The 65,989-nt window shown below is 41.3% G+C and overlaps 1 protein-coding gene, 1 pseudogene and 1 gene segment (V, D, J or C); 1 reads left to right on the top strand and 2 right to left on the bottom strand.

Annotated features, from left to right (window-relative positions):
- Positions 1-18,752: 18,752 nt before the first annotated feature.
- Positions 18,753-24,741, bottom strand: LOC114657604 (uncharacterized; annotated as a pseudogene).
- A 28,227-nt stretch (positions 24,742-52,968) lies between these two features.
- Positions 52,969-53,485, top strand: LOC127529214 (T cell receptor alpha variable 7-like). The segment is given in 2 exon segments: positions 52,969-53,046; positions 53,139-53,485. Coding segments are annotated over 2 exon segments (390 nt in total).
- Positions 53,486-58,912: 5,427 nt separating this feature from the next.
- On the bottom strand, positions 58,913-60,410 carry LOC127529083 (uncharacterized). The gene is made up of 2 exons (XM_051931562.1): positions 59,193-60,410; positions 58,913-59,156 (listed from the first exon to the last, which is right to left on the bottom strand). Exons 1-2 carry the CDS (start codon positions 59,776-59,778, stop codon positions 59,056-59,058), a joined length of 687 nt encoding a protein of 228 aa, XP_051787522.1. The 5' UTR covers positions 59,779-60,410; the 3' UTR covers positions 58,913-59,055.
- Positions 60,411-65,989: the final 5,579 nt, after the last annotated feature.

Below are 65,989 nucleotides of genomic sequence, written 5' to 3'. Positions count from 1 at the left end.
GTTGGGGGGGGGGGGGGAATCCCAGAAGAGTTTAGAAACCTTACAACATGAATAAACAGTAAAGAAACTAAAGTGAGGGACAGTTCTGTTAAAACCATCCCGCATTCTCTACCATATATTCTTCTGGGATGGGATGAAGATCATCACTGGATGCAGCTCGAAGCGGGGTGCCACCATCGAGAGAGACATGAAGAGAGCAAACCAAATGAACAACTTCTTTAACAGGTTTGACCACCACTCTCCACACATCCTTCTGCTGATACCAGCATAGGAGAGACATCCCCACCCATAATTACAACAACGCAGGTGAGCAGAGAGCTGAGGAGACTTCGTACCAGCAAAGCAGTGGGTCCAGATGGAGTATCGCCACGACTGCTGAAGGTCTGTGCATCGGAGCTGGGGGGTCCTCTACAGCGCATCTTCAGCCTGAGCCTGGAACATGGGAGAGTCCCGAGTCTTTGGAAAATATCTTGCATCACCCCAGTCCCAAAGGTATCACGTCCTAGTGAGCTGAATGACTTCCGGCCTGTTGCTCTGACATCACATGTCAAGACCATGGAGAGGCTGCTGCTTCACCACCTGAGGCCACAGGTTCAACACGCCCTCGACCCTCTGCAGTTTGCATATCAGGAGAAGGTGGGAGCGGAGGATGCCATCATCTATATGCTACATCGTTCCCTCTCCCACTTGGACAGAGGCAATAGTGCTGTAAGAATTATGTTTCTAGACTTCTCTAGCGCCTTCAACACAATCCAACCTCTGCTCCTTAGGGACAAGCTGACAGAGATGGGAGTAGATTCATACCTGGTGGCATGGATCGTGGACTATCTTAAAGACAGACCTCAGTATGTGCGTCTTGGGAACTGCACGTCTGACATTGTGGTCAGCAACACAGGAGCACCACAAGGGACTGTACTTTCTCCGATCCTGGATCAGAGGACCTTAGTGGGCGGGCAGGCACAAAGTGATGGAGAAGGTCACTGATGTAGTTTGGTGCGAGGTTATTTAAAGCTTTGTAGGTTATTAGTAGGATTTTATATTCGATTCTGTAGGACACAGGGAGCCAGTGAAGACGGAGCAGGATGGGTGTGATGTGCTCGCTGCTGCTGGTTCGAGTAAGGACTCTTGCAGCTGAGTTTTGAATAAGCTGGAGCTGTGATATAAGATTAGAAGGGGCACCTGCCAGTAGGGAATTACAATAATCGATGCGGGATGTGATAAAAGCATGGACAAGTTTCTCAGCATTAGAGAAGGAGAGGAAGGAGCGAACACGGGATATGTTACGGAGGTGAAAGTAAGAAAGTTTCTTAATGTGATTTATGTGGGCGGAATAAGTGAGGGAGGAATCAAAAATGACACCAAGATTTTTTACAGTAGAGGCAGGTCTGATGAGATCACTGCCAAGATGGACTGGGAAGGACCTCATTTTATTAAGTTGCATTTTTGTCCCAATTTGCAGGAGTTCAGTTTTATTGCAATTTAATTTTAAAGAGTTCTGCTCCATCCAGGTTTTAATTTCACTAAGGCAGGTTGTGAGCTGAGAAAGCTCTGATGAAGTTCCACTTTTAACATTGAAGTAGAGCTGAGTATCATCTGCATAAAAATGATAACCCAATCCATAACTACGGATAATATGGCCAAGGAGAAGCATATAAATACAGAAAAGCAGAGGACCGAGGACAGAGCCCTGAGGGACTCCTTGTGTGACTGGCGCTGAGCTGGATCTGCTGTTGCCAAGACTAACAAACTCTTGCCTATCAGTCAGATAGGACTTGAACCACTGGAGGGCAGTGCCAGAGATACCCAGTATGTTCTCCATTCTGGACAGTAGGATGTCATGTCTGACAGTGTCAAATGCTGCACTGAGGTCTAACAGAATTAATATGCTAGTTTGTCCAGAGTCTGCTGCCATAAGCAAATCATTGGTTACCCGTAGCAGAGTAGCTTCACAGCTGTGCCGCGCCCTGAAACCAGACTGAAAGGGTTCCATCAAATTATTAGAGGTTAGGTAATTGGTGAGTTGGGAAGCTACAACACGCTCAAGAACTTTTGACAGGAAAGGTATGTGGGAAATAGGCCGGAAATTGTTAAGATTGTCAGCATCAAGGCCAGACTTTTTTAACATTGGGGTTACAGAAGCAATTTTAAAAGTGAGCGGCACAGAGCCAGTGTCAAGGGATGAGTTTATTATTGTTGTAATAGTCGGGATTATGGCATGAAGGCAGGATTTAAGTAGTGTGGTGGGGATGGGGTCCAGTACACAAGTAGTCGGCCTCATCTTACAAAGCAGGTTATTAACAAACGCAGATGTGACTGGTGAGAACTTAGAGAAGAAGCTGGATGGAGTGGGAAAACAGGGAGAGATATAAACAGATGATGTATTTATGTTAGTTGAATTATTTAGATCTTTAATTTTGTTACGGAAAAAGTGGATGTTAAATTAGACTGGACTGCCAATACTGATGCTCTGTGTAAGAAAGGACAGAGCCGGTTATACTTCCTTAGAAGGCTGGCGTCCTTCAACATCTGCAATAAGATGCTGCAGATGTTCTATCAGACAGTTGTGGCGAGCGCCCTCTTCTACGTAGTGGTGTGCTGCGGAGGCAGCATTAAGAAGAAAGACGCCTCACGCCTGGACAAACTGGTGAGGAAGGCAGGCTCTATTGTTGGCATGGAGCTAGACAGTTTGACATCTGTGGCAGAGCGACGGGCGCTCAGCAGGCTCCTATCAATTATGAAAAATCCACTGCATCCACTAAACAGTGTCATCACTAGACAGAGGAGCAGCTTCAGCGACAGACTGCTGTCACTGTCCTGCTCCACTGACATACTGAGGAGATCGTTCCTCCCCCAAACTATGCGACTCTTCAGTTCCACCCGGGGGGGTAAACGTTAACATTATATAAAGTTATTATCTGTTTTTTACCTGCATTATTATTAATCTTTAATTTAATATTGTTTTTTGTAACAGTAAGGTGCTGCTGGAGTATGTGAATTTCCCCTGGGGATTAATAAAGTATCTATCTATCTATCTATCTATCTATCTATCTATCTATCTATCTATCTATCTATCTATCTATCTATCTATCTATCTATCTATCTTCTTTTGGCTGCTCCCATTTGGGGTTGCCACAGTCGATCATCTATTTCCATATCTTCCTCTCCTCTGCATCTTCCTCTGTTACACCCATCACCTGAATGTCCTCTCTCACCAAATCCATAAACCTTCTCTTTGCCCTTCTTCTTTTTCGCTACCCTATCCTTAGCATCCTTTTCGTAATATACCCAGCATCTCTCCTCTGCACATGTCCAAACCAATGGAATCTTTCCTCTCTGACTTTGTCTCCAAACTGTCCAACCTGAGCTTACCCTCTGAAGTACTAATTTCTAATCCTGTCCAACCTCATCACATGCAATGCAAATCTTAGCATCTTTAACTCTGCTACCTCTAGCTCTATCTCCTGTTTTTTGAGTCAGTGCCACTGTCTCCAATCCATTTAGCATAGCTGGTCTCACTACTGTCCTTTAGACCTTCCCTTTCACTCTCGCTGATACCCATCTGTTACAAATTACTCCGGACACTCTTCTTCACCCATTCCACCATGCCTGCACTCTCTTTTTCACCTCTCTTCCACAATCCCAGTTACTCTGTACTGTTAATCCCAAGTATTTAAACTCATCTGCCTTCACCAACTCTATTCACTGCATCCTCACCATTCCACTGACCTCCCTTTTATTTACACACATGTATTCTGTCTTGTTCCTACTGTCCTTCATTCTTCTCCACTCTAGAGCATATCTCCACTTCTCTAGGGTCTCTTCAACCTGCTCCCTACTGTCACACAGTGATGTGCGGTCAGGGGAGGCAAGTGAGGCAGAGCCTCACCTGTCATTATGAAAGTAAAAACTAATACTGATAACATAAAATAAATTTGTCCACTGGCCTGTGCTATAATTTTTTTCTGTATGATTCCAATAATTTTGATATTTGTTTTAGTCAAAATTGCTGAATTGTGCATTTCCTGTTCAAATACAGGGGAGAAACGAGAGGTACGGTAGCGACGAGTCGAGCCTCACCTCAGACTGCACTATCCCTCACACACTGGGTTGATGCATGCAATTGCCGCGTGCCTGTTGCTGTCCCTCTGTATGTCGCCAATATAATGTTTGCAGACACATTTATTATACACCCTGACTTTCCACAGTCTGGCTAAAATCTTTAATGAATTTGTGTGACATATTTAGTCTTGCTGATTGGACATAAAACCGCAGTGAAAAGGTACAAGGTGAGGCAGACAGTACCGTGCCACACTGAAGTGAGTGGATTTGAGCCCAACAGGTGCTCGTTGCTGCTCTTCTTCTACGCAGAGGCTCTGGGTGCCAATAAGCTGGCGATATCAGAAAGTCAAGTGCACTACAGCAGTCCATTAATTTTTACTTTTTTGTTCCGACTGAATGCCAAAATGGAACATTAAGACTTTTAAAAGCAAAAGAAAAATAAGGAGGACTTTAACAAGAAAGTGACAGAGATTTTTGTGGAGAAGGATAGGCACATGGACTTCATTTACAAATAAAGGTAAGACCATAAACAGTTTTCAGCTTTATAGAAAATGGGATCAGACTAAGAAAAAAAAAACAATCCAATATTTAAAAACAAATTTTGACCTTAAATAAAATCTTTTTTGTTATCCTTTTGTTGAACAGTCTGTATTAAAATTGATTAAAGCATCAGAATTTAAAGCTTTTAAAAACAACTAAATATTTCAATAAGGTCAAAATTGAAATCTATTTTTTTAACACCACTCTGTACTTTCATTGTATTGAATAAGTATGAATTGTGGAATTGCAACGGCAAATTTAGAACACATGGAGGGTGAAGAGCAAAAGCGCCCTATCCGCTCTCTGTAGCCGCTATAAATGTAATGTTCTTTCTTAGCCAAATATGTACCTTATTTAAGTGTGTGTAAAGAATGCTGATGAGATATGAAACATAACCAGTAGTCAATGTGCATGCTTCCAATTGAATAGTGAATAAGTTACAATTTTGGGTTCATGTGTTTATAAATCCCACTCTGAAGGAGTCAGTGCCTCACCAGCCATGAACCTCACCACACGTCACTGCTCTCACTACAGATTACAATGACCACAGGGACTCCTGTCTAATTTCGTCTGTCAGCCTGTCCATCACCTTTGCAAGAAGGGCTCAGAGCTGATCCCTGATGTAAACCCACCTCCATGTTGAATGCATCCATCACTTCTACCGCAGGCTTCACCACTGTCACACTTCCCTCGTACATATCCTGTACAGCTCTTACATACTTCTCTGCCACTCCCGACTTCATCATACAACAGTACAACTCCTCTCGATGCACCATGTCATATGTTTTCTCCAGGTCCACAAAGATGCAATGCAACTCCAGTACACTTCTTCTCCACTCCTCAGGTATCCTTTCACTATTCAAGATTTCATTAAACAATCTGGTTAAACACTTCACTGCCTTATCTCCTAAACACATCCATGCTTCCACAGGTACTGAATGTCATCTGGACCAACAGCCTTTCCATTCTTCATCCTCTTACTTCCTGCCCTTACTTCCTCCTTGCTAATCTGTTGCACTGCCTGATTCACTATCACCACATCATCTTTCATTCTCTTCATTCATCAGCCTCTGAAAGTACTTTTTCCATCTGCTCAAAACACTCTTCTCGCTTGTGAGTATGTTTCCATCTTTATCATTTATTACACTAACCTGGTGCACATGTTTCTCAGCTCAGTCCCTCTGTTTAGCCAATCAGTACAGGCTTAGTGTCTTAGTGTCCAGCCTCTTATACAACTCATCATACACCTTTTCCTTAGCTTTCACCACCTCTCTCTTCACCTTACACCTTATCTCCTTGTACTCTTTTGTACTTTCTGCACCTTTCTGACTATAACACTTCTTCTTCGCCAACCTCTTCCTCTGTACGCTCTCCTGTACTTCCCCATTCCACCACCAGGTTTCCTTTACATACTTTCTCTGTCCGGATGTTACGCCAAGCACCTTTCTTACTGTCACCCTTGCTACTTCCGCTGTAGTTGCCCAGCTATTTGGAATCTCTTCACTGCCACCCAGTGCCTGTCTTTCCTCCTCCCTGAATTCAATCTTGTAGTCTTCCTTCTTCAACTTCCACCATTTGATCCTGGGCTCTGCCCTCACTCTCCTCCTCTTCTTGATATCCAACGTTATCCTACAGACCACCATCCTATGCTGCCTAATTACACTTTCCCCTACCATCACTTTACAGTCTTCACTCACCTTCAGATTGACTATCCTGCATAGGATATAATCTACTTGTGTCCATCTTCCTCCACTCTTGTACGTCACCCTTTGTTCCTCCCTTTTCTTAAAATACATATTCAACACCACCATGTCCATCCTTTTTGCAAAATTCAACATCATTTGACCTTCTTCATTCTCCTCATTGACACCATACCTACCCCTCAGCTCCTCGTCCCCTCTGTTCCCTTCACCAACATGTCCATTGCAATCCGTTGCAATCACTCCTTTCTCTCCCTTGGGTACACGGTCCTTTACTTCATCCAACTCACTCCAGAAATCTGCTTTCTCATTCATTGCACACCCAACTTTGGGGGGCATCTGAACTAACAACATTTATCATCACACCTTTATTGACCAGCTTCATAATCATCACTCTGTCTGGCACTCTTTTCAACTCCAAAACACTCTTGACATACTGTTCCTTCAGAATAACCCCTACCCCATTTCTCCTCCCTTCCACACCATGACAGAACAATTTGAATCCACCTCCCATCCACCTGGCCTTATTCCCCTTCCATTTAGTCTCTTGCATGCACAATATATCAACCTTCCTTCTCTCCATCACATCAACTAACTCTCTCCTCTTACCAGTTATACTGGCAACATTCAAAGTTTCTACCCTCCTCTCCTCCTGCCTCCAGACACGTCTCCCCTCTCTTCTTCTCCTTCTTTGGCCAACAGTAGCCCAGTTTCCACCAACACCCTATTGGCTAATAGTACTGGCCACAATCTAGGAGTTATCTTTGATCCTAGCATGTCATTTAAAGCACATATTACAAAGTTGTCCAAATCATGTTTCTTCCATCTTAAAAATGTTGGGAAATTAAGGCATTTTCTAAATAAACAGGATTCTGAGAAATTAATTCATGCATTTATTTCTAGTAGGATTGACTACTGCAATGCGGTGTTCACTGGATATTAAAACTATCCTTTATATAGCCTCCAGTTAATCCCAAATGCTGCGCAAGAATTATTACAAGAACAAGTAAGTATGAAAACATAACTCCAGTTCTTAAATCCTTACACTGGTTCCTGGTTAAGTTTACGGCAGATTTCAAGTCCTCCTTTTAACATATAATCTATATATATAATTCACTAAGCCAGGAGACAAGTAGCCGACCATGGAAAGCACGCCGGAAGAGGCGTGGAGACAAGTAGCTGACCATGGAAAGCACGCCGGTAGGGGCGTGGATTATATAATTTGCTAAGCCAGGAGACAAGTAGCCGACCATGGAAAGCATGCCGGAAGGGGCGTGGATTCACTAAACCGCCGACAAGTAAGACGCCAATGGCGCACGCATGGAAGGAGCCACGCCCACCAACTCTTAGACCATTGGATACGACGAAAAAATCACACTCACGCCCACCAACTCGGACGTGACGCCTCGAAAAACATGGCGTCATTTCTGTTTGTCTGTGCCACATTCCACTTGCAGCTCTGAGCTACGTTGACTTTTCATTAGTCAACCTCAGTGGAATCTTGGTTCACACAGAGGTAGCGCGAGAGACAGAGCCGCGCGCACACACACACACACACACACACACACACACACACACACACACAGAGGCAACGCCAGAGAGAGACAGAAGCATACACAGGCAGCGCGTGAGAGAGAGCCACGCACACACACAGAGGCAGCGCCACAGAGAGACAGAGGCACACACAGGCAGCGCAAGAGAGAGCCGCGCAATCCTTTAAAACTGAAGTTAAAACACAATGAAGGAAGCAGTCTTTAAAAATCAATAAGCCCTGTGCCTCTTTTTCATTAGCGTCTCACCTGCTTCAGGCCCTGCAACAGTTGAGATGCTCTCTCTGCAGCTGACCTTCTCTGTGCCTGACTCCACTACTGTCAGTCGCCTGATTAAAAATGGCCTTTTCAATGTGAGCTACGAACCCGCTATACCACAGGAACACATTGCCTTCGAGCCTGCTCCCGCTCACTCTAACGTACCGGATTTCTCTCTCTCTCTTCACTCACTCACACACTGCACAGGGGAGAAATGCCCGAAGCACGAGTCTACACTGTGAGTGCAATGATTATTTATTTAAAAATGGGCTTTTGAAGGGGAGCTGTGGACCCGCTATACCACAGGATCACCTGTGACATTGCCTTCACATTGTTTTCCTTTTATTTATAATCCTGTTGAGCAGATCAGACACCCAGGCAAACAACACTGAATAATCAATAGCTCCAACTACTTTGCCCACCCCTACTCCTCACCTGAGTCGGTTTCGTCTCTGTTCAGCAGTGTTTGCCAAACTCGGTCCTGGTGAACCCCTGTGGCTGCAGGGTTTTGTTCCAACCAGATTCCTAATCATTAATGCCGGTGAAACTCATCCGGGATAAGTCGGTTTTTCAAACGCAGCCGTGTAGCAGATTAGTCTAGCAAGATGTAATAATTCGAGATGAATGCGCGCCCTCGCGCGGAGTGAAAAGCCAATATATATTGAGTCTATAAAACATTGATAGGCTGCAAAAAAATGATGAAAGAACGGGCGCATTTTTTTCACACAAGCTGAGTGAGTGGGTGTTAGTTAGTTAATTAGCAACTCGAAGGATTAAAAAACATTGAAAAAGCGGCGCGGATTGGTTTGCAGCGTGTAAAACAGTTTGTTTGTCGCGGATAATTTGCTATCCACACAGGGACGAACCGGGAAGTGAACCCACAATCTTCCACTGTCTCCTTACTGCAAAGCAGCCGTACTACTACACCGCCACAAGGCAGTTAAACAATGCACCGGGCCATATGTTCATTTTTTCCCCTGTGCTTAAAAGACATTAAAAAACTGTTTCTCAACTGTGACTCCCGAACAACTCAGTACGCGAAAAGCGGCCAGAATCGCAAACAACAATCAAAACTCTACGTGACTCACAGGTAGTGATGGGCCGTTCTATACTTAGGTTTCGACACTGTGTCGAGCTTTCGAAGCACTGCAGATTTTAATACTTGATCGAATAATGACATCTGTGATTTAAGGATTTCACATTTTCTTTCTCAAACGTGCTTACCTATATCATGGCAAAGTACAGGGATAAACCTTTATTTTCTGTCTACTCCGTTTTAATTAAGACAGACCAAACAAAACATTTAAGGCTATTAAATGTGATCTCAAGAAAAGATCAGGGTTAATTATAATATTAATAACAGGAGCGATTATAATGATACAGTGCAAAAGTAAATACTAATTGAAAGAGCCGGGAATGTATGACGTGAGGCGTCTTATTTTGTTTAACTCTTGCTATCGTATAGTGCATTCTGCCTGTCGGCATTAGTTATATTTATATTTTTTAGACATCACACACTAGAAGCTACTGACGAACCCTTCTCTTCGTTGTCAGTCTGTAGCTACGAAAAAATAAAAGCAATACGACTTTTAACAGACGTCATTGAAGTGTATCATAAGTTTCTGTAACGTTAATGAAAATGGCCAGAAGGTGTCACGTGACAGGTGAGTGTCAAATGCTTCGAAGCTTCTATACGATTTCCGACACAATTGCTTCCAACGTGTTGATGCTTCTCAAGGCTTCACCCCGCCCATCACTACTCACAAGTTACTGAACGACAAATCAGCAGACTAGCATGACGAATGGGGCGTAATGGGCGTCCTTCCTCTCTCCTCTGGATTTTTCAAATGTTAATTTTTTCCCTGTGCTTAAAAATCATTAAAAAAGTGGCCTGATTATGCGGCGTATGGTACACCGCGGGTTGGCTAGTAGGAATCAAATGGCCAAGGTCCAGCTTACTTGTCTGAACTTATCATGACGTACAAACCAGAGCGCACATTAAGATTTCAAGATGCCGGTCTGCTTATGATTCCAAGGATTAATAAAATAACAGTGGGAGGTCGAGCTTTTAGTTACAGGGCCCCTAAACTGTGGAATGGTCTGCCTGCTACTATAAGAGATGCCCCATCAGTGTCAGTTTATAAATCCCGGCTGAAGACTCACTATTTCAGTTTAGCATATCCTGACTAGAGCTGCTGATTCACTGTACAGACTGCATCTCTGTTGTTGGTCATTAGCACTAAATCATAAGTAACATGAAAGTTATAATTTGTTACTAACTCTCACCTATTCTATTTCTCTTCTCGGTATGCCACGGCCCACCTGCCAAGTTGTTTTCCCTGCCTAAGGTAAAGTCATCCCTGATGGAGGATCACAGGAATCATGGGAAAGACGGGTCCTTTCATTGGATTGGCTGGCCAAGCAATGTTTCAGCTATGGAATGGCCAAATGGGGGAGGCAGCTTGATGGTTGAGGTCTCCAGGACTCTAAACAAATCCATATCATATTATGTAATATCATCTACTGTTAAATTCTGGTCCGTACTTGTAACATTTTTATTTTTAAACTGTATTGAGGATTTGTTCTGTTCTGTGTATTGTATTGACCCCCTTCTTTTCGACACCCACAGCATGCCCAACCTACCTGGAAAGGGGTCTCTTTTTATACTGCCTTTCCCAAGGTTTCTTCAATTTTTTCCCTACAAGGTTTTTTTTGGGAGTTTTTCCTTCCCTTTTTTTTTCTTTCATATGACACTCAGACAGTGGGCTACGATTTGCCTTTTCACTGCGACTTTGATATCTGACAACTTCTTTTTTATTTCAGGCACTGCGTGACTTTGTGAACTTGAGCTTTCGAGTTTCTCTGACTCTCTATGTCACTTGATCAGCTTCCTTTTGTTGTTTATACCATTGTTTAAACAACAAATTGTACGTTTTTCCTTGCCTCCACTTGATATTTGCTGAAATTCTTCAATTTTCCCCCGTGCCATTTTGCCATTGCCTTTTCACAGAACGCTGAGCTTAAGGGCTATTTGTATTGATTTGCATATTCAAAGAGGCATAATTCTGGGAGGAGTTGGGAAGTGGCAGCAGTCACTGAACGGGATTTATGTAGTGAAAGAACGTGGAAGTTGGTGCTTGCACAGATTTATGCATCTGGATTTTTTTGTGCGTATGAACATTTACGCTTTTGTCCATACACCATGCTTTAGTGTGAATTCTACGCACGCCTTTATGCATGAGGCCCAAGGTGTTAATCAGTTGGCAGCAAAGTACTTATCTTTATCTAAGTGACAAAAATATACCGCCTAAGATCAGAAATACAATATATCTACTAAGTCAAACATTGACCTTTAGCAAAGCAAACCTTGGCAATCAGTATGTTCAAGAGCAACACTGTTGCCTGAAAAATCAAATTGTCAGGAGGATGAACTCAGATCTTACCTTCTGCAGAAATAAGACAAAAAGAAAGATCATAAAGATTTGGGGGAACCACAGGTGATCCCATATAATTGAAGGAAAATTAAAGAAAAAAAGAACTAAAAACTGTGATGCGGTTATGCAGCGCTTCTTTTTAGATCCGACTCTTCAAATGATTACCTCAAGATTGCCTCAAGATGGCAGTGGAGCTTGTTAGGAGAATGAGAAATGGAAGGATCCAGGGGGCCAGAAACCAGAAGTGATGCCAGAGATCTTTTGGCCATCAATCTTCTGATCTGCAGAGGGAGGAAGAGGAGAGGCAGTTAGATACAGCACCATCCCCTGACTTGGAGTAGAGTTACCATTGTATGAGCTCTGAAGCTGTGCCCAAAGTGTACATTTCTCATAAAAAAGGTTTAGGTCAGCCTCCTGCATAATTGGAAGTTGGCTAAGAATTTGAATAATTGTGGAGAAAATGGTCTTTACAGACAAGAGTCCAAAACAGAACTGAGACTATGGTACGTGCAAGGTGGTTTTAAAGTTGAATGGGGGAAATGATGTCATCTGGGTAGGAGCCTGAAATGGCTCTTCTGGGGAGGAGCCAGAAGTGATGTCTTCTGGGGAGGAACTGAAAGTGACGTCATAGGGCCCAGGCCGAATTCCCCACATTTGGTCTGTGGGAAGAAAGAGAAAGGATCAGTGCACTCTGCCACTCCCTGGTCTGTCCGGGAATGACCTTTTGAGGTCTTCTTTTGAGACCTTTAGCTGCCTCCCATTTGCATTTGTGTGACATGGACTTGCCTCTTGGTTTATGGACTGGGCCATTTTAATATGGCATCTATTTTGGAACACTGTGGCCTTACCAAACCGCCGCATACTAGGTAACCCAAATTTATGGATTTGTTTAACCCAAAGAAACACTTCTTAGGATTAATCCACAAGCTGGCTTTCCCCAATGCCCATAATATGGATTGGACCTGCTGTAGGTGGTCCTTCCAGGTACTGGAATCGATAGCCACATCATCCAGGTATGCAGCACTATATGAGTTATTAGGGTGTAGGACTTTATCCACCAGAATCTGAAAGGTTGCAGGTGCCACATGTAACCAAAATGGAAGAACAGGATACTGCCAGTGACCACTACGGGTGCTAAATGCAGTTTTAGCCTTTGCGGAGTCCGTTAAAGGAACCTACCATACCCCTTCGTCACGTCAAGTGTGGTCAAGAATTTGGCTTGTCCTAGCCTCTCAGGGAGGTCGTCCACTCATGGCATTGGATAGGCATTGAATTGGGAGACTTGATTAATTTGGAGGAAGTCATTGCAGAACCTTCAACTCTCTTCAGGCTTAGCAACCAAGACAATAGGGCTGGACCAGGGACTATGACTTTCCTCTGTGACACTTAGTTCCAGCATTCACTTGTTCTCCAGCTCCTCTTCTGCTCTTTTTGACTTTGGAAGTCAATACGGGCATTGTCGGATGATCACCCTGGGCTCTGTCACAATGTCATGTGCAATCAGTGAGGTCCGTCTGGGTTTTTTACTCAATACCTTTGAGACATACAGGAAGACTGTTTCCAGTTCCTGTCACTGGTGGGGAGTCAGATTAGAGCTGAAGTTAAGGTCTATTTGGTGAACAAAGAGTGAATGGGGCTGGCCGGAGGAAGGGTTTCCTATCCTTTCATGGTTTCAGCAGATTCATGTGGTAAACCCATTCACTCGGTCGACAATTGGGTTGTTTTACCAAATAGTTGACAAGCCCCTTCTACTCCTTAACTTTTTATGGGCCTTGCCAGTCAGCCAATAATTTGGAATGGGAAGAAGGAACAAGCACCATGATCCAATTTCCTGGGCAGAACTCCTGAAAAGACATACCATGGTCATAACAATGGACCTGAGCTGCTGGTGCGTTCTCGATTAGAGCATTTAGAAGGGGTTGAATCTTAGCACATCTATTGCATAACTGCGGGATATATTCCAATATATTTGTGTAAGGGAGGTCCTCCTCCTCCCAACCTTCCTTTAGAATATCTAATGTACCCCGGGGTTGTCGCCCCTACAGTAATTCAAAAGTAGAAAACCCTGTAGAGGCTTGAGGGACTTGCCGATATGCAAAATGGATGAGCAGGAGGAGCTGGTTCCAGTTCCTCCCATCCTCGTTGACCACCTTATGGGGCATCTGTTTGAGGGTTTGGTTAAACTGCTCTACTAGACGATTGGTTTGAGGAAGATACACCAAGGTTCTTAGATGCTTTAGTTTGAGTAACTTGGTAATTTCCCTGAACGTCTCTGAGGTGAAGGGCGTCACTTGGTCCATCAGAACTTCCTTAGGGATGCTGACTTGCGCAAAGACCTCTACCAATTCTTGTGCAATAGCTTTAGACGTAGCTGAGTGCAATGGAACAGCCTCTGGGTATCGGGTGGTGTAAACCACTATGACTAATAAATACTTGTTTACTATAGCCAAGGGCTCCAGGGGTCCCAGCAGGTCGACCCTGATACGTTCAAATGGGGCATGAATAAGGGGAATGGGAATTAAAGGAGCACAGTCCGTCCTCGGAATCTACCACAGTTGATATTCTGGACAGGATGTACAAAAGAGGCGGACCTCCTCATTAATGGAGCCAGTAAAAATGGAGCTTAATTCGCTCAAGAGTTTTCTCGTGCCCAAGTGGGTGCCCAGGAGGTGGGTGTTTGCTAGTTCACTGACCTGCTGCTGGTAGGACTGTGGGAGTAATAGCAAGGGCCACACCTCTCTACCCGATACAGCAAATCATTATTTAGTACAAAGTGGGGGCCCTGAGGCATGGGACGTTGAGTGCGATGGCCATTTACAAGAACTATTGCATTTTTTGCAAACTTAAAAGAGTCGTCATTGCATTGTTGTCTTTTAAAAGAAGTCTGCTTAAACTGAAAATGCAGTTGCGAGAGATGGTCAGATTCAACCTCAAGGGTCATGGTTTCGTTCCTAGTGGCCATTGCGCTGGGTGATGACGTCTCACTGTGCGACATCTCGAGAGTTGCCATGTCTCCGCTCGCTGATCCGGCTACATGCATGATGTGGAGGTAGCTGGGGGACATATTTTCACTGTCCGTTACTAGGTCCAAGTGTTGTTTCAGAGTGGTTAGTGTTAAACCGCTTTTATTATCAGACCAATCTCGTCCTAGTATCACAGGAAATGGAGGGATTTTTAAAATGGCTACCGTCAACTTTTTTAGAGTCTCCTTGTAGGAGATGTAGCAGGTGGTCAGACTGGTCTGGATTTTTAACCACTGTCGCAGTAACACTAAGTGGTAAGTGACAATGGAAATGTTGCTGCCTGGTATCCATAAGGGCTAAGACCTTATATCCATTAACGATTACGACCCCGATGTGAGGAATTGACAGGGGATTAACTGGAGCACAGCATCTCCCTCCCTGGACCTCCCCGCGCATTCCCTTGCTGCCGGGTTAGCGCAGCCACGGTGCATTGGGGATCACTGCTCCGGATGGAGACAGTGAGACCCAGGATTAGGGACGCATGTACATTGAGTTTCACACTGAGGCCATTCTGAACCATCCAGGCTCAAAGCTGCCCATAAACCCTCGATGATTTCGACAAGGTCTTTCATGTTTTTTAAAGGTTTGGACCCAGGTTGGCTGGGCCAGATAGTTGGGAGGGGTGTTTAAGAGGAGAAAGCAGGAAACCTGCTCGACTATTTGTCGGGTGTTATTGAGGTCTGGCCGTAGCCAGCACCCAACTTTGCCCCACAGATAATATGCCTGAGTGGAGGTGGGTTGCCCCGGATTGAAGCCCCACTTTACACTTCTCCTGGTCTGCTAGCAAGGGGCTCCCCCACCTTTCACAGATGCCTCTGCCTTTGTGGGGTTTGAGCAGGTGGCTTCTTTCTCTGGGAAGTCATAATAAGCATTATGTATGTCCCTCTCCAATCATGGCCCTGAAAGAAGTGTTGTTTCCATGAAATACATTTGAAGCGGTGGCCATGGAAGGCAAATGAACAGTCAACGCGGGTTACAGCTGGATTGAAGCCGTGTTTTGTGTCACCCGACCATGGTAGTAGCGAGTTGAACACTTCCGTAAAGACACAGTTGTCTAAAAAGGGAGGGTTTGAGGATACAACAGAAAGTGAATGAAATGATGGAACTCTGGAGAGAGCAACATATAATTGTCCGTGAGTGAAGACTGGTTTTGGCAAATAGAGGCATATCTTTTTGAAAGTTTGTCCCTGTGCCTTATTAATCATCATCGCAAATGCCAATCGAACAGGAAATTGTCTTCGGGTAAAAGTAAAAGGCAAATTTGAATCTGACGGGGTCAGGCATATCCGGGGAATAAGGACAGTTTGTGAGGTTGCAGATGTGATAGTTTTACACTCCAGTACATTGCGGTGAATGATGCTCACAGACAGTCTAGTGCCATTACAAAGACCTTTTGCAGGCAGGAGGTTTCTGAGAAGCATGATGACAGATCCAATTTTAATTTTGAGTTTATGTGGAGGCATGCCAGTAGGAGTAAGACTATTAAGAAATTCCTCGGGAAATGAAAGTTGATCTGCAGGATCATCTGTGACGATGGAGTCCACGCTCGTGAAAGTCACCTCATTGTTAGGGATAAGTTTTAGCACTTCTTTATTAAGGTATAGCGAGTCTTCGTTGGTGACGCTTAATATAGCTCGCGTGCTGAGTTGTTCCAGACTGACAGTTGAGAAGTCGATGTCGCCATACAGTTGTTGAACGGGATCAGAAATTAAAAGAAAACAATGTGAAGGCAATGTCACAGGTGTTCCGTTTATCCCATCTCCAACATCAAGGAGCCATTGTGCGAAATGTTGTTCTTCAGGAAGAGCTCTCATATTTGTTGTCATTGTAAGAACATGCATGTGACGCCACAAAGGGTGCTTGTTAATGCAACTGGCGACAGTATGTAGCAGTGCTACTTAAGAACTTTTGGGGCTGCTGGGGTCAAAGGTAGTCACAGGCAGTTAAAAGGAGGGCAGAGGGCAAAGAGAAAAGAAGTTTTTGTTTTGTTTTGGTTTTTTGCGGTTATTTGTCGTCTCTCCTGCTGTTATTGGAACTCTAATCATTTTGTCTTGGACTGTATTCGTTTGTTGGGGTCTGGATTGTCTGTCTACCTGTACACTGAGAACTGTGTTGGATTATTTGGTTTTCCGGAAGAGTGGAGCGCTCCTGAATCAAATATCAACCATCAACATCATCAGTAACTACCGGTAGGACTGTATTTTTCCTTCTCCATATGAATATACAGATCGCTGGACTTAACTTGGTCACTTTTCGTCTTTCAACCTGTTTGGTATATATGGACTTTGCTGTGTGGTGTTTGTGTTTATTTTGTTTATGTGTAATATCGCTGAAGGGGTCAGGGGTGGTATTACTGTTTCATTACTTATTTCGGGTCATTATATTTGTAATTGTTTGCCATTCCCAGTGTGCTTTATTGTCTCTGTGGTGAGTGTGTGTGGGTCGATCCAAGGCTGGGGACGTTCCTGGGATCCCTTCTATTAAAATAAATAAATCACCATCAACTTTGGCGGTGTGAATCTTAGCGGCTCCTGACCAGGAGCCAGGTTAATTACGTTCCCTTCTGACCGACTTTACATACACCTCCGACAGAAGCATGTCTGTTGTAAGCGCAGTGCAGGGCGAGGAGCTTGAGCTGAGTGGACCACTGGTGGATGTACGTCCGCAGCCTAGGCCACGCCACATTATAGTCAGAGCCCCTGAGGAAGAGTTGAGCCTGCTGGATTCCCTGTGTGTCTCCAGTCCGGAGCAGCCCGAGACGGATGAGGGACGGCTTCTGCATGACCTGACGTTGCGCCTAGAACAGCTAGAGACACGGGTGGATCACATCGCCGGCAGTTTTCTCAACCGTGATGAAACCATTCATGATCTCATCGATGCCACGGCCGCCCAAGTTTCCGGTGAGGCGGTTGTGAGGGTGCAGCGTCTGGAGCAGTCCTTCGCGAAGTGTGTGCAGCGCCTGGAAGCCAATATGAGGGAGGAGATCAGGAGGCAGGTGCAGGATAGCTGGCGTGCCGTCACGTAGCCACTGGGGCAGTCGACTCCTTTAGTGGGAGTGGGGATCAACTGGGGACAGTCGTCCTTGTCCGTTGCGATGCCGCGGATGGTGTTCCCTAAGCTGGCCCCTCAGTGTGCACCCACAGGCATTGTCGACTTTGTGGAGGAGGTCGACTTGTTCGTGGAACTGCATCCTCTGAGTGGAGCCGAGCTGCGAGGATTCCTGAACACGGCACTCAGCGGACCAGCGCGCTCTTGGTGGTTTGCTGAGTGGCACAAGTGTAACACCTGGGCGGAATTTCCCGCTGCCTTCCTGAAAGCGTTCCTCTCAGATGAATACCAGGTGCTGTTGGAAGAAAAGCTCCGGACCTTTGTACAAAAGCCATCGCAGAGTCTCAGGGACTTTGTCTTTGAGTTCCGTGCGTTGTGCCTTAAGTGGCGATCTGACATGCGTGAGGAAGAGATACTGCAACGTGTCCTTGACGCTTGTGAAACCTCGGGTGGCGGCTACTCTGAGGGGGGTCGTGAAGTCGGTTGATGAGTTGGTGAAGGTGGGGTCCCGAGTGGAAAAGGACTGGGCGGCTATCGGGATTAGTGGGTCTCAAAAGGGTCCCACGTCTCGGGATGTCCCCTGTCCCAAACCACGAGGAAAAGCCCCAGTGGATCCCTGTGCCGATCTCACCCTGGTGCAAGCCACCTTGCCCCTCTTAGTGCTGCCTGTACAAGTGTGAGGTGTCACTGGAGAGGCGGTCATAGATACAGGGAGCACTTATACCCTTATGAAATACAGTTTGTGGGAAAAGCTTAAAGTGCCTCATGAGCAGTTAAGGGGTAGTGCAAAAGTAAAATTCTTTCTTGCGGATGGAAGGGCACACAGGGCCAGGGGCAGGGTTCCTATGAGGCTCTGCTTACATGAGACACACTGGGAGACAGAGGTTTACATCCTGGAAGATGACCACCTGTCAATGCCCTTATTACTGGGAATGGACTCTCTTGTGGCGGTAGGTCTGACTATCCATCTGTCGCGGCTGGAGTATGATTTGCCGGGGGGTGAAGTCCATCGGTTTGGGACGAAGGCTCAAAGCAATCTGGTTTGGCCTAACTTGTGTTATTATCTCGCGCAGTTGGTGGATGAGCCCAGCCCAGTAGAGAAGGCTATTCTTGAACAGCCGGAGCTCGTTCAGCCACTGCTTAGGAGGTGGCACTCGGTGTGGACGGACAAATTGGGTCGGACTGAGGTGGTGTGTCATCACATTCACACAGTCCACCCTGTCCCTGTTCGGCACAGAGCCTACAGAGTGTCGCCTCTGAAAAAAGGAATAATCAAGGAGTGGGTTGACCAGATGTTGGCAGAGGGGGTCATTGAGCCTTCCACCTCGCCATGGGCTAGCCCTGCGGTGCTCGTTCAGAAGGCCGACGGGACCTACCGATTCTGTGTGGACTATCGGGAGCTGAACAAGAAGACCTTGGATGACGCTTACCCCATGCCACTCATTCATGACATCTTGAAATCTTTGCATGGGGCAGCAGTGTTCAGCTCCCTTGATTTGAAGTCAGGGTATTGGCAGGTGAGGATGGGGAAGAGTAGCATGGAAAAGACGGCCGTCATCACCCCGGAGGGGTTGTTCCAGTTTCGGGTGATGCCCTTTGGACTGAAAAACGCTGGGGCGTCATTCCAACGGCTAATGGAGCAGGTACTCCAGGGACTCATTGGGAAGACCTGTTTTGTTTATATTGATGACATCATTGTATTCTCCCCATCTGTCCAACAACATCTCAAGGACCTCGACCACATCTTCCAGAAACTGCATAAGGCTCATCTCACCCTCAACATCAAGAAGTGTAGATTTCAGCAAGACCATCTGAACTTCCTCGGCCATGTGGTGTCAGCAGACGGGGTCCGAGTGGACCCGAAGAAAATTAAGTCCATCTTGGACTACCCAGCGCCCCAGGAGGTAAAAAGTCTCCAGCGCTTCCTGGGGATGGCTGGGTGGTTCCACAAATTTGTGCATGGGTTTGCCGACATCGCTGCCCCTTTGTTCCAGCTGCTGAGGAAGGGATCCCCCTGGGCGTGGTCACCAACGTGCCAGGACTCTTTTGAAAGACTCAAACAGGCCCTGATATCGCCACCAGTCCTGGCACAGCCTGATCCTTCATTAACCTTTCAGGTCCACACTGACGCAAGTGACCTCGGGCTCGGCGCCGTTCTATCCCAAACTAGTCAAGGAGAGGAAAGAGTGGTGGCCTATGCTTCTCAGTCACTAAAGGGCGCCGAGTATAATTATTCCACCACCGAGAAGGAATGCCTCGCTGTCGTGTGGGCCGTGGAGAAGTGGCGGCACTTCCTGGAGGGAACATCGTTTGAAGTCTACACTGACCATAGGGCTCTGACCTGGGCATTCAATTACCCGAAGACCACGTCTAGGCTAACAAGGTGGGTATTGCGCCTCCAACAGTTCACGTTCAGGGTGTGCTATCGGAAGGGTTGTGCTAACGTTGTGCCCGATGCCTTATCACGGGTTCACGAGCCCGCGCCAGTGGTATGTGCGGTATCGGTCTCTAACCCTTGGCCTGATCTTCCCCTGAACATGAAGGAAATCGTTCAATCTCAAGCAGCCAGTCCTGTATGTCAGGGGTTGAGGGAGGGCTCGGGGGGGAGGCCTGACCGCATACATTATAGGGAACTTCAAGGGGCACTCTATTGCTGCGTTCCAACAAAAGATCGGGGTTACCATTATCAGTTGGTAGTGCCCGAGACATATGTGCCCAAGTTCCTACAGTATTATCATGATAGCCCGATCGGTGGTCACCTTGGACGTACTAAGACACTGTTTAAAATCTTGGAGGTGGCATGGTGGCCGACTGTTCGCAAAGACGTCTGGTCTCATGTCCAGACTTGTACCACCTGTCAGCAATACAAAACCCCACCTGGTCTCCCCTCGGGACAGCTTCAGCCAGTAACTGTCACTACCCCGGGGGAAAGCCTAGGCGTGGACCTAATGGGACCATTTCCTACTAGCAAGGACCGGAAGACCTACCTGATGGTGGTTGTGGACTATTTTACTCGTTGGGTGGAGCTATTCCCTTTGGCTAATGCCACCACCAAGAAGATATGTTCCACCCTGAAGGATGAGATATTTACCCGATGGGGGGTGCCGAAGAACATCATCACAGATCGGGGCCCGCAGTTTACCGGCTCAGAGGCCGAAGAGTTGTGGAAACAATGGGGGGTGGTTCACCTGAAAACGACAGCATACCATCCCCAATCAAATCGCACTGAGCGGGTGAATCGGACCCTGAAGACCATGATAGCATCCTTCGTCGGAGACCACCATCAGGATTGGACAAAGTGGCTGCCTGAGCTGCGGTTCACATTGAACACGGCGGTGCACAAGGTTACAGGTGAAACCCCTGCATTGTTAGCTTTAGGCAGACAGATAAACGGTCCTCTAGAAAGGATCATTGAGCTCAACCCACCTAAACCAGACACATCACTACACAATCACCTGCAAAGTATCCAACACATCACACAACAGGTAAAAGAGAGGATGGTGAGGTCGCAGTCCAGACAATCTCAATCGTACAACCAGAGACATAAGCCTGTGCAATTCTCGGTTGGGGAGAAAGTCTGGATCAGGACTCATCCCCTCTCCAAAGCCTCTGAGAAATTCACTGCTAAACTGGCTCCTAAGTGGTTCGGCCCGGCTATGGTTGTCCAAAAGAAGGGACCAGTGACCTACGCAATAGAGTGGGGATTGCCAGGGACTAAGAAAGTAGACACAGTAAACATCTCCAATCTCAAGCCTTGGTTCGGCCGTACACCACGACCTGGGGGTGGGGATTGTAGCAGTGCTACTTAAGAACTGCAACTCCCAGCAGTCCCTGTTGGGGCTGCTGGGGTCAAAGGTAGCCACAGGCAGTTAAAAGGAGGGCAGAGGGCAAAGAGAAAAGAAGTTTTTGTTTTGTTTTGGTTTGTTGCGGTTATTTGTCGTCTCTCCTGCTGTTATTGGAACTCTAATCATTTTGTCTTGGACTGTATTCGTTTGTTGGGGTCTGGATTGTCTGTCTACCTGTACACTGAGAACTGTGTTGGATTATTTGGTTTTCCGGAAGAGTGGAGAGCTCCTGAATCAACCATCAACCATCAACATCGTCAGTAACTACCGGTAGGACTGTATTTTTCCTTCTCCATATCAACATACAGATCGCTGGACTTAACTTGGTCACTTTTCGTCTTTCAACCTGTTTGGTATTATTTCAGGTCATTATATTTGTAATTGTTTGCCATTCCCAGTGTCCTTTATTGTCTCTGTGGTGAGTGTGTGTGGGTCGATCCAAGGCTGGGGACGTTCCTGGGATCCCTTCTATTAAAATAAATAAATCACCATCAACTTTGGCGGTGTGAATCTTAGCGGCTCCTGACCGCTACAAGTAAGCGCGCGGGAGCCACGCATAATGACGGGGAGAATTTGTCGGAAATCTCAACCCAATAGTATTGTTTTGCCTCCAAAAGGCTGCGTGTCACCCGTGAGGTCATGTAATAACCTGTCAACTGCCTGGAATGCGTATGCGTGTGTCATTGGCGTCTTGTCCCATATAATAACTTTGGATTGTAGAAGACGTTGAGCATGTGGTGAGGAAGGTTTGATGTTACATGTGGAAGTAGTATTGAGCTTCAACGGTATTTTAAAAACAGAATGGGCAGTTCGTCCACCCCATTAATAATGTTGCAGCTATTCCTGTAGATGCTACGGTTGTAAGAATGTCTCCCCTAGCTCTGATGGTATGAATCAGGGTTTTGTATACAAAGGTTTTCCCTGTTCCTGCAGGACCATCCAAGAAGAAGCAACGGGGATGGGAATTGTTATATGCAGCGTGTAAAACAGTATCAACAGCGTGTTTCTGTTCTGTGTTGAGTTTGTCGTAGTGTTCTATAGCGTGTGAGTGTTCAGCCTGAGCGTCGAAGGTGGGAGATGAATGACACAGTGGAGGAATGTCAGTGGGGGGTAGGTGTAATTTGTGCAGGTTGAAGCCATGTGGTTGCAGCATGTCATTAATGTCAGTGAGAGCATACATGCAAGCAGTGGTTGTGGAATATTTTGTGAGAAAGTCCTCGGAAAGGGAGAGTTTATGCGTGTCCCAAAGGTGTGGAACGTTGTGTGGTTCACCGAAGACACAGATGAAAATGAACATTTCTCACAAGAATCGTGGCATGCATATCTGGGATGCCTCTGAAAGAGTATCATGCCATATCTTGTCGTCTTTAAGAAGACCTAATTCTTGGCAAGCTTGTATGAAAGTGTCACATTCGACACCATTGACTGTTCGTAGATGGTGAAAACTTGTGATACCCACGCAACGGGTAAGGAGAAGTCTGAGGTAATAACGTTCGGTGTCGTTAATGGCAACAACAGGCATTCTATCGATCACTTTTGTGCCTCCTCTGATTCTCTTTTTCCATTTTCCAGAGGATTTTTGAAATGTGTAATGTTGCGGAACATCAGTGTAATGTAACGTACAGCTTCAGGATCTGTTTTGTTGAGTTCAAACCATGCTAAGAGCATAGTGTTTTTGTGGGCGTGTCTTTGGAGTGCTTGTTCCTCGTGACCCTCATGACAGAAGATGATTTGTTGTTCCAGTAAATGAACTGGTAATCGTGTAATCACGTGAGATTTTTCTGAAAGACTGTACTCGTTCAAACGCTACATAGCCTCAGGAGCACTAACATACCTACCGTCAAGGAAAGTCTGTATTTCGTCATGTTGAAAAATATCATCGGCTGGCTCCTTGCGAAGTGCAATTGATGCAGTGTTGTGTCCTTTGTACACATACTTAGAAAGATACTTGATACATTGAATAGACGCGCAAACTTCAACGTTAATATGAGCATTGAATTTCTGAGAAAGCCACGGATTGTAAGGAACTATCCAACGGTTTTCGATATCGTATTTGCCAACAACGGCAGTTCTCCCTTGTCTTCGGCGGTATATGGGGTATCCTTGTGTGTTTTCTTGAGTCTCCGCGTTGAAGTCTTTCGGGAAATTTTTGGTACACGTGCTGTCTTTCATGCAAGGTGATTTGGCGTTGAGCGTGCCACACGGACCATGCACCATGCATTTAGTGACAATTTGGAAAAGTCGAGGGTGTATTTCAGGATTTGGAAGCTCAGCACAGACATATTTGTCTATATCATCCTTGGTCCTTATTTTGGATTGTGAGTCAAGTGTAAGTAACATATGGCAATGAGGCAATCCTCGTTTTTGGAATTCAATGACGAAGATGTAAGTGAGAACATTGCCGAAAATATTGTTTTCCAGAATATCTGTTAGAAAATGTCGCAGCTTGATATGAAAGATGCGAGCAACGATGTCAGGTCTGTGTTCTATTTGCTCATGATGGGAAATGGCGTTGCAGATTTCCAGCCAAGCAGGATTGCAGGTGAAGGTTAAGAATAAGTCAGGCTTTCCACATTTGCGGACAATTGCCATTGCGTCTTGGTAGTTCTGTTGCAAGTACCTTGGACTGCCTTGAAAGGTAGAGGGAAGAATGATCAATTGTCCAGGGCGGATGTCATGGTGATGTGCTTTCGCAGTGACAGCATCCATAAGTCCCCTGTATTGCTCTACACGCAAATCTTGTTGATGTGAGCGAAGGTAATGTAGACGCGCGCCTTCTGTTCTGACATATGCATCGACGATGTATTGCTGGAAGAGTTTGCCACTGGAATGCCAGACACTAAATGAAGATCTCATGGCAAGCCTGAAAGCATAAAATTGGAGCTGTGTGACTCGCGTTCTTTTCACAGTTCGCTTTTCCTCAACATGGGTCAATTGTATGTGCCAGCCTGGATCTCTGTAAGGGAATAGCAGTGGATAAACCTTGGGGTCACAGTTCATATTTAGAACAGAGATACGCTTGCAAGCATCTCCCCTTGAATATATGCAAATGTCGCGTTGTGCAGGAGGTTCCCCGTCTTCACCTACAAAGATAGCAGCAACATCAGTTTGACAGGACGGGGCGTTATACCTTCTCATATCCAGACCTGGATTTTCCATGAACACCATTCGTGTAGTAGTAACAGTGTTACCGTGAGTGATAATGTCATGCATTTGCATGTAAGACTTTGCGAAGGGATTAACCTGTCGTATCATGTTGTCTAGTTGAAGCAACAAAATGTCACTGCAAGCGCTATTACAATCCTTTTGCAAACGTTGACTGGTAGCCTCAGTAGAGTCGAAGATATATAGCTGACCGTATTGTGGTGACGTTTCAGGATTGGTATATAAAGGAGAGACCTGGTGATAAATTTGAACGTGGATTCTGAAAGCATACGGTCCTTGTCCAGATGGTTGAGCGATGTGTGCGCCCCTTGATGTGAAAACTAAAGCAGAGTTGTATTCCCTGATATGATCACAGTAATTTCGGGACAGCAGGTTCTTGCCAGTCAAGAGGTCTTCTAAAAAAACAGGGGGTTTGGATAGTGGTGGCAAAGACACCTTGCCGGCATGACAACACTTAGTGTAATGTCCAGATTTGTTGACCTCTGCTGGCCAATGAAGAGCATTGCAAGAAGCACATAGCGCGGAAGGTAGGCCAATGTTATGTTCTTGGACGTGAATGGCGGTATCTTCTTGAAAAGCTGCAGAAAACTGAATGCGATGTTTGTGCATGAATGATTTAGTGCTGTGTTGACACTGAAGGGAATTGGAATGAGTTGTACCGAAACATTGCTGACAATGTTCACATTGCATAATTCGTTCAGTGGAGTGTGTTTTTAAATGCATGTTGAGATATCTCTGCACTCGGAACGTTTTTGAACAAATCGTGCATTGAAAGATCTGTTTGGAATGCGTTTGTTCAGTGGAGTGGGTGTTTAAATGTGCTTTGAGAGATTTCTAGAGCGTGAATGTTTTGGAGCAGTGTTGACACTGAAAAGAATTCATCAGGGAATGTGTTTTGAGATGGTTAGTAAGGTATTTGCGTGCGTGAAAGTGTTTGTCGCAAATTTTGCATACAAATCTTTGTTTTGAATGGATCTGCATATGGTTGTGGAGATCCATCTCACCTGTGAATTCCTCGTTACAAAATGTGCAATCGAAGGTGAGAGTGGAATGAGTTCGTAAGTGTTTCTTGAGAGCGTGAGTTGTTTTGAAGTATTGCTTGCAATGTTCACATTGCATCATTCGGTTAGTGTTGTGTTTTTTTAAGTGTGCGTTCAGATATCTCTGCACTCGGAAGCTTTTGGAACAAAAGGTGCATTGAAAGTCCTGTGTGGAATGCGTGTGTTCAGGGGAGTGTGTCTTTAAATGTTTTTCAGGAAGAGGAGAGTGGGCAGGTAACGTCACATTACTGTGGCGAGCAAGTGGGTGTGCACCCTGTGTGCACATACCGACAGCGTCAAAAGATGTCACCAGAAGGTTATCACGTTTGTATTTGAGAGGCATGAGAACCTTGTAATGCCCATGAGCCAAAGGACCGCTAAAGAGCAGGGATATGGAGAGACGCTGGGCCGGATTGTAAACTCGAGGAGAGGCATGAGGACATTCTTGGAAGTAAATGCTGATAGTAGCTGGAAGAATTTGGGACATTGCCACAATTTCCACCTTGCCACCATAGACTCCGGACATATTCATGTAGTCAGCGTATTGTTGAGCAGACTGTATAACAATGTCTCTGTGACTAACAACAACGGACACCACGTCGCCGAAGTTATCCCAATGTTGGCAAACAAAGCCAACAGCCATGTTGCGAAGTTTGAGAGCGACAGTTTCATCAAGGACATTTTTCCAAATAAACCCGACTGATAGAAACAAACAGTTACCTGATGCAGGAATTTCTATAACATTGAAAGAAGTGTTGTTTCCATGAAATACATTTGAAGCGGTAGCCATGGAGGGCAAAAGAACAGTCAACGTGGCTCACAGCTGGATTTGGACCACAGCACACAGCAAAGCGAGTGAGTATGTGTTTGATGAGCTGTTCGAGTTGGCGGGCAGTGGTCTGAGGTGCATTCCCGATCACGTGGGAGGAGGGGTAGAGTTTCTGGGCGGGGTTTCGTTGTTCCTTTCCCATGGTTTTCGATGGTGGACGCGGTCGGGTGTTGTAACTGAAAAGAATAATGAAAAGTCAATGTGGCTCAGAGGTGCATGTGGACTCCTAGCACAGACGAAAGGGACTAACTGGGTGGTCGGTGAGTTTTTGCGTCCTGGCACATGAGCAGGCAGTGTGAATGCCTAGAGAGCGAGGGTAGACGCGGGCCAGGGAAAAAGGAGTGTTGGTGGGCGGGGAAACGTCTTCCGTGTTCCTGCAGGACCATCTAAGAAGATGCATGTTTGTCGCGGATGCGAATTGCTGTATGTAGCGTGTAAAACAGTTTGCGATGGTGCACGCGGTCGTGCGTCATAACCGAAAAGTCTATGTGGCTCAGAGGTGCATGTGTACTGTAGCACAGATGAACATAAATGACGACTTTTTTTCTGAGTCGTCGCATCCAAGTTGGTGGGCGTGGCTCTGCGAGTTGTCATCGTATCTAATGGTCTTAGAGTTGGTGGCCGTGGCTCCTTCCTGCGTGTCCCATGGGCGTCTTACTTGTCGGCGGCTTAGTGAATTATATATATAGATAAGGCTTTTCTTGTTGCAGCCCAATCATATCCATGTAGACATCTTAGTATATTAATTGCTTTTTTACATTTGTCTATTATTTTACTTATATGACACTTCCAAGTCAATTTGCTGTCCATATATCTCTCTATATATAAAAGAAAATTATATCTCTCTATCTCTCTATATATAAAAGAAAATCCTGGAATGGAAAGCAAATGCAAGGCTACGATACGTGATAATCTCGAAAGACATTTTAAAGACTCGCAAAACCAAGGAGGCTTGCCACGGTGCGTCTCGTGGGGACCGTAAACATGAGACTTGGTGCCAAGAGACTGTCCCAGGGCCATAGCAAAAAGGACAGCGGCTGTACAGGCTTTAAAAAGATCGAAGGGCAGCGCGACCCCAACTGAACGTGAGCAGCATTATACATCCTGCAAGAAAGAATTCAACCACGCCCGGGGCCAGAAATAGAAGACAGGTATTGCTTTTACAACGTCACGCGAGACCAGGCAGTGAGCCATCATTTAAAACAAGTCAACAGACCTCTAAGCTAGCAGTTGTTGGATTGCTTTTGGCAGGCAAGCATCATGTGCTCACAGCTCTTAAAACAACGACATGCGACAGGCAGAAGAGGCAGCTAGCAAGCAGCAAAAAGACTGCAAATGATCCAAAGGCATATCCTTAGCGTACATTCAGCCGCAACACCCTTCACAATACGAGCAGCATTATACGTCTGGGAAGAAAGAGATGTAACCTCGTGCGGGGCAGAAAATAAAGTAACTAGTATTGTTTTTACAAAAGTTTTTAAAGTAAAAGTGAAAATAATGCATATGTAACAATTCACAAGAAAATAACAATCTCTTTAAATTGTAGATTGCCTGCCTAAGGTAAAGTCATCCCTGATGAATGGGGACATGGGAATAAGGGGTCCTTTCATCGGATTAGTACTATTTCAGATGTGGAATGGCAAAATAGGTGAGGCAGCTTGATGAATAAGGTCTCCAGGACTTAAAACAAATCCAAATCATATTATGTGATATCATCTAATGTGAAATTCTACTCCGTACTTCTAGAATTTTTATTTTTATACTGTATTGAGGATTTATTCTGTTCTATGTATTGCACTGAATTTCACTGACCCCCTTCTTTTTGACACCCACTGTATGCCCAACCTACCTGGAAAGGGGTCTCTCTTTGAACTGCCTTTCCCTAGGTTTCTTCCATTTTTTCCCTACAAGAGTTTTTTTTTTGGGAGTTTTTTCTGGTCTTCTTAGAGGGTCAAGGCTGGGGGGCTGTCAAGAGGCAGGGGCTGTTAAAGCCCATTGCGGCACTTCTTGTGTGATTTTGGGCTATACAAAAAATAAATTGTATTGTATATCCGGTAAACCAAACACAGGGGTTGGCGAGCGAAGCGAGCAGGGGGCAGAGCCCCCTAGTACTTATAAAAATTTAAGTACTGATACCTCTTCCAGCTTTTGACCATATATTCTTAAATTTAGCTTAGGTCTTTTCACTCTCTTGCTGAACCAAATCACTTGTGATTTTTCTCCTGAAAGCTTAAAACCCCATTTGTTTACCCATTCTTCAATTTTATTTATCTCTAACTGCATTTTGTTAGTAATGTAAACAAAATTCCTACTCCTAATGCAAAAAGTCCTATCATCAGCATATAACGATTTACCCACTTCCTTTCCTATCTGAGAAAATATATAATTTATTTTAATATTAAGCAATAGTGGGCTAAGTACACTGCCTGTTGAGTACCATTTTCTACCTTATATATGTTTAAGTATCTGGATCCCACTCTAACTTGTATGCTTCTATCAAATAAAAACTCATGATAAAATTATACAGTCTACCTCTAACTCCAAACGTATGCAATTTTAACAAAAGCCCTTCCTTCCACAAAATATCATGCTTTTCTATGTCAATAAAAACTGCTATTACAAATTCTTTATTTGCTTGTGATTTTCTAATTTTATCTTCTAGTTTCAATACTGAATCCATTGTCATTCTAACCTTTCTGAAACCACTTTAGTAATTTGCCATCATTCACTTTTTTTCGAAGATATAAGTTAATCTATTATTGACCATATGCTCCATTAACTTACTCATATGTGCTATTAATGAGATAGGTATATAACTGGGTGGATTTGATGGTGTTTCACCTGGTTTTAAAATTGGTATCACTACTGCTATTTTTGTTTTTTCTGGTTGAGGGCAGATATTATAAAACTCTAAAAAATTTTCCAGAGATTTATCACTAATGTTTTTAAACATACAATGACAAATGTCATCTTTTCTTTGAGCGGTCTGACCCATACTTTCTATTGCCTATTTAAATTCATAAATACTGAATGTAACATTTGTTACACTATCACAACATGCTCTGCAATACTTTCTTTTTGCATGTTAATTTACAGTTTTTCTAACAACTGCCTGAGCTTTTTTATATGCAATATAATCATTTGTATTGTGAAATTTCTTGACTCTCCTAAACATTCTGTTCTTTTCCTGAATTGCCTCATAACATTCTTCATTCCACCATGGAACAACCTTTCCTCTCCTAACACCTTTACTTTTAGGTATTGCTTCCAATGCCGAGTAAAATACAATACTGCAAATCTTTTCATTAGATTATCTACATTATCTTCTAGAGTTACTTTTTGTAATCTCTCTTCACATGTTTTCTTAAATCTTTCCCAATTAGCTTTAGCAAAATTCCACCTTCTTATACTACTTAATCTATTGTTGTACAATTTTATCCCAAATCTAGTTATTGGTCACTTCCTAATGAGGTGTCCTTCATAACCTTCCATTTACTAATTCCAGCCAATTTCCTGCTAACTAAAGTGAGACCAAGGGCATTCTCATTTTGATTGTGTATACCAAATCTGGTTCCTGTTCCATCATTAAAACAAACCATGTTACACATATCTAAAATATCTTCAACCACCAATCCATTTTTATCTGCCCTACAACTACACCACAATCAGCTATTTGCATTAAAATCCCCACACCACACTATTCTTTGAGAAAGTGTATTACTTATATCTGCCAATAACTCAGTAGACAGCATCTCATAAGAATTGTAGAAGTTAGCTAATGTTACTTCTCCTTCAGTATCAAACACTTCTACAACAAGTGCTTCATATTTTTCACTTACTTTCATCAATCTATATCCTAAACCAGGGGTAGGCAACGTCGGTCCTGGAGTGCCACAGTATGTGCAGGTTTTTGTTCCAACCCAGTTCCTTAACGAGAACTCAATTATTGCTGATGAAGCACATATTGCTTAAGTGACATTTTAATGCTTCATTTTAGTGGTCTCGCTTGTTAAGGTTCTCCAACCTTAATTGCTTATTTCAATCTTAAACTGCTGCATTCAGTGTTTTAATTGCTCCTTATTAGCAATAAGATGTAAAAGACAAAGCAGCCAGCAGTTCTCCAGCTAGCTTTTTTCCAATTACATCTGTGTGTGTTCATCATGCACGGTTTGATTTAATAAAACACTTAATAGAAAAATGTGACAGACTGAAAATGATCTGTTTTAGGCTTCAAATCATTTGGATGATATCCTTGGAAAGGAAAAAAATCTACGATATAAAAGCCTTACATTGCACAGACTAACAAGCCATAAAATTAAATAAGGTCTGAGATTGGCAATGATTGGTTTCTAATTAAGCAATTGGGTTGGAATGAAAACCTGTAGCCACTGCGGCTCACCAGGACCGACATTGCCTACCCCTGTTTTACATCTTATTGCTAATAAGGAGCAATTAAAACACTGAATGCAGCAGTTTAAGATTGAAATAAGGATCAATGTGTTTATTATTAGCTTTTTAGTGCTATTATCTATTAAAAGCTTAGACCTGAAGCAGCTTAAATGGTCACCATTTATTTCAATGTAAGGGCCGCTGATCTTCTTGTCTTTTCACTTGATTTGTTTTGAATTTCTATGAGTCAAGGACTTTGTGTTTTCTGCAGAAGCTGAACAATCAGGAAGGCAAATTTTGTTTTGGGAGCACAGGTACTGGACCTTTCCACTGACAGTGTACTAGACAAGCTTCTCCAAGCATTCAAGGTCTTTAATTGTGAGAACACTAGGCAAGATCTCACATTAGCACATAAACATATAAACATTTAGATGGCATTTAAATTTACATATTAAGGCTCATCAATACATCAGATGATCAAGTTAAAGCAAGCAAAATGCTCTGTTAGCTAGCTGGTGCTATATAGGAGTTTAAGAGCTGATTATTGAAGACTAGGGTCTTTCTTTCAGATGCCTGTGAGCTTTGGGGGGAGGGCTGTTTCTATTGCATTGAATTATATTGAATCATAATGATAATAATAAAGTTACAGCAGAACATATGAAACTAGTTAGCTTTAAGCTATTTAAGAATTATCTGTTAAAGGCTTATATTTTTCCTTTCTTTCAAGCACCCAGGAACACCATGCCAAAGCCATCTGTAGATTAGCACTTCTCATTGAAGCTGTGTGCTGCTGCTTACTGGCATGGCTGCCTATTATTTTAGCCTTAAAGGATGCTAGTGCAACAAGTAATTATTAATTGAATCATTAAATGAGCAGTCCAGTTTTCACATGTTGGTCCTCCTGAATCCAACTTAATGGTGAGAACTGATTAACCAAAAGGCAATCAATCTTTTACAGCCCAGGGATTAGCAACAAGAGAACAAAGTTAAGGGTGATTAGGTGATGCTCACTTCCAGGTGGCAAGGACATCCTTTGAGCCAAAGGGATTGTTATGAGAAGGTCTACTGGGAAGAAGATTTTTATGAAGAAGCTTGCGGGGTAAGGGATTGTTATGAGAAAGTCTGAAAAACCAAGTGATTTTTATGAGAAAAGGTACTGAGCTAGGTGATTATCATAAGAAACCCTTTAAAGCAGATGATGGGAAATATTGTGAAGGGGGCGTATTCTGAAATAAGAATTGTAATAAATTTGAGGGTCACCTATAGCAAGATCCTCACTTCATTGAACTGACACAGTCTTTATGGGCTCTGCAATGGTTTCCTATGCTGTGCAATAAAGTCTTAGTCTGACTGCCTATTTAAAGACTGCCTATTTAATTTTCTGAAGAAGATTTCTCCACAACACAACATTCCAATTGAGATATCACCTTCAAGACATACTTCTCCAGTCAGTCCATAAAGCACACCCTCTTCTCCTCACTGGGGCTGAACACTTACACCTTATTCCAACCATTAAACCATTAAACCAGTACCCAAATAAACAAACAGTACAGAACACAACTGGGATGGCCACTTTAGAGTTAAGCCAAATCCTTCCAATATCAGCTTAGTACACAGTTTTATAGCATTCCTTAGGACTTCGATATTGAAATTGTTTAAGAATGTAGTATAACTTTAGTTAGCTGAATCTTAACCTCATATGAATGAGAATGCAGCGAAATAATTCTTGACAAGACCAAGTAAATTTCTTCAATTGAAAACACATAGAGGTCTGGTGAATGGAGTTAGCCATTATGCAACACCTTTGCTACAAAAAGGATTGATGTCTCATGTTTAAGTCTGCTGTAGAAGACATAATACCAAGACTTAGGAACACAGAAGGAAAATTGATTAAGAACTAAGAATGAGCTATTGCTTACAATGAAGGGGGTCAGAAAGTTGGTAGAAGTTAGATATGACTAAACTAACCTCAGAAGAAGTGAGCAATGTTGGATAATCGTGGTTTATTCCTTATCATTTGGTTAGTCATAATAAGAAGAACTGAGACATTTTTAACTGTTCCTTTCAACACAAGGGCCTTAATCTGAAAGTGTACTTGCTTTCTGGATTTGCACTATGCCCATTTCTTTTGATTCTCCATTTCTGAGAAAATACTATAGCCATTTGTGGAGAAACCAAAGGCATGTTTCACCGGGTACGTCTCCTTCATGATCACACATTTATTTAATTTTGTCTGACTTGATATGAAATGAAACAGCTGTCTTGATGTTTATGAGGTGTAGGTGCTTCCATTTGGCCTCCACCTGTAGCCCATTGTGCTATGGTTGTGCTCTAGTGTCACATTATGACCCCAAAAAGGATGTGACACTATCAGTGCAAAGAAGTTTTTATGTTAATAACAACCTACAGTGTTAATAGACAAACTAAGAAACCTTCTCCTTCAGGTGAGCCTGAAATATGTCAGTAGGCTAACAATATTTCCAGTACTGTTGAGAATCTACCAAAGGAATCCTGTTCAGACAATATAGAATTGTCTCAAATCCAAATTGATATTAAAGAATCCACACTAGGATTACAGCAGCACTGCTCATGAGACAAACTTGGACATAAGCATTGGCAGGTATGATATGGAGCCCCGACCATGGTATTGACAGAGTACTAGTCAGTCACTATGATGCTCTTGGATTTATACTGACATGTACCATTCAAGTGATAGTATTGGTCTAGACTCCAGAGACTTTGTGACAAGCAGTGAGATAATAATAATAATTCATTACATTTATATAGCACTTTTCTCAGTACTCAAAGCACTATCCACACAGGGAGGAACCTGGAAGCGAACCCACAATCTTCCACAGTCTTCTTACAGCAAATCAGCAGCACTACCACTGCGCCACCTGTGAAAGATTGGATTGAAGGGAAGAATGATCTCAACCTACTGTCTAGTATTACACTACCAATGTGCTACACAACATCAGATATGGTCTAGTACAGGATTAAAAGGGAGGTCTTCTGTGATGTCCCAGACTATGTATATGGCTCAAGGGCTTACCTCCATTAGAGGACAATCATAACAATGTTCAACTTGCCTTTGACATGACTAAATCAAGAATTGTCCCACGGAAGTGACTCTGTTCCTAGACTGGAGCTTTGTGCAGCTTTAAATGGGCTCATTTAGAAACGTTACTTACAAATGAGCTCACTTTACAGATAAGACAAATAACTGGTCTGATTCCACTAGTGTGCTCATCTGGCTGCAGTCAGACTTCTGTTGTTTTAAAGTTTTTGCTGGCATCAGAGTGGCAAGATGCAAGAACTTAGGGATCTTTATATATGGCATTATGTGGACTTTGCTAATAATACAGTAGAAGACTTTGCCAAGGGTAGGATCTGAATTGACCTGATAGTGTCTAATCGATGGTCGCAAGGTCCGTCATTCCTATTTCATCAGCCTCAAAAATGGCCATCACCGCCTTCGGGTGGTTTACCAGAAGATACAGCAGAGTACCAGAAAGGTGTCTTTTATGAAATTAATACAATAACAAACACACCAAATGCCTCTGTATTCAAAACATGGAAAGAACTAGTATAATATGTGGCTCAGGAAGAACATGGGGAGGCAAATTTAAATAATTAATCAAACAGTAAAGATTACCAGAACACTGAACAGTGTATTTTTCAGGCAGCCCAAGAGCACAGCTTCCCTGATCAATATAACTTATTAAAGGCTGGAAAATCAGTTCTGCCTACCAGCCATCTGCTCACTCTAGCCCATGAGTTTGACAAATTCATTGAGCTCATCAGAACTAAAGGACATCTGCAGTAACTTGAAAATTCAGTTATACACAAAGCCCTCAGTGGTCCTCTATTCCATCATCCAGCCACTAAGCTATTAATTAATGAATACAACAACAAACTATGCCATTCAGGCCCAGAGATAGTGTCTGCAGATATTCAAGGGTGTGAGGCTATTCGCAAACATCAGTACCACTGTTTATAATGCTGTAAGTTAAAAAATAAGCCAGTAATGTCAAAAATGGCAGATTTTCCGCCAGTACGCTTACATCTTTACAAACCCCCTTTCTTCAGCACAGGCATGAATTGTTTCAGTCCATTTTAGATAAGATCAGAAGATGCACTGAGATAATGTGGGGAATTGTATGCACTTGTATCACTTTCAAAGAGGAGAAGCAGAATTGAAAAATGCTTTTGCCGAGCTTAGTCTTCAACTACATAAGTAACTGGCTAAGCAGAAGATCACATTTTGTTTTACTCCACCAGGTGCACCCCACTTTGAAGAAGTATGGGAGAAAGAGATATGATCTGAAAAAAATGCATTGCATATTTCAGTAGGATCCCAGACTGTCACTGAAGAAGTTTTTAGGACAGTCCTGATCAGATAGAAGGAATCTAGAACAGTAAGCCATCAGGAAATGTATCCAGCAACATTGCTTACTAGGACCCTGTCATACCAAATCTTCTTATGGGATGGGCTGACAGTTCTCTTCCATAAGATTACTATCCTGAAACAGAATTAAAGGACAACAGGAAGTGTAGACATAGTCAGATCCTATTTGAACGTTTCTGGTCTTATTTTTTATACTATTCTTTACCTGATCTCCAGATCAGTTAGTAAAATGGTGATGCTGGCTGACCACTAGTTTCCAAGGGTATGCTGCCTAATTGGTACAGTCATCAAGGTGTTTCCTGAGCCAGATGGAGACGTCAGATTGGCAGAGGTTAGTATTAAGGACAGAATATTCACAAGACCTGTAGCTTGAATGGTTGCTCTTTCTGAAACTCAAGATAATAGAAATAATGTGACTACTGAATGCTAGCTATGCCTTCACTGTTTAAGGAGCACATATGCACCATACATGTGGCATAATATATTTTGGTAATCAGTGTATTTCAAGAGCAATATTGTTTTAAAGACAGAGTCCGATCATCAGGAGGATGGATTTGGATGCTGTCTTCCACAGAATGGGGCATTGTGGATAGCAATAAAAAAGACAAAATTGTGCTCATTTTCATGTCTGATCAAAATATTACTTTAAGTTTCTTTTAGTGTAGTAAAGCGATTACAGTGTTTTAGGAATATTGTGTATCAAATGAAGCAATGCAAGTTCAGTCTGTGTTTTAATTTATTGTGCAAATTGTTGTATAAAAGTGTATTTTAGAGCCAGTGAGTAAACCCTCTGTTTCTAGTTACTACATTTCTGAGAAATTTAATTGTCTGTACAGTTCTTATAAGATAATTTACACTAAGAAAATGTTATTTATTAATCAAATTTATAATTGTTACATTTGTGTTTTCATTAATTTTGTAAATCATTGGTTAATAATGTAGTTTGTAACAACAGTGTCATCTAGTGACCATTTTTAGTATTACACCTGAAAGCATTTGCAACATGTTATTTATATTTCTTTGAAGTGTTTAATTAGAGCATTAATAGTAGTTTTACTTTATCTAATTGTAGACCACTCATACATACTGTATGCTGTATGCAAGTTTATACTGATCTGTTTAACTGCCTGGTACAGAAGACTGCAATTGTAATGTGCTGTGGATTAACATATTAAAGCCTACTGTAGAACTGGAATATACCTTACAAGTGTTTTTTTTTTTTGTTTTTTTTACATTTTATTGAATTTAATAGAATCAAACCACATTCCATACAAGCAAGTCACATTTTACAAGACTAGGTTCAAGTCAAGTCAACCCCCATCCACGAGTAAGCTAGGCGAACATAGTGAAACTTTAATAGTAGAAAAAAATAAGTAAGTAAACAAATAGAATAAAAAGAGGAAGAGAATCAGCCTCCTCAATTTAAATGCTTATTCTAAAATGTTAATAATTAGGTACTGCCAGGTTTTAAAAAAGTTTTGCACAAATCCTCTAAGTGAGTATTTAATATTTTCCAATTACAAGTAGTATATTAAATTGGCTACCCACTGACTGAAAAGAGGTGAGTTAGGATTCTTCCAGTTGAGCAAGATAAGTCTATGTGCAAATGGTGAAGTAAAGGCAATTACAGTTTATTTGTCCTTCTCCACTTTAACCCATCTGAAGGTACACCAAACACAGCTGTTAGTGGATTAGGACAGAGTGTGACACCCTGGCTGTCTGAAAGGCATTTAAAGATTTTGGTCCAAGATGATGTTAATTTGGTGCACCCCCAAAACATATGACCTGATTGATTGATTGCAACATTTACAGGCTGGATCTTGCCCTGGAAACATTTTGGACAATTTTAAATGAGACAGATGTGCTCAATAGATGATTTTAAGTTGAATGATTCTATGCTTTGCATATATGGAGCTAGAGTGAATTCTGTGCATAGTTGCCTTCCATTCCTGTTCCGAAATGTTGAGTGACAGATCCTTTTCCCAATGTACTCTGGGATCTTTGAAAGGGAGGAACTTTAAAATGTTTTAATATATTACAGAAATGCTGTCTGAGTTCTTGTATCCAGAGGGGGTGCTAGCTCCCTGGTTGGTATACAGTAGGTTATTTGAAATTGCGGCATGTTGCATACTGTAAACAGAAACTATATAGATATAATTTAAAAAGGCGATACCCCTCCCTTAGTGATATGGTGGTAAGAAATCACATAGGAGAAATAACTTAGCTATCTTTAATGACGGTTTACGCAGCATAACAGATGAGGAAGCCATGACAAGACCATCACCGAAGTGGGAGCCCGATGTATAGAGTAGAGTAGAGTAGAGTAGAGAGTACTTCCTTCATTGGTTCCATATTCTGAGTGAATGAAGCACAATTGGGTTATTAGTATATTGGTGATAGTATTTACTGGGGTACAAAGCAAGGAATACAAAGAAGTGCTGCAGGATTTTATTTCCATTGTGGACCAGGCCTGTGTATGTTCATCCATTTGTGTCAATGTCCAGGTTTTTATAGCTTGTATATTTTCTGCCCAGTAATAAAACTGAAAGTTAGGTAGAGCCATGACACCTTCTACCTTAGGTCTTTGTAGGTTCGCCCTTTGGCTTCGTGGATGTTTTGAATTCCAAATAAATTATGTTATCATTGAATATAACTTCTTAAAAAATCTTACTTACATTTTTCCAAGCAGACAGTAAAATTTTGTTGATAAAGAGCTTTAGGTTTAATTGTGATGTTTACCCCTAGGTATTTAAAATGACATGTGATGATAAAAGGGAAGGTGTCCAATCTAATATTGTGTACTGGAGAATTCACTGGAAAGAGCACACTTTTATTCAAATTAATTCTGAGACCGGAAAAATGTTGAAATCCTGTTAGTGCTGTTAGTACTGCAGGTACAGTATTTTGTGGATCTGATATATATATATATATATATATATATATATATATATATATATATATATTGTGAAGGACAGCCGGGTCCCATGCCTGGCAGGGACGCCCCTGCTGCATCTGTTCCGGGGGAGCCACCATGGACAGCTCAATACCTTCCCCGGGATGCTTGGTGGCAGTCTCCCTGGCGGATGGTGATCCCTCAGCCTAGCGCATGGGTCCATGGGAGATGGAGTCCTCCACAGCCTGGTTGGGGGCTCGGATGGCCACTAGGGGGAGCTGCATGGAGTCTGCAGCCCGGCTGGTCAAATCTTCAGTCCCACCCAGAAGTGCAATTGGAACTAGGAGGTCAAGCACCTGGCATGCTTCCGGGTGGGTTATAAAAATGGGCCAGCCGCCACCACTCAGTGAGCCAGGGTCGGGAGGAGGAGGACTACGCTTGCAGAGGAGTAGTGGGAGAGGAGAAAGAATTGTTGGTGTGTGGAAAAGAGTGCTTGTGGGACTGTGTATTGCCTGTGGATCACGGGGAAGACGTGCGCCCATGGGTGAAGAAGAAAATAAGAGTCCTTGGTTTATTACGTGCCTCTGTGTCATTCTGTGCCGGGTCGGGCGCCTGTATAGCGCCCTTTTTTACTATATATATATATATATATATATTTATAGTACCATATCATCTGCATATAGTGAAATTTTCTTCTCTGATAATCCCCTTTATCTCATAAGCATTTTGACAGTGAACTGCCAGTGGCTCTATGGCGATTGAAAAAAGCAGTGGTGACAAGGGGCATCCTTGTCTAGTACCACGTTCTAGTTTGAAGTAGTCTGAAATAATGTTGTTGATGCAACCTGAAGCTTCTGAACTGGCATACAGCAGATGAATCCATGCACATACTGTATGTTCGGGCCAAACCCAATTTTTTTCAATGTGGTGAAAAGGTAGTTCCATTCAACCATATCAAATGCTTTTTCTACATCCAATGATAATAATATCTCCGGGGTGTTGGACTTTGTGGGTGAATATATTACATTAAACAGGTAACGAAGATTGGAAGCTAAGTGTCTGCCTTTAATAAATCCAGTTTGGTCTTATGATATTACTGAAGGAAGATCTTTTTCAATGCTACTGGCAAGGCCTTTAGAGAGTATCTTAACATCATTATTCAGAAGTGAGATTGGTCTGTATGATGCACATTGTAATAAGTCCTTGATTTTGCTTTGGAAACACGGTAATTAATGCTTGGCAAAAAGTTTGAGGTAAAATTTGATTGTCTCTGCCTTCTGTAAATGTTGCTAACAAAAGGGGAGCTAACTTAATTGAGAATTTTTATAAAATTCAGCAGGGTAACCATCAGGGCCTGTTGCTTTCCAGCTCTGAAGTGAGTTCATAGCATCTAGCAATTCTGAAAATGCCAGAGGTTGTTGTGGTATCTGTAATGCATCCAAAAACACATTAGGTTGTGTCTTGTCTTCTTATATCTGAGTAGAATAGAAGGCTTATAGTAGTCTCTAAATGTGTGCATTATATTTACCCTACAAATGTTTTAATCAACACACTACTGCATATACCAAGAATTCCTATACAACCCCTTGGAAATGCCTTTAGCCCATTCCCTTTCATTATGTTCAAATACCATATTTGTTTTAGATATTTCTTGACTAGTTCATAAATCCAAAAACAGTTCATCTCTTGGATCCATGTAAGGCAGGACATTAATCCCAATCATACCAGATATCGCTCACATTTCTCATGTAACAATGTAGGTTTACTATAGGACTACAAAAATCATTGGAGAATACCTTTTTGGACATAAACCTGGCAAATATTGTGAATTATTATTAGAGACATACATACAAACATCAAGAGATGTTTTTAACTATAACTCAAAGTCACATCGATGTGACCCTCTAATTCTCTAGTGCAAACTCCAAATGTGATTGTGCCTTGTGATTACCTCCATACCTCAACAGGGAATTTCTCGCGTTCTAATGTCTGCCACACTACTTGGCAACATATTCCATGTGTCTATGGTTCTCTGTGTGAAGAAAAACATCCTAATGTTTGTGCAAAATTTACCCTTAACAAGTTTACAACTGTGCCCCTATGTTCTTACTGAACTAATTTTAAAGAAATAGTCTCGATATGCTGAAATAATCCCCTTCATAATTTTAAACACTTCAATCATTTTTCCTCTTAATCTCCTTTTGCTTAAATTGAAAAGGCTCAACTCTTTTTTCCTTTCCTCATAACTCATCCCTTTGCCCTGGAATGAGCCTAGTCACTCTTCTCTGAACTTTTTCCAGTACTGCTATATCTTTTTTTGTAACCTGGAAACCAAACCAATATAGATGATGACTCACCAGCGTTTTATAAAGCTTGAGCATAAACTCCTTTGACTTGCACTTTGCACATCATGCTATATAACCTAAAACTTTGTTACCATTCTTAATGGCTACTGAACGCTGTCTGGAAGTTAACAGTGACATTTCACCAACTACTCCTAAATCCTTGTCACAAGGTGTACTTTCGATTTTCAGACCTTCCATTGTATATTAAAATCTAACATTTGAACTCCTACATAAAAAACATTATATTTACTTACATAAAATTTCATTATTTATCAGACACAAATCTGCACAGGCCTGTAGGCTAAGTCCCTCTATAATGATTCAATGCATTTTAGATTATATGCCAATTCACCTAGCTTGGTATCATCTGCAAACTTAACCAGCTTGTTATATTTGTTCATTTATGCATACTAAAAACAACATTGGCCTTAGCACTGACCCCTGTAGGACACCACTCAGGCAGTTCTGATAGGGTTCCTCACATTATACCCATTATACCCATCTGTTTCCTGTATATGAGCCAATTTTGCATTACACCATGAACTACCATGTCTTTTGATGCCCTACCTCTCATGTGGTATCTTATCAAATGCATTCTGAAAGTCAAGATAAATATTATATGCACTACTTTGGTTGATTCCTTTGGTTGCTCCCTCATAAAATTTTAGAATGTTAGTAAAACATGACTTCCCTCTTCTGTTCCTGCCATTTGTTGCTTAATTTTTTCCTTAATAAATTCTTCCATTAATTTACCTGTCATGCAGATTAAGTTTATTGGCCCATAGTCAGCTGAATCTGCAACAATTATGGTTTTATTTTACAGGATAGCTGCCATTTAGCTTCCCTAATGTCCTTCTTAATGGTTGTCCTGATGGTCTTATATGCCCTATGACTTACATTTGAGTTTTTAGTCTTATACACATTATACAACTGTTTTGTCCTTTGCAGCTTCTTTTTCAACTCTTTATTAACCCACTTCAGAGTTTATTTAAAATTCCTACTAATTCCAGATTTTGGGATGTACTTGTCCTGCATTATATGTGAAACATTTTTAAACCTGTTCCAGTGCTCCACACTTAAAAGCTTATCCCTGTCGATCCCATTAAGACTTAGCCTCATCTCTTCAATACTGTCTGCATTTTGGTCTATAACACACAACTAAAATAAGGCTTTTTTCCCTAATCCTTTCCAGACATATACAGATGTCCTCATTAAGATGGGGCTCATCACCCAAATGAAGGCAGCTTGCATTTAAATTCTGTTTTAGACATAAAGAGCACCGCCTTCCTCCTTCCAAAAAAATCAGTATCTCTCTATGTTATACTCATCTACATATTTGTTATTTAGCCAGGATTCTGTTATTGCTATAATATCATAGTAATGCTCAGCTACATACAACACCAGCTTACTTGTTTTATTTTGATACTTTCAGAATTTCAGCAAGTTATTTTAATGTGTTACTCATTTTACTTTTGCACTTAAATTTTGGGTTAGAATTGATGTTATTATTGGTTCCTTATGAATTGCTAGCTTTTACAATCCCCTGTACGTCTGCATTGTTTCAACACATACGTAAATATTAAGTTACTTCAGTGTAATTTATTCAAGTAAAAATATGTACTTTTTTAAAGTTACTTCTACTGAAAATGAACTTTGAGAAGTCTTACAAGCCTAAATGGAACCAAAACTGGTGATGGAATAGTGAAGTTTCGGCCCCTTCTTCAAACCGATGTCCAAGGTGGAAGGCCCACCTCCAGCTAAGGTTGGCCTGGTTCTTTCTGATAGGTTGTGCTCCTTCAACACTTTTCCATTAGTTGTTAGGGGAGAATACTTTGCTATCTATATTTGCCTAGTTTGGCTATTTTCCTGCCATATGCATTAACGATAATTATGGTCCATTTCCCTCTTCTCATTTCAGGCTATCCAGGATGGATGAGAAAGGAGGCTATGGATGTACCTGTGGCAGTCTTGGCTTGATATCCCCTGTCTTTATACTATGGGGATGGGGAGGGTTGTCAACCCAAAGGACATCCTTTATGTAGCAAACGAGGTACAGGCATCCTAGATAGTTTCCAATGCATAGATATGAGGGAATAATTCATACAGCACTGAGTAGTGCAAGAGATTGTTCATGGGTAAAGAGTTCTTTAGGCCATGTTCCAGGGCATCCAGCACAGACCATGTGATTGGGAATTCCTAGACAAGGTGCAGTGATGTTTCTCCCTGCAAGATGCAGTACGGGCAGTGTCTCTATCTGCACAGTTTCCTGCCATGCAAGAAGGAGCATAGTATCAAGCCTCCTGGATGACCATCCATGCAAAGCTTTTGTGTCTGTTGATGGGTTTGTTGGAAGTCATGTTCTCCCAGACCATTATGACTGTGGTGGTTGGGAGAATTCCCACAGGTTTGAAACTATTCTTGACTCTGATAAGCAGTTGATAGCCTTCAGTTTGCACACATCCAGTTTGACTCCCTGCAATGTTTTCTCTCTAATGAATTGGGCAATGTCCACACAGAACCATTTCAAAGTCTACGTGTTGTCCCACTTCTCCCATGCAAGCATTTTCCAAACAGGAAGGAGGAAGAATGAGGACATTGAAATTTTTGATGGGGCTCTTGCTGTAGTATGATAGTGCAGGCAAAAGGGTTCTTAACAAGTTGGGGGTGTCTGGTATCCCATTCCAGCCCTTGAAGGCTTCTTTGTACAAGACTGAATGCTTTACCCTGTTCTTCTTTGGGCTCCAGTAAAAGTAAAGAACTATTCTAGTTCTGGTGAATGCTTTGCACATTATGAGAAGGGGGGTCCATGCGCTTAAATCAAGTACTTCAAGATCAGGAGGATCTTGCTGCACAGTTCAAGTGCTTTGTCTTTGATGGTAAGGTCTTTGAGGTTCCAATTTGATCTTCCATTTAACCTGGGTCCGCTGCTCTTCTCAATCTACATGCTTCCGTTAGGTCAGATTATCTCAGGGCACAACATGAGCTACCACAGCTATGCTGATGACACACAGCTGTACCTATCAATGACACCTGATGACCCCGATTCTCTTGATTCATTAACACAATGTCTTGTATTTCTGAATGGATGAATAGTAATTTTCTAAAGCTAAATAAAGAGAAAACTGAAATTTTAGTGATTGGAAATAATGGATACAATGAGGCTATTAGAAATAAACTGAAATAAAATAAAAGTCAAGACGGAGGTAAGAAGATTAGGGGTAACTGTTGACTGTAGTCTGAATTTTAAATCGCATATTCATCAGACCATTAGGACAGCATTTTTTCACTTAAGAAATATAGCAAAAGTTAGACCTCTTATATCATTGAAAGATGCTGAGAAATTAGTTCACGCGTTTGTTTTCAGTTGACTAGATTACTGTAACGCACTCCTCTCAGGAATACCCAAAAAAGACATAAATCATTTGCAACTAGTGCAGAATGCAGCTGCTAGAATCCTAACTAGGAAAAGAAAATCCAAGCACATTTCTTCAGTTCTGATGTCACTACACTGGTTACCTGTGTCATTCAGGATTGACTTTAAAATTCTGCTTATGGTTTATAAAGCCTTAAATAATCTTGCCCATCTTATATATCGGAATGTCTGACATCTTATATTCCAAATCATAACCTTAGATCCTCAAATGAGTGTCTCCTTAGAAATTCCAAGAGCAAAACTTAAAAGAAGTGGTGAGTCGGCCTTCTGCTGTTATGCACCTAAAATCTGGTATAGCCTACCAATAGGAATTCGCCAGGCTAATACAGTGGAGCACTTTAAAAAAACTGTTGAAAACACATTATTTTAACATGGCTTTCTCATAACTTCACTTTAATTTAATCCTGATACTCTGTATATTCAATTCATTATAATAACTATTCATGGTGGCTCTAAAATCCGTACTAACCCCTACTCTCTCTTCTGTTTCTTTTTCGGGTTTCTTTGTGGTGGCAGCTTGTGCCACCACCATCTACTCAAAGCACTGTGATGTTCCAACATTGATGGACTAAAACCCAGAAGTCTGCATGACCATCATCATCAAGTCTTTCCGTGAGAACCCTAAATACAAAGAGGACTATTTCATTTATGTTAGGCTGAATGCCCAGAGAAGACTGGGCGGTCTCGTGGCCTGGAAACCCTGCAGATTTTACTTTTTTCTCCTGCCGTCTGGAGTTTTTTTTTTTGTTTTTTCTGTCCTCTCTGGCCATCGGACCTTACTCTTATTCTATGTTAATTAATGTTGTCTTATTTTAATTTCTTACTTTGTCTTTTATTTTTCTTTTCTTCATTATGTAAAGCACTATGAGCTACTTTTTTTTGTATGAAAATGTGCTATATAAATAAATGTTGTTGTTGTTGTAGTTGTTGATGAGTCTTTCATATCATGACCTCAGGGTTGCTCCCTCTCAGCTGAACCAAATGTCCTGGATCTTAATTGAAGTCTGGTTTGATAGAAAAGAAGAAGAGGGAAGTGGACAATAGGTGCAAATCACCTCTGACATCCTGCAGCTGACCTCTGCCCTGAAAGATTATCAGAAGTTGTCACATGTTTCTATTAGAACTGACATCAATTCCTGACTTGTGCAGAATACAATGAAGTTGTCCAAGTAGATGGAACCTATCGTTTGTCATTTCTCTTGTCCTGGTGTAGTGATCCCTCTAATCTCTACATTTTTTTTTGCATTCTGAGAAGAGCTGGAAAACTCTATTCAGGGGTCCTGGAGAAGAGGGTCCATCGGATAGTCGAACCTTGGATTCAGGATGAACAGTGTGGTTTTCGTCCTGGTCGTGGAACAGTGGACCAGCTCTACAGCCTTAACAGGGTCCTGGAGGGTGCATGGGAGTTTGCCCAACCAGTGTACATGTGTTTTGTCGACTTGGAAAAGGCATTCGACCGTGTCCCTCGGGGAATCATGTGAGGGGTACTCCGAGAGTATGGGGTACCGGACCCCCTGATAAGGGCTGTTCGGTCCCTGTACGATCGGTGTCAGAGCTTGATCTGCATTGCCGGCAGTAAGTCAAACCCATTTCCAGTGAGAGTTGGACTCCACCAGGGCTGCCATTTGTCACTGATTCTGTTCATAACTTTTATGGACAGAATTTCTAGGGGTCTGGTTTGGTGGACTCAGGATTGGGTCACTGCTTTTTGCAGATGATGTTGTCCTGTTTGCTTCATCAGGCCGTGATCTTCAGCTCTCTCTGGATCGGTTCGCAGCTGAGTGTGAAGCGGCTGGGATGGGAATCAGCACCTCCAAATCCGAGACCATGGTCCTCAGCCGAAAAAGGGTGGAATGCCCTCTCAGGGTTGGGGGCGAGATCCTGCCCCAAGTGGAGGAGTTCAAGTATCTCGGGATCTTGTTCACGAGTGAGGGAAGAATGGAGCATGAGATCGACAGGCGGATCGGTGTGGCATCCGCAGTGATGCGGGCTCTGCATCGGTCTGTTGTGGTGAAAAAGGAGCTGAGCCGCAAGGCAAAGCTCTCAATTTACCAGTCGATCTATGTTCCTACCCTCACCTATGGTCATGAGCTATGGGTAGTGACCGAAAGAACAACATCACGAATACAAGCGGCTGAAATGTGTTTCCTCCGTAGGGTGTCTGGGCTTTCCCTTAAAGATAGGGTGAGAAGCTCAGTCATCTGGGAGAGGCTCAGAGTAGAGCCGCTACTCCTCCGCATCGAGAGGAGTCAGATGAGGTGGCTCGGGCATCTGATCAGGATGCCTCCTGGACGCCTCCCTGGTGAGGTGTTCTGGGCACGTCTAACCGGGAGAAGGCCCCGGGGAAGACCCAGGACACGCTGGAGGGACTATGTCTCTCGGCTGGCCTGGGAACTCCTTGGGATTCTGCCGGAAGAGCTTGAAGAAGTGGCCAGGGAGAGGGAAGTCTGGGCATCTCTGCTGAAGCTGCTGCCCCCGCGACCCGATCTCGGATAAGCGGAAGAGGATGGATGGATGGATGGATGGATGGATGGATGGATGGATGGATGGATGGATGGATGAGAAGAACTCTTACACTGTACGCTTTTATATAAGAAAGAAAAAAAGAGTTATACTTTGCTAGATTGTCTCTAAGAGAAGAGCAGGTTCCTTTTGTGATGTAGTGTGTATGACAATTTTACCAATTCATCAGCTTTAACAACAAAAAAAACCTGCAATACTTGGAGAAAAAAGAAGTTTGATAACTTTTTTAAATTATCTTTCTCACTATAAAAAGGTGTGGCAATCACCAGGGGAAATTGGCAGTGTTGTCCCAAAAGGGGCATTCCCTTATGCAATTATCCTACCTATATGCAAATGTAGGTTCTTTACTAAGAAAAATATCCCAAAAAAATGTACAAAAACTTCTGAAACAATTGTACCATAGTATATATGTCAACCAATGCAAACTTAGTTTTCTTCAGGTGTACAATACTGAAAAGTAATATTATTAGAAACATTTTCATAATTTAGTGTGATTTTACATTGTTTTTCTTAAATTCAGGCTTTACTGAGCACCTGTAGTCCTTGCTTAATCACACCTGATCCATCTCGTTAGCTAATTATAAATACTACATTGGCTGTGTTTGAACTGGAAGTACACCATGACCCTCTGCAATCTTCATCAAGATGTTGATTTCATTTGAATACTTAATCACAATGTGATCACTTTCTTCTGACCACATTGTTTTTTTTTGACCTGATGCAATAATTATGTTTTAACCCCTAATGTTAAAATATTAAATTTAATTTGTTGTCTGATTTAGTAAATTGAGTAGACGCTCATTCGTTTTTTTTTTCAGTGAGTCTTTGAACATGCTGTGAATTAACATTCACAGTAAAAAATATGTACTAATAAAGGAATTTCAGCAATAATTCTTTTTTGCAATTTGTTTGCATTGACAGGACTCTAAAATATTGGGGGAAAATAGTTTCATGTACTGAAGCAGAGATAAAATATTACCTAATGTATTTATTCTGCTGCGGTGGGTTGGCACCCTGCCCGGGATTGGTTCCTGCCTTGTGCCCTGTGTTGGCTGGGATTGGCTCCAGCAGACCCCCGTGACCCTGTGTTCGGATTCAGCGGGTTGGAAAATGGATGGATGGATGGATTTATTCTGTTTATGTCTTTATGTATTTTCTATTGTATAAATGTTACATGCATTGATAAAAAGGTCATTGACTTCAGTAAAAGTTTAGCACTGCTGCATTATTGCTCCAGAGACCAGAGTTAAATTGACATCATTGTTTGTGTGGAGTAATACACACTCTCACAGGATAAATATTATATCTTGATTTAAGAATATAAAAGGTTAACCTTTCTACAATCTGTTGTGCATAAATATTAATAAATATTGTGGTATGGATCAGCATTCAGTGCTGTTGGGATAGTAACTCAGTAATAGTATAAATCATCCGCTTTATCTGAGTGTGTTCAGTATTTATTTTGAATTTACTTTGTGTAGATTTGATGTTTAACAGATTAAGTCCAATTAAATATTGTTTTGAGGTGCAAAGATGAGGCAAAAGTTTATACTCTCAATTAATTGTTAAGAACCACACCACTGTAAACTTGAAAAAGACTAAGCAGATAGTCTTCATTAATATTAATCCTCACTTTACATAAACCAAGTTGAAAATTGTTTTTTGTTAGTAGCAGTATTTAAATAAATCATACACATGCTACACTGAGTCTGACGATATTTTACTTCTCTTAAACTATTTTTGGGTCGTAGTCTGTGGATGGGATGCAAGCTTTAAGTAATATATGATTATATATTGTCTGTCTGCAGGCATACGCTTAGGTGTACTGTATGTGCATGAGGGGGGATACAAGAGACTGCTACCCTAATCCAAGGAGGGCTTCTCTCATTTTGTTGATGTTGATTGGTAAGCCATGGATTTGTCGTGACCCTTAAACATGTTATGCATGTTTGAAATTTTATGTTGTGACATGACAACTTGTTTTCCAGTCACATTTGAGAGGTTTAAGATGATGGATATTTTCAGCTCCTAATATAAATTTCATCTCAGTTACTCAGGTTCAAGCAGTTGGGCCTACAGTAATTTTTCAGCAGATGTGTCAGATGGGGGCCATGGAAAAATTGAGGGTGCACACCAAGATCAGTAGCATAGATGGATTTGTTATATGCAACTGTAAATATTTGGACAGAGACAACTTTTTTCTAATTTTGGATCTGTATAATGCCACAATGAATTTTAAATGAAACTACTTAGATGCAGTTGAAGCGCAGACTTTAAGCTTTAATTCAGTGGGGTGAACAAAACAATTGCATAAAAATGTGAGGCAACTAAAGCATTTTTTATCACAATCCCTTCATTTCAGGGGCTCAAAAGTAATTGGACAAATTAAATAACTGGAAATAAAATGTTCATTTCTAATACTTGGTTGAAAACCCTTTGCTGGCAATGACAGCCTGAAGTCTTCAACTCATGGACATCACCAGGGGCCTCATGTATAAATGGTGCGTACGCACAGAAATGTTGCGTACGAACCTTTCCACGTTCAAATCGCGATGTATAAAACCTAAACTTGGCGTAAAGCCACGCACATTTCCACGGTAACTCATTCCTTGGCGTACGCAATTTATCCGCCCGGTTTTGCAGACTGGCGGCACCCAGTGTCAAAACAGTGCTACTGTTCCTGTGTGATCACCCTTTCATTCTTAAATCCACATTCCTGGCGCGGCTTTATAAATACACTGAAATTAACTGCATATTGTTTATTAGTGTAATGCATCTGATTGTAATTAACCTGTAGCAATATAATGGTCCAGGGAATAGCCATAGTATTCCAAATACCATAACTGCTTTAGCGTTGTAACTCTCACTGCATGTTCTTTCAGCTGATCCCGTTAAGGGTTGCCACAGCAGATCATCTTTTTCCACATTACTCTTACTGCACCACTCGGAGTATTTATATCACTGTATCTGAGTGGGAAATCACAGCAGCAGCTGATTGGAAAGAGAATTATCGGTACACAGCATGAAGCAGATGCTGCCTGAGCCACAGCAAACGCTTTAGTCCCTGTACGGACTTCGCGGTTTAGAAACAGTTTCATCCCAAGAACTCTAAACACACTAAATCAGTCCATCAAGTGCTCCTTGTAGAAATATTTGGACTTATAAGTACAATTACCCCACTGTAAACTTGCACTACAGTTATAATATTGCACAACCTGCGCCACTTTATAAAGCGCGTATTTACATGTGATGACGGTATTCATTTCTAAGACGAAATGCAGCAAAACATGTTGATTATATTATACAGATAAAACTTTAACTTCATTTAAATAATCTGTATTGTTTATAATTAAACATGTGAGGACACGATGCCGCAGCGCTAGCTAGTTCAGTAATTGTTCCTGCCTTGCGCTGTATTCTTGCTGGTGCTGACGCGACACTGGAAAGATAGACGGATATAATAATTAAACACGTACTACTAAGATATTTCAATGTTCCTTAAAAGTTTTGAAGAATCGAAGTTCTAAGCTTACAGATGGCTTCACGTCTATTACATAGCTTATTGTGTGGCGATTGAGTTTTTGGAGAAAGAAAAGTAAGGACAGGAATTGGAGGTTAGTACGTTTGAAAGAGACAGTGCTGCTGTGATAAATTATTTAATTGAAGGTTGCGCATGGCGCAGCAAGCCTCTTGCATGAGACATGAACAAGCACTGCACCACCGTGTTCCCATGTTTAATAACATGCTTTCATTCCTATCATCATGAAAAAGATATCACGTATACATCTCAGTATTTTAATTATTCAGAGAGCTGTAATATCACAAATGTAATGGATTATGTGTCCTGTCGGAGAAAGAGAAAGCCCGTTTAAAAAGCAGGTAGTGATTCATACACATAGAACACATAGAAGATCAAATACAGAACAAAGCATTTAACATGCCACTTTAGTTACAATGGGATTTGAGAAACTAGTAAATTAAACGATTTTAAGATGAAGTTTATGATGTTCTACTTTAATGGCAAAATAAACTACGTGATTAAAGTGGAAATTTCGAGATTAAAGTTGACATTTCGTGCTTTTTTCCCCACTGTGTGCCTTTTTTTTGTCTGTACCCTAATAAGCTTTCATATGACACTCAGACGGTGGGCTACGAGTTGCCTTTTCACGCTGACTTTGATATGTGACAACATCTTTTTTATTTCGGGCACCGTGCGACTTTATGAAGTTGAGCCTTCGAGTTTCTCCGACACTCTGTCACTCGATCAGCTTCCTTTTGTTGATTATACCACTGTTTAAACCAACAAATAGTACGTTTTTCCTTTGCCTCCACTTGGTATTCGCTGAAATTCTTATATTTTCTCCCGTGCTTTTCCCATTGTCTTTTCATAGAAGGCTATTTATATTGATTTGCAGAGGCGTAATTCTGGGAGGAGTTGGGGCGGGACAGAAGGCGCGTGCACGTGCGTTTCTTTTCACGCAAATCGGGATTTATGTAGTAGAAGAACGTGAAAGTATGCGTGCGCACAGATTCCTGCATCTGGATTTTTCTGTGCGTACGCACAATCCCGCTTTTGTGCTTACGCCATGTTATAGTGTGAGTTCTACGCACGGCGTTATACATGAGGCCCCAGGTGACTGACTTGGCCATTCAAGAATTTTCCACTTCTTTGCTTTAATAAACTCCTGGGTTGCTTTGGCTGTATGTTTTGGGTCATTTTCCATCTGTATCATGAAACGCCGCCCAATCATTTGACTGCATTTAGTTGGATTTGAGCAGACAGTATGTCTCTGGACACCTCAGAATTCATTCGGCTGCTTCTGTCCTGTGTCACATCATCAATAAACACTAGTGTCCCAGTGCCACTGCCAGCCATGCACGCCCAAGCCATCACACTGCCTCCACCGTGTTTTACAGATGATGTGGTATGCTTTGGATAATGAGCTGTTCCACGTCTTCTCCATACTTTTTTCCATCATTCTGGTAGAGGTTGATCTTGGTTTCATCTGTCCAAAGAATGTTTTTCCAGAATGGTGCTGGCTTTTTTAGATGTTCTTTAGCAAAGTCCAATCTAGCCTTTCTATTCTTGAGGCTATTCTTGCACCTTGCAGTGCACCATCTGTATTTACTTTTATGCAGTCTTCTCTTTATGGTAGACTTGGATATCTATACACCTACCCCCTGGAGAGTGTTGTTCACTTAGTTGGCTGTTGTGAAGGGGTTTCTCTTCACCATGGAAATGATTCTGCGATCATCCACCACTGTTGTCTTCCGTGGACGTCCAGGTCTTTTTGCGTTGCTGAGTTCACCAGTACTTGCTTTCTTTCTCAGGATGTACCAAACTGTAGATTTTGCCACTCGTAATGTTGTAACAATTTTTCTCGGATGGGTTTTTTCTGTTTTCGCAGATTAAGGATGGCTTCTTTCACCTGCATGGAGAGCTCCTTTGACCGCATGTTGTCAGTTCACAACAAAATCTTCCACATTCAAGCACCACACCTCAAATCAACTCCAGGCCTTTTATCTGCTTAATTGATAATGACATAACAACGGACTTGCCCACACCTGCCCATGAAATAGCCTTTGAGTCAATTGTCCAATTACTTTTGAGCCCCTGAAATGAAGGGATTGTGTTTAAAAAAATGCTTTAGTTTGCCTCAAAATTTTATGCAATCATTTTGTTCACCCCACTGAATTAAAGCTGAAAGTCTGCACTTCAACTGAATCTGAGTTGTTTCATTTAAAATTCATTGTGGTAATGTACAGAACCAAAATTAGAAAAAAGTTGTCTCTGTCCAGATATTTATGGACCTAACTGTAGTTGTGTTTTTTTATTTCACAGCCTGATCTGTAGGCATTTTACTTCACTTCGCTTAAGAGGCTAATTTAGTTAAAATAGTCGGCTGAAAGTTAATTGACATCTCTTCTTCACAAGATATTGCTTTACCAATAGATCCTTAAACTATACATTAGTACACAATACATTACATAAGTAATTATTTTAAAAATCCAAGGCATAAAAATGGTTTTACACTATTCACTGTTTTTATTTTATCTATTTGTTTATAACTCAGTTAAAAAAATTCTAAACGATGTGTATGCCATCGCAATGCAAAACATTGAAAAAAATCTATACATGTTTAAAGTCGAGTCGTCTTTGCTATGATAATAAAGTATCGTCATCATTACGATGTGAAGATTAAAATACACATCTTATCATTAACCCTTTGCCGCTATATGTCGACTATTCAACTTTCTTGCTGCAGTTATACAGTAAACATCATTGCTCTCATTGCAGTTTTTCTTTAAATCTGCACTAGAGTTCTGCATATACAAGTTTGTTTAGAAAACGAACGATATATTACATTTTTCTTTTACATTGGAATCACAAAAATGAGTTAGAATACACAGACTTAATAAAGTTTTAATTTTGTTGTTCAATGTTAATGTCCCGCCTCCTTCCTGGGACCAAACTATAAAAACAACCAATTGTTATGTACTGTACTTAAATCCTAGACGTAATGGAGAATTTACTTCGACTTTTTCTATTTCTCTGCCTAAAATGTAAGCATTATTCGGTTTAAATGTTTTTATTTTCTTTGTTAATTACAAGTTAAATCAAACTGTTGTTTAAAATACTGTTATTTCATTTTCAGGTGTGCGGTGTCAAATAGAAGTCAATCAAACTCCAGAAAGCTTACAAGTTGCACTTGGTGAACAGGCAGCAATTACTTGTCGGTTCCAAGCTTTTGGCTTTAATAATCTGCAGTGGTATCGACAGGTTCCAAATTCTCCACCCGAGCACATTGCTACCTGCGTAACAGATGGTATCGAATATAAAGACGATATGAAGTTTTCTCTGAGCAGGTCGGGCCAAGCTAGTAACCTAACAATCATCAGCTCCGAAATCCGACATTCGGCTGTCTATTTCTGTGCAGTGGAGGCACGTTGTGTTTATCACACAGAATGGCTATACAAAAACCTCAGTCTAAACAGCTGTTAAAACGACTTACTAAAATGAGGCTATTACAAAGGAAAACCACAAAAACAGTGTATTTAGCAAAATTTAAACGATCTGCTTCATGAATGAATACAATGCAGGACACTACGGAGCCCCTGAGGGGACATTGTGTATTTTTTTTTCTGGGGATTTTTCTGGTGCACCAGATATTTTCAAGTGCCCACCAGATACTTTCAAGTGCGCACCAGATAGTTTCAAGTGCGCACCAGATAGTTTCAAGTGAGCACCAGATACTTTTAACCGCACAGTAACTGAAAAGGGGCTCCATACCTATACATAATTTGTGATGCATATTAGTTGTGTTTTATAGTTGCACTTAGGAAAAATGGAAGTTGGAGACATTATAGAAGTATACTTTCAGCTTGGTCTTAAACACAAAGACATAGTGTTTGTTCTTGCAGTTCGTCATGCATACATTATCACTGAAAGGCATTTAAAACGTATATTGAAGTCTAAAGGTCTATTTCGTCGTAAGGTCTACAGCAACATTGAGGAAATTATTACATTTATACAGCAACAATTGCAAAGTTCAGGATAGCTTCATGGTACCGATGGATGCACGCAAAATGTCAAAGAAATGGTTTGCATGTGAAGAAGAAAGATTTTCGTCTGATATTGAAGGCGCTATATCCAAGAGGAGTTTGTCTTAGAAAAGCCAGAAGACTCCATCAGCGTAACTATTTTGCAAGAGAACCAAACTATATATGGCATTTTGATTCTTATGACAAACTTAAGCCATTTGGTATTTGTATAAATGGTTGCATTGATGGGTTTTCCAGAAACATTATTTAGTTAAATGCATTTACTACAAGCAGTAATCCAAAAATGGTGCGAGGCTACTTTGTGGAAGCTATAGAAAGACTAGGAGGTTTCCTAAAATAGCCAGAGGAGATCTGGGTACTGAAAATGAGATTTTCAAAGGTTTCTCCGCTGTAATACAAATGTACGGAGTGCCATAGACAGCTACTTGGACGGAGCCAGCACTGCCAATCAACGAATAGAAAGTTGGTGGGGACTTCTAAGGAGGGAGTCAATGGAATTCTTCATCTCTTTGTTCACTGATCTGAAGGACAACGGCATGTTTGATGGATGCTTTCTAGATAAAAGTATTCTTCAGTTTTGTTTCATGGGAATTGTCCAGGTAAGACAATTAACATGAAACACTTTTTTTATTTTTTAATATACCACAAGCATCGCTACTATCTGTTTTTGTCTTAATAACTCTTGTATGCGTTTAAAGGAGGTCATTTTATGTTATTATGTATGCCACTTTGTCTTGTATATGTCCTTTAGAATGTACACAACCAACTTTCTGTGACATGAGTGAACTAATCACCTGCATTTTTAAATGAGGACACTTTACTTTTTTTGACAGAAAGCCGCAATACTTACAGCGAGTGTAATGTGTGTGCCTGATGTATATGATAGTTTAGCGATGTCACATGAGACGTGATAGCTGCGAAGAAAAGAAACCCTTCTGAGTTTTTAGTCCAATATGCATGAAAGAAATGTTGCTTTCGCAAAGAGAAGCTGTTTACAATTGGATGCATTTACAGAGTGTTGTAGACAACTTATAGATTGTTTATGTCTTACAGAGTGGGCGATGACAGCAACTATGGTATCCAACTAACAGCTAGAAGCAGCACAGCTATTATTAAGATGATGCCAAAAAAAAGCTATTAGTTGAATATATCCAAACAAACGATTCAAATGCATTTAAAAGAATGTATCCACTGGGCCGGGCTCATGCAAAATGAACGATCACCTGGATTAGTTTAAAGCACCGGTCGTAACATGTTACCGGTATTCGAAAAAAACAAGTATAATTGGATATTTGGGCTGTATCTTTGGCTTCCAGAGTTACAGATTCTCCACGTTAAACAGTAATCAAAGCACAGTGCTGTGTTTAATATATGACAGATGGGTTTAATGTTTCAAATGATAAATAGTACATTAGCTAGCATTTGAATCAAAAGGAACAGGTACTTGTGAGCACAATCCCAGGCACTCCCAGGCGCTTACCCAGTGCTGTACCATTCACATGCTAAATCATATGCAACCAATTTTTGCAACCATTTGGCAATCTTGCGGTTATATCCATTTCGAGAAATCCTTAAATTATAGAATGGAGTTCAGTAAGTGTTTAAACTCTGACAGTTTTTTAAAAAAAATCTGCAAATACTATATCACTTTGCTCTCATTCATTGGTAGTGTTAATATACTGAATGTTGTGTAATTTACTGTACTGGTTTATTGCTTGCATAATTTGAACTATATAAATATGATTTTATTATTATTGTTTCACTTCCTTTGTTTCCATTCAGATAGCGTTGTCTTCATTTAATTAAACATGTAGATGGTACTGTTGCATTTATCTTTTTATTCACAGCATTTAAAACCTTTTGTCAAACCTGCTTTATTTACCCTCAGGTATCAAACTCATCCATTCATCCAACCATTTTCAAACCTGCTTCATCCTGACCAGGGTCATCAAGAAGCTGGAACCTATCCCAATAAGTGTAGGGTACAAGGCAGGAAAGCAATCCCTGGATAGGGTGATAGTTCATCACAGAGTGAACACACACATACACACACACAAATGCACACACAGACATTAGCACCAATTTAGCATCTTTCTATAGTTTTGTTCATTGAATTCAATAATCAGTTCTCCTTTATTGACAGTCTTTGAGTATGGTATATGCATTTGAGGGTTGTATTTTATGTATTGCATTTTATTATTGCTTTTTATGTAAGATACTTCGTTTCACATTTCACATTTAATAAATCTAGTTTATTCTGATTGGTAGGCTACATTCTTAACAATAAAGGCCCCAAAGTGTTTCTTCAGATGATTCCATGTGGGAACCATTTTTAGTTCCTAAAACAATCATTCACATGAAGGCTGCAGAAAGAACTTTTATTTATTTAGATCTGTAACAGGTTTCATAAATAACCATGAATAGATAAACAGATTTTTCAAATCTGAAAGGATTTATGATTTCAAAAGGACTCTTGCTGCATGCAATACCACAGAATAAATTCAGGTTTTCTTGATCTGTTGTATCCTGCTAGACAAATAACTTATACATTAAAGATTTCAGTTTTGTCTGCATATTAGGAGCCATTTTCAAATTTCAAAAAAAATTTCATTTAAAAACACTCACAGAATAAAATAGCTTTTATTTCAAGAAATGTTTCTACAAGGAACCATGCACACAATGCAATAAAGTGTCACATTGGAACCATTAATTTTAAGAGTGTAAACTATGAAATCAGGGATGGTATTAGGATTTTAGGGCAAGTTGGGGGCTAGAATAGAACCTTGTCTAATATCCAAAATGGCTTGGACTGGCCCTGGGCATTGTAATGTTTCTGCATAGTTAAAATAAATAAAACAAGACTCAGACACAGAGTTGATAGCTTTTCTCTACTGCCACATTCAATTACACTGCTGTACAAGAACGTTATCCAGTGCTTTTTGTTATATACTATCTTGATATAGCACTTGGATTCAATTGATTAACTTGCTTTGCTTGCCCACCCCCTTCCAAGCCATCACCCCAAAAACCCCTGCCAACCACTTCATGTCTCTGCCTCTCACGTTGTTAAGAGGGGGCTGAACGCAAGCTAAGGAGATGTGGTCGCTCCTCAGAAACCCCCTCTTAAATGGTGATACAATGGGAAACAAATACATTTTTTACCTCCTGTATGCTCAATCAGCTGGCTTGCTGCTGCTGTTTGTGCTGTGTGATCTGCATGTTGCACCACGCTTCGAAAATTTAAAAGTCTGTACAGCAGCTGTCCTTTTGCCTCACTGCCTTCTCTCGTGGGACGTTAAAGTGTCTCTGAGAAAATCATGTCTCAACCCAAGATTTTTTTTTATAATAGAGAGATTTATAAACACTACAGTTTACAGAGTAAATATTGCACCCATTTAACTTGGTTTCCCAAAGCAATTTTCCACTGCCCAATTTCTGCAGCTATAGCCACATGTTCATCATCAATTTATATCCTACTCCATTATCTTGCCTGTCATTTCCAAATGTTTTTATGTAAGAAAAATGTAAGTAAATTTTATTTTATAAAGGGTAAAAGGCCTGTGTACCAATGAATAAATTCCGTTTTTTTAGATATACAAGTGGTAATGCTTTATAGCTAATTGGTTTATTTTTACATTCTTTTAATAGGATGAACTTGATGAGACTGTGCAAGTATGGAATTCACATATTATCAGACCTTCAAAAAATGACAAAGTTCCCAGCGGTCGTCCAAACATCATGTACTTGATGCCGGAGTTATATGGGACTGAAAACTTTTGTCTCCTATAGACAAAGCTGATCTTCAGCTGTGTAAGAGTGCTTGTATATTTCGATCAACAGTTCCATGTGACCCTGATGTTTATGAGTTCTGTAATATTACCATGGTGGAATTGCAACTGGTTTTCCCAAAAGACACCTATGATGCATTAGATTTATACATACAATTGAGAAATGGTATAAGAGCGTCACTCTGAAATTGCATTCAGGTTTAACAGAAATGTAATTCTGAACTATCATCTTTAATCTCTAATCCACATTAATGCACATGTAAATATACTGGCATACAATTTTTAAGAAATAAATTGAATTTGGATAAGAAAATTTTTTGCATGTAATGAAATGTGTAAGACCCTGAAGAAAAAGCAAACCACAAACAGTTGGTCAAAAGTTTTTAATTAGTAGGTACTATAAAACATAACATTCACACAATAAATCAGTTGCCTTTATAAATCTCTATATCAGCTACAAAACTATGCACTTCTCACCAAATTGTAAAACAGCACCAGTGCAAACTGAAAAGTTTCAATGAACAACACTATTGCAAGGAAAATATATTTTCAACTATACAATATGTAATAACTTCACTTTAAATTTTTGGATGAATGGCTGGTCCATTGAATACAAAACTGCTAAACTCAGAGCTCAAAACCTCAGGAACCAGGTATTCTACATTATCTAGAACCTATGCAATTTCCTAAATACTATACCTCTTTACAAAAACAGAGAAAACAGTCAATGTATCAAACAGCAGATCTTTCTATAAGATTCAAAAAACAATTCTTGATTAATATATGTGGACCTTTATCAAAATATTTTTGTGGTATAGTATACAAATTCACTCTGAAACATTTTAGATAAGTCAAACAACTTGCTTGTGTGGTATAATTCCAAAACTGAATTTAAAGATCATGTGTGGTACTATTATACATCTCCAGAGGTAGGGTAGATTCTGCAATAATGGGACATTACGTGATAGGTAACAATTTCCTTTCTACAGCATTTTCAGCGGATTCTTATTAGTGTATTTCTTTTAGTTGAGTAAAATAAAATACCAAAGACACTCTAAGTAGGAAATTTATTTGTTGAATTAATGAATGGGTTTTATCATTCAGGGTCATATTACATAATATTCCATAGTATTTGGCTCCGCACTGCCAAACCTTGGAATAGTGACCTAAAAGAGAAAAAAAAAGAACACCTGAAATTCCACATTTTATGCAGTGTGTATGCCTACAACATATCCATTGCAAAGCAATTGCCAGACAGAATATTGTCGAATTCTGTACGAAACTCGGGATATGAATTATAGGTGCATGGCAACTCAAGAACTGCTCCACAAGTATGAGCTACAGGCCTTCGACTAAGACCAGACAAATTATTGAATGCTACTTCAATTTTGTCTTTGCACATAACATTTGAGCCTGTGCAAAACCTCAAGAAGGTCTCAAGTCTTCTCTGGTCTACACTTCGCACATAGCACAGTAAATGATTTAAGACCACTTGCTCATGCTCCCTCAAGAATTCTTTTGATGGTTTTAAAATCTGTGCTACTTTCCTGATTGTTGCCTTCTTTGATTCATACAGCTTCAGTGTGCTTACTTTATTTATCAGATTACAGTGCATGACTGCTCTAACAGATATGAAGCAATCAATGATGAATTTTGGCTCTTGCAATAAAACATTGTGCACCATTGTCAAAATGGCAGACTGCATATTATCTTGTGGAGGCAGAATGTGAGATCCCATTCTTGTGAAGAGGTCAATTAAGTCTTCCTTATTAATTTCATCCATGTTGCCCTGTAATGCCTTCTCAACGCATTCTTGTTCTGCAGAAGACAAGTATTTTAGAAAGGATGACATCAATATGCTTTCATCCACTGCATCAATTCCCTGAATACAGGCAAAGACAAATGCTTGTGAAAGTCTGACAGGGTATAATACCATGGTCCACATTACCTTTAGACCATATTCTACCAACAGCCTGCCATTCCTTCTCTGAATAGTCTAGCCTGAGTCTGGGGACCCGTTCCTCCTCTCCTTCACACTGTTCCATAAACTCCTCCCAAAAGGCTGTGTAGGCTTTCCTTGATACTCCATCATCATCTATTGCCTTCTCACAGACAAACTCAATTTGCAATATTACATCCAGAACTTTAGGTTCCTTGAAAACATTCATCATATCCTGAATTATATTTACAAGTCTTATTTTTATTTTCTGGACCTCTTTTACACTTAGCTGGTTCATCTGTTGAAGCCACAGGCAATTGTTGATCATTCATTATGAACTCCTGCAAGACAAATATTGTATTAGACTTGATATGACATATTACAGGATAAGAGCAAAGCCTACATGGTACAACATATCAAACATGGCAACAAAATTTTGGTGTTCTCTGTTTAGTACTGGGACATTTCTTACTCTGTACTTATTCATAGATGCAATGTGCTGTACCTCTGGACTGGGAAGCAAAGAAAAATAAATCTACTTAACATAATAGGTCAATAATATTATTCATATTTGAAATCACATCAAGCAGTGCAATTTGTAAAAGAAGGCATTGATTATTAACTACAATAATACAATGCAGTTAGTAGTATAACTAGATTTATCAGTGTGCTTCATTTATCAGAATATGCACTTGTAAATTAGAGAGAAGTGGGTTTTTTATTTATTTTTTTGGGGGGGTACAAATATTTAATTCCAAATAAAATATAGGCAGCATCATAGCGCGGTGGGTAGCGCTGCTGCCTTGCAGTTAGGAGATCCGGGTTCGCTTCCTGGGTCCTCCCTGCGTGGAGTTTCCATGTTTTCCCCGTGTCTGCGTGGGTTTCCTCCCACAGTCCAAAGACATGCAGGTTAGGTGCATTGGCGATCCTAAATTGTCCCTAGTGTGTGCCTGGGTGTGTGTGTGCCCTGCGGTGGGCTGGCGCCCTGCCTGGGGTTTGTTCCTGCCTTGCACACTGTGTTGGCTGGGATTGGCTCCAGCAGACCCCCGTGACCCTGTGTTAGGATATAGCGGGTTGGACAATGACTGACATTACTTATTTTAACATTGTGCAACCTACACTGAATGTAGGACAATTACAGATACTAAAATTTGAACTGACCATAGCATATGTGATTATAAACAATATTAAAGAGTTGACTTATCAAAGTTTTTCTGAAACTCAAGAAAGTAACCTACATACCTGATCTGGGAAATGCCATGAAAGTGTAGACATAAGAGCACTCTCACTGTTATTATACATGTTGCCAAACTGAATCTCAGGATCTTCCAATGATGTGTCAATAGCAAGTGCAATTACAAGTTTGTCAGAATTATCAATAGGTGAGCTAGATACAAACTGCACAGACAGATATAAAACACATTTTACTCTCTTATTATTTAAAGTAATAATATCCTGTTTCCATGTCAGAAGTAACAACAATTAGAGGCAAGGCTTTGTGTAGCACTAGGTACATAATCCCACAAACAAAGAGCTCGTTGTTCCTGTTCTGATCATACTATATATATATATATATATATATATATATATATATATATATATATATATAAATATATATTAGCAAAAATGAAATCAGACTATACCTTACTCTGCTCAGCTGTTCATGTGGACATTCATCATGGTCAGTATCTGAAGATATTCTTCCATGACCACTACCATCATAATTTTCATGCACTTTATTATCTGTCCACATTATCTTTCTTTCTGATTTCCTTTTTACTGTAGTGACCTATTCAAAAGAATACAAATAACCCTCAATTACAACGTACTTCCACAATGTAAAGCTACAGAACCTAAAAAAGAAATTAACAGCTTAAATTCAAACTTTACATCTTAGAAAGCATAAAGCTGAGAGATCATATTATTTTTTAGTGGCTGAACTGGAGATATGTAAATGTTCAATGAAAACCTACTATGCGTGCCACACTCTGCTCTTTGTGTTGTGATTCATCCATCTCAGGAACTGAAGATATGTTTCCATGGGAATGACCATCAATCTTTTCATTAACTCGAACATAGCTCTGCTTTCTTAGTTTTGGTTTTCTTTTCATTACACTGGCCTTTTAAGAAAGCACATTAGTGCTAAGTATTGAGCAGTGTGAAAGCACTTTTAAAAATATGTACTGTAATATTATCCCATTATTTTTCACAAACACTTCCAATATAATTTGAGCCCAAGTCTCGTGATAAACATTTAGGATATAGGGTGTACTGCATACCTTTCTCAGCTTGATCTGGGTTGACCCATCAGGCACAAAGTCAGAATCTGTATCTGAAGAAATGTCAAGGGCTAGCTGCTCATCAATGTCTGTTTTTTTTAACAAAGATATAGACGTAACATTCGTAGTTTACTCTGTTCATAAAGCTGACACAGTTTGACTTCTGGCAACACAATATTTTGAGCAAAGTCACGAATTTCAAAAACAAATTCATCTGCAGACCCTTTTGAAGAAATGTCTTTTGGGAAAAACAGCTCCTTCCCAACACCATGAAGTTCTTCAACTGTTGTATTGTTTTGGCAGCCAGGTGTCTTGTTCCTCCTCCATTTTTTGTTCGTATTTGGTGATACTCTCCATCCTGGAAATTCAACCACCCCATTTCCAGATGCCGATTATCTTTTGATGCATACTTATTTCCAAAGGCAAATGATCTTTTGGATATATAATGGTTATCAGTAACCTCTTCTGCTGCTTTTTTAAACTTTGCCTTTAATCTTTGCAGGATCAATGATTTTGCAGTTGATTCTCCCCCACTGGCACCTACAGCAGCGTTTTGATGACAAAACGCTCTCACTGAAATACAATCTCCATATTTGGGGATATATACTCTGAGTTCTTTATCACTCATGACAGTTATGACACCTATGTCAATCTGCAATGAGAAAAAAATCATGAAAACACATATCTTGCTGCAGTTATTTGGTGTTTAAAAGTCATTCTGTTCTAAAGTCTAATTGTTTTAAAGGTCCCTTTGTCCCATTCCCATCTGACAGAAGGTAATAAGCATCCAAACCAGTTCTGCCAGATACTACATCAGATTCTACCCCTTGGGGGTCCAGACTTTGAACTCTGTGCTAGCCCTTTGCCCTCAAATCTGCATCTAGTAGCTTATTTATATGCAATACATTTAGATAGATAGATAGATAGATAGATAGATAGATAGATAGATAGATAGATAGATAGATAGATAGATAGATAGATAGATAGATAGATAGATAGATAGATAGATAGATAGATAGATAGATAGATAGATAGATAGATAGATAGATAGATAGATAGATAGATAGATAGATAGTGTAGAAGAAGAATGTTCTCCTCAGCACCATGTATTTTGTGTGTTTAGTAAATTAGAATCTTTATAATAACTATTTTGTAACTTGCCAGTGAGAGACGCTTTGGCTTATGAACTAACAAAAATATGTTATTCCAGGGTTCAGGAGAAATAGTGTCCAGATGAATAAAATGTAAGCTGTTTCTTGTTTTCCCTTTCTCAGAGTGAATGTTTCAGGGACAAGGTCACAAGGCTGCAGAAAATACATGTAGTTTATGCAAAGGCGTCTCTCCTGTGCTTAGCTTCCAAAACACAGATAATGCTTAGCTCAACAGACATATTGTTTAACTTTACTGGTTTGATAAGGATGTTCTTTCTGTCTTATTAATCATGAGATGCTGAAGTATAAAAAACCCCTCCTGGCTTTTGATCAGGGTTCAATTGAGCTTTGCGGCAATAAGTTATACTCTTTTGAATCTCTACTTACTGCGACTCCGAATGAATAAATAAAGTGAATTGAGAAAATATTATCTGTCTGCTTTCCAGTGTGCCTTTTTCGTCCACAGTTTTTGGCGCCCGAACGTGGGGCAGGAGACGGGCAGACGACTCCCTGGGCGGGTTCGTCCAAGTGGAACGATTTCCGCGGATCGAGGACCAGCTCCGGTAAAAGTTAGGACTGGCCAACCTCGGGCGTTTTCCTGCGTGGGGAGTTGCTGACCTCCTCCTGACCGAAACGAAAAGCAACTGGATGGGATTTTTCCAGGCAGGCAGAAGGAGTCGTGGTGAGTAGATTCGGGGGATTCCCGTTGGTTTGACTGGTGTGCTGGAAGAAATAGAAGTATACGGGGAAAAGAAAAAAGAAAATAATAATAAAAGAGAATAAAAAATAAAAGCATGCTGAAAGAATAGAGAATCATACCGTATCGACCTAGAAGGGTTTTAGGGATTCATAGAGAGTGACGGCACAGTGTGAATGCTAGTAAGTCATCCCTTAAGAATTCGAGTAGAAAGGACCGAGTGGCACGTTCCTATATTAAGAGGAATAGGGGTGAAAGGGGCAGTTAGAGTACGTGTGAAATTTGGAAGAGGGGAGGTTGATTTCCACTTGTCGACTGGTTGATTCCGGGGACGACAAGTGGGACGAGAAATAATCGGGGATTGAGTTGCTCTCTGTTGAAGGCCTGCCGCTTACTATGGGAAATTATAATGGCACGCCAGTCAAACAGGTCCCCCAGGGTCCTCAAAACTTAATGTTAGAAGGATTATTTTCAGAGAATCACCAGGCTCCTAGTACACCGTCGGGATTGAAAGGCGGGTCCCCTAAACAGTTAATAGAGAAGCAGACTGGGTTGGATTTAAAAAGGCATGTAAGAAGTGGAATAAGCAGAGGCGTAACAACCTGCTGGCTGCTGAAGTCAAAACACAAAAAAGACAAGGAAGAATTATTGCTAGCGTTGCAGAAAGTGAAGATAGAGACAGCGCCCAAGCCTGAAAGTAAAAGAAAGCAGACCGAAAAGAAAGACCCCCTATACCCCGTAATCTGTCCACCCCCTCCTTACCAAAACTCCCCCGCTTCCACCTCCTGCACCCTCTTCTCCAACAACACCCCTGTTAACAGACGAACCGTCTGGAGCAGGTTTTTACGATGAACAATATCATTATGACCCATCCTCACATATTGACCCTGAGGAAGATAATTCAGATCATTCACAAGGTGCTACTAGATTGTAATGGCAGAAATTAAAAGAGTCATCTGTCTCCCAGCGCATGAGCAGTCCGTGGACTGCAATTTGTGGAGCTGTTACAGCAGCTGGATAACATGTATAAGACAAATGCTGCAGAGTGGACACAGGTGCTCCGTCGACAGCTGAGCACCACATGGGCAACTGTAAATCACGGTGATCATAACGGTGTCCCTTGGTGTTGGAATGAAGGTCCTTTCCTCGCCCAGTGAGAGCCTTTGAAAGGAGCCCTGGCAGAAAAAATATAAAAAAGGGCACAAACTGGTCACTAATTTCAGCCGGCTCACCGATTGCAAGATCTGATGGCTAATCACTCTGGGCTAGACAATATAAACGATAGAACTCATGCTGCAGTGCCTCCTTTCATCTTGAGACTGAGAAGTGACATTCAAAGCAAAGTCTGCACGTCCTGCAAAAGGCTGGAAGACCGCAACGTTCGAGGAAGACAAGCATCATGCAGAGCATGCTGACAGTCAGACTAAATTAAAAGAGTCAGAGACACAGACCAAACTTTTGGCTGCACAAATAAATTACTATACTGGAAGAACTGACCTGGCTAGGGGGAGAGGACGCGGAAAATTCTTTGGAGGTCGAGGGCGAGGGCACAGAAGAGGACACGGGTTCCATTTATCAAACCCTAATAATCCTTTTGCTCAGATGCCTAACCCTTTGGAGCAGATGCCAGCGTCATATGCCTGTTACGGCTGCGGTGAACTTGGACATTTCAGACGCAACTGCCCACACAAGCGCCTCCGTCACCCCCTCTCCCTGAGCCTAATGACATTCCTTGGTCCTAAGAATTATCAGGGACCCCAGCCACTTTTTCCAGTTTCCTTTGCTTACTCGTCATGCTGAAACTGATCTTTTTTTGACTTTAATGGCAAAGAAACTGCCTTTGAAATGGACACAGGAGCCATGCGCTGAAGGAGGTTCCTGTGCAATTACAGCTCAGCACTAACAGTAAAGGTACCTCACGCCGTTCGTTCTATTTTAGTAGAGGATTTAAGACCAGCGCTGGCAAACCGATCCAACATCAAAAACTGATTGAATCCCTCTTAGAAGCTATAACTAAACCATCAAAGTTAGCAATCGTTAAATGTCAAGCTCACATAGGAAAACAAGATCCTGTCAGCAAAGGAAACGAA

Source organism: Erpetoichthys calabaricus, chromosome 9, assembly GCF_900747795.2.
Source record: "Erpetoichthys calabaricus chromosome 9, fErpCal1.3, whole genome shotgun sequence".
Taxonomy (NCBI): domain Eukaryota; kingdom Metazoa; phylum Chordata; class Cladistia; order Polypteriformes; family Polypteridae; genus Erpetoichthys; species Erpetoichthys calabaricus.
Note: the sequence above shows the minus strand (reverse complement) of the source record. Positions and strands in the feature narration are given on the sequence as shown.

Coding starts and splice junctions, on each gene's coding strand:
- LOC127529083 (XM_051931562.1), bottom strand. CDS start 59,778: ATGTGGACCATGGTATTATACCCTGTCAGACTTTCACAAGCATTTGTC. Junction 59,157..59,192: donor AGCATTCAATAATTTGTCTG/GTCTTAGTCGAA, acceptor ATACTTGTGGAG/CAGTTCTTGAGTTGCCATGC.